The sequence below is a fragment of the Carettochelys insculpta genome, chromosome 12, assembly GCF_033958435.1.
Source record: "Carettochelys insculpta isolate YL-2023 chromosome 12, ASM3395843v1, whole genome shotgun sequence".
NCBI classification, from domain to species: domain Eukaryota; kingdom Metazoa; phylum Chordata; order Testudines; family Carettochelyidae; genus Carettochelys; species Carettochelys insculpta.
The window spans coordinates 28773171-28834118 of NC_134148.1; the positions used below are offsets into that span (position 1 = coordinate 28773171).

Here is a 60948-nt window from a genome sequence, read left to right on the forward strand (position 1 = left end):
GATGATATAGTTATCATTGAGGAAGATGAGGAGAAGCTAGCAAAAACGGTGCGGGTGTTAAATGAAGAAGGAAAGCGGTACAGACTGATTATGAACATTGTTAAAACAAAAACAATGGTATTTGGAGATAAGGAAATAGGAAGGAAGATCAGTGTGGGTGGTACTGAACGAGAAAATATAGAGAAGTTCACATATCTGGGGAGCAACATAACGTATGATCTAGACTGTAAGAAGGAAATAGCAACTAGAATAGCGAAAGCAAGAGCGAGTTTGAAGGCGATGGATAAGATCTGGAAAAGCAAAGCAATTAGCTTAAGAACGAAGCTGGGCGTCTTGACAGTGTGCGTATTCAGCAGCATGTTGTACAGATGTGAGACATGGATGATAACAAAAGATTCGAAAAGAAGAATATTGGCGTTCGAAAGAAGTTGTTATAGAAAGATTCTGAGAATAGGATGGATGCAGAAGGTCGCCAATGAGGAATTATATAGGTAAATACAGCCGAAAGAGAACCTGCTGCAGAAGGTTATAAAATGGAAGCTACAACTATTTGGACATATTTGCAGAATGAACGACGAACGAAAAATCAAGACCCTAGTATTCAGTATAATGAATGGTTCAAATAGGAGAGGCAGACCCCACAGAGAATGGATAGATGATGTAGTAGATTGGTGCAGATCTAGTCTACAGAAACTAAGCCACTCTGCACTGGGTAGGGAAAGATGGAAGGAAATAGTGAGAGAGGCATCAGACATCAATGGGCGCTGAGCCCACGGTTATTGATGATGATGACTGTTGAAGGCTTTTTTAAAGTGTAGTGTATTCTACATCTGTTGAATTATAAATGGACTGAGTACTGCTAAGAACAATAAATACTCACCGTGTTTTGTGCCATGGCTCGTCTGCCTGTTCTCTGATGTGATAGTTACTTCCCTAGCATGTCCAGTTCAGAATTTCTCAATCAAGCCAAAACATTGCATGAGCTTGACGCAATTCCTAAAGTTAATGCATTGTTACAACAAATATAAGCAATTTCCAACACAATATAATGCAGAACTGCCCATCCTGTTGGAAATGAGAGACATGATTGAATCAACACCCCTTCTCTCAGTCTGAACACTTCCAAGACTGCTAATGTTTGAAATCTGGAACTAGAACTTGCAAAAGTCCATTGCATAGATCCGAACACCTCAGAACTTTGAAATGCTTGAATCTAAATTTTGTGGGTTTGGTTCATCTCTATTTAAAATGTCACTAGATGAGAAAGCTGGTGAAATCTTCAATTTTCATTTTTTTTCTTTTAGTGCATCTATTTTTCTTATCAGAGAGGTAGCCGTGTTAGTATGCAGCTTCGACAACAACAAGAAGTCTTGTGGCACCTTACAGACTAACAGATATTTTGGAGCATAGGCTTTCATGGGCAAAGCTTTCTGATGAAGTGGGTCTTTGCCCATGAAAGCCAATGCTCCAAAATATCTGTTAGTCTGTAAGGTGCCACAAGACTTCTTGTTGTTCTCTATTTTTCTTAGTTTCCCTTGTAAAACACCCAGTTTTTGTTTGGTTTTTTTTTAGTACTATCTGCCCAGGAAACAGTGCTTCTCTTCATACACCAGTGCCAAGCATAGGGAATGTTCTTTTCTAAAAACCGTTTTCAAAATATTCACAAGAGACCCTTTACAATTAAGCGGGTGTGCTTCATATTTAATGTTTCTTATCAATGTTTCAAAACACTAGGATTCCTACTAGTCATCTTGCAATTGGATAATTGGAATGCAAATGATACCATTTCATTTCAGAGCTGAAGTGGATTCTGCAGATATTACTGTTGAATACTATAAAGACATACTCCCATAACACAGTATTTCAGATTTATTGCAGAGCAGAGAGCATCCTCTGTTGAATTAACCTAGATGATTATCATCATTCATGGGTCTGCCAGACCTTCTGTTGCAATTTACTACTTTCATTTTGTTGTATTTGATTGTCCTGTCATTATGTCATCTATTACATTGCAGCCTAGACATCTATCTGTATGGAATAATTTTCATCATCTCATTGTGCATGTGGTGTCTTATGGCTTCATACAAATACAATATCAGAAAACATTTTGAAATCCAAATCACCGTAGTGTGGAATGTAATAGCTCTAATGCCAATAAATCAAAATTTATATGTGTGTATGTGTATCCTCTCAGACAAAGCTCTCAAAGTGGTTTACAAGCAGTAATTAATTAAACCCTGAACTTCATAACATCCCTGTATGGTAATAAAGTATTGTGCCCATTTTACAGGTGAGGTTAAATGATTTGCTGGTAGTTCAGCAATAACCTAACAGGGTTGAAAACAAGCCCCAGTTCTTCTCACATGAATAAACCACCTGGGTCTATGCTGAGGCCCACTGAAGTCAGTAGGGTTCCACTCACTTCAAGGGTCCAACCTATGGCATTCGTAAGGAAGCAGATGCTCAGTGAATGTTTCCATTATGGGCAATACCACAGCTCAGTTATGGCACAGCAGCTTTTATGATTAAGCACCATCATGTAGTTGTTTCCAATATCAACAGAAGGTGTTTTTCCACTACTGCGGGTAATTTACCTCCCCGAGCAGCAGTGGTTAGATCAACGGAAACATTTTTCCATTTATGTAGTTGCGTCTACATCTGGAGTTAGGCCGGCCTGGCTACAATGCTCAGCGGCATGATGGTATAAAAACTGACGAAGTGAACAACAACCAAATCTTCTGATGTTCAGGCAAGTCTGGTTAACTTCATTATCCTTCATTTCTGCAGGTCTCTATGCTTCCTGGAACTGGCCAGAAATAGGAAAAGAAAACACTGATTTTATGGGAGTCTGTTCTCACAAGGTTTCTTGGGCAAGTCTACAAACTCATGATATTCAAAGGGTCAGAAAAGCATAGGTATGTTTGGTTGCTCTTCCCAACCACTGAATTTCTAAGGTTTCTTCCCTCACTAATGTGTTGATTATTTTTTTCACTACATTCTATGTCTCCCTTGTAATGATTCATGCTGGGGGGGAAAAAAAGGGTTAATATGCTTTTGATGAAGTCCCTGGTGAAATTAATATGTTTGCAATATTCTTAACCCATGGATGTGGTTTGAAGGACAGTCAGGCTGGAATCTGGATAAGTGGAATCTCACATCGTGTACCGCTTCTGTAAGGGCACCAGTAGTCACTGCCTCAGGCGATAGTGAATCAAGCTGTCTCATAGTTAATAGTTGTTCCTCTTCCCACCACAATAGATGTGCTGTAAGGCAGGGATGAACAAACTTTTTACATCAGGCCCCACTTTTCAGCCCTGCAATTAGCTGGGTCCCCCAACCTGTGGGATGACCACAGGAAAGGATGTGCGGGGGTACTCAGGAAAAGGGTACTGGGGAGCCTCAGGTGGTGTGCTGAAGCAGGAGGGGTGCTTGGGGGCAGGACCCCAGGAGGGTACTTTATCAAGCAAGGAGCTCACTGCCTGCCCCCGCCACCTGACTCAGTGCTTCTGTGCATTCTGAGGGGCAGGGACTGGGGGCGTGTTCCCTTGCCAACACCAACAGCAGAGGCTGTGCGGGAGAAAGCAAAGGACTGGCAAGGCCCAGGGGGAAGGTACAGCCAATCACACTGCACCTCCTGATGTAATGTTGAGCCCCCCACTTTGTGCACCCCTGCTATAAGGCACAGAGCCCAGATTCTAACATGTGGGCCCAAAACTAGGGCATATTCTGAGGAAGGTGCTCACCTCCAGTGAAATCCAGGACCAGCCAAAGTCTGTTTATTTTCAGCACAAGATGCAAGACTCCAATCTTTCTTCCACACCTTCTCCTCACAGCCAGGCATGTTGAAGGGCACAGCTGCATGCCCCCATGGAAATAAATCACTTCCCTTACTTCCTTTTAAGTAAGTGACTTTGTGATTGAGAGGGAGTGCTTGAAAAATGCAACCCTCTTGAAAGGAGGGATGATGTATTTATGGCATAAACTCACCTAGGGCTCGATCATGAACTAACATCAAAGCCCTACCCCAGTAGTCAAGCAGTCTGCGCCCTCATGACAGATCAGCAGTACACCCGCGTGTGTGCGGAGTGGGTGGGGCACCCCCACTTGAGCAAAGGAAGTAACCGCACCACACTGGTTATTTATGGTGTGTATCTGTGCTGATTGCAAAAGGTTGTTTGTGGTCAGCGAACACACCTCACTCTAGGCACTGCATTACATTATGGTAATTTAGTCCAGATGTCCCAGTGAGCACAGTTACTTAGGGATGGCGGCATTGGCTATTACTTGCCTGTAGAGAGGGATTATTTGCAATAGCAGACCTGTCTGGGTTTGCAGTTCCATCAGTGGGACTATACATACCATCTGCAGAATTATTGGTATTGCTGGTCAGTTTCTCCTGTGTGTGCGCATGCGCATATGCTCCTATACAACTTGTGTACACAAAGATTAGTCTTTGACTATCGACTCACGCAAGGGGGAAGATGACTTAGTCTTTGGTGTTTTTCTAAATCTTATACACTTCTACATTCTCATTGGGATGTGTGTGTGCGCCACAGAAATATGTATGTGTAATGGTAAGCATGCAGGTCATAAATATAATCCCCTCACAATGGTGTGCTGTTGATCTTGCAAAAATCATGTATCTAGGAGCCTTTTAAACTGTAGTTAAGATTTTATGTATGATCTGAATGAAATCTGATAAAATGTTGGGCTTATTTTCCCCTGATAGAAGCTCATATCTCTCGTTAATGTGAAAGTACAAGCACGTGGCAACAGGAGAATGATGCCATTATTATTAAAGCTCTATTCAAATAATTTGTATCAAGATTTTGTTCCAATAGATCAGTTAGCCATCACAATGCAAAATTAGTAGATTTAGCATTCTATAAACATGGAAATCTCATTGTGGTTCTCATGTTTCCATACATGAAATGCCACTGACTTTTTTTAGTGTTTGTAGTGAGATGCTGTGGCCTCCCCCTGACTCAGAGGAAGCTGCTCAGAGACCTTGGTGGGCAGGCCTGAGCCAGAACACCTGTGCCCTGCCTCCCAGAGAGCAGTACCTGGGGCCAGAAGGACCAGAGGTGGGGCTTGAGGCCCATTAAAAGACTGGCCTCCAAGGAGGGCAGAGCTGTCTGACCAGGCTCCTGGGGGACACGGGCTAGACCTGTGGGCCGGCAAGAGCTGCCAGCCAGCTGCCCAGCCCAACCCGGAGGGCCGCAGCCCAACCTGCCATTGGCCTGGTACCCAGACTTCCTTGACCTACCAGGACCCTTGGGCTTGCGACAGCCCCCACCTCCCGAGGCCCCGCCAGAGCTGGAGAGGCTGCCCATGGCCGGTTACCCCAGGGTCCCAGACACACATGGTTCTAGAGTTCTGCCTGACACGTGTGGCGCTGAGGCCTCTGACCAGCTGGAGCCCATGGTCCTGCACCGAGTAGACTACCTGAACGATGTCAAGATGCCCGACTGACTGGACCTGACAGATGCTACCTACCCTAAAGATACCCACCTGCCTGGACTTGCTGAACAATCTGAGTGGGACCAAGCACCGATGGAGGTGGAGGTAGGAAGTGGCCCAGGGAATGCTCCCGAGCCCATGGAGGTGTGTTGCGAACTGGATCCTTGTAGCCAGACAGAGCCCCCCCTTTTGCTCTACTCCATCTTGCCTTCCCTAGGTGCTTCAGAGCACAAAAGGGTTAAAAAGGGATAGCCCAGCCCTGGAATGCCCGAGAGCACAGATGGGCTTATCTTAGCCATGGTCTTTGAAGCTCCGGAGCAAAGCAAAGAACAATGGGCTAATTAACAGCCGGGCGTCAGACTGCCCTTGGCTAATTACCATTAGTTGATTCGCCAGGACACTAGTCCCAGACATGGAGGAAAATCTCCGGCCCATTAAAACACAAATGCCCCTAATTGTCTTTACCTCACAGGTGTGAACTACACCCCTGAGCTCCCTGTGAGAACCAGTATCAGACAGTTTAATTCAATTAAACCAAGGAGGAAGCCTACGTGACCCAATGGGTATAAAGAGGGGTCCAGCAGACCCCCTATTTGAGCTCCAATCATCTTTCCTGCCGGACAGGAGGGTGAGGGTCTCCCCAGGTCCCCGAGGACGCTCGACTCCTGGAAAAAAAGGACAAAGGACTTCTTCCCAAGGGACTGAGGGAAACGGGCCAAGCCACGCTGGTAATGCAGGGGTGAGGATAAGACCTGCTAGGTATTTTACTTTATTTCTTTTGCACGCATTTAACAAGTATCGATGAATGAAATAGAGTGCATGCTAGCTATTTGTAATCAAAGTATAAACCTTGTAACAATTGTAACCACAAGAGCTTAACTCGCTAGTAACAAATAAAGCAACATTGTAACACTAAGAGCTTAACTTGTTAGATAAATAAACAAAGTAATTGATTAAGTGGTAACCTGACTCCTCCTGTTACTGTGCTAACCCAAACACAAAACAAAAGAACCTAGCTGCTTTTCAGCAGCTCTTAGCCTGGCCACTGGTGAGCTCTGCTCTGGCAGTTAATATCTCATATTAATACAAGGGCATAGTGGCATCTCACCTGACCATCGGCTAACAATCCTCACCACCAAGCTCCGGGTGTGAGCCATCACTTGGGCCCCAAGCCAGGACACAGTGGAGTGGGAGGGCCTGCGTCTCCCTATCCCATCCCTGGAGACGCAGCCCCTTGCCTCTCCCAAGCCACCCTGTTTTGGTGGCTAACTATTTGCCTGCTGCCCTGCTCTGAACTGAGGGCCAGGTTCCTAACTATGTGCCTGCCATGAGCAGCCCCGTTAAAGGGGTCAAGGCCCCAGGGCTGGCCAGACGCCAAGGGGGCAAGCTGCAGAGGCCCACACTGCCTAGAAGGGGTGCCCCCCACTGACCTGAGTCTTCTGCAGTGTAAATTGCCCTGGGGAGCTTATTGCATATAGGACGCTACAATGTTCACACCTTTCATAAGAATGAGCCCATCAGAATATTCCCAGTTTAATTCACTGTAGTACTGATTGGATGAAATAACTGAATTTAAAGAAAATTTCCCCAAAGTTACATGTAACAGTCAAAATGATCAATTTTATTTCTTTAAATCCTGAAATGTATTTTGCTGTCTTCCTTGGAGATATTAACCTTGCCTAAAATAATGAAAGATGGGGAGCTAAAGTTACTGGATACTCCCTAGAGCAGTCAAAAACTAGTAGGTAAAGTTCATAAGAAGTATTACAAAAACATTTTTCATCATTTTGTTGATATTAAAAATTTCAATACAACATTTTGTAAACACTTCTTATTCTTAGAAACGTTTATGAGGTGGAAACTGGCCCCACCATATCCATCCAGACCCATCTTAGATAAATGTACCATGATATAAAGAAGATGGGCCACTGACAATTTGCATCAGCTGAGAATGTCCTCCCAATTTCAGACCAGAATTCCTGTGTCAAATTTATTACACTTAAGATTACCCTATAATGCTTGTACCTCAAAGCAAAAAATAAGTAGGTGTTTTAAATGATCAAATAGCCTGTTTCCACATCAATATTTTATCATGTTTGAGCAATCTTTTGAAGAATACGGGGGAAGTATAAATTGCAGTCTTTGCAGTCCCACTGGAAAAATATATCAGGAAGTGGAATGTCATTCTAGCTGTACTTAAAAGGTGCAGCAGTGCAGACAATCTTGCATGTATCGTACAGGGATTTAAGTTCATCCTGCATCCTGGTCTTTTGAAATCAGATCTATTCTGAGCAAAAATGTGGGAAAGCAGCCCCTTCAGAACTAATGTTAGTCTGACGTCATATTGCATGCAAGCAGTCCTAGAAGGGATAAGCCACAAATTAAGACCTGTTTCTTTTGTTCTAGATCAACTGTATTGTTTATTAATCTTAGCGTTAACCCATCCTGAAAGTGAAGAGTCCCCAAATTGTATCTGAGTTTTTCAGTGAGTTCTCTAATTCTGGCTGCAGTAAGGACATAAATTTAAAAACAAAAACCTCTTTGGGTATAACCTGGGTGCTTCTGAATAGACAGTGCTTAGCACATCTCAGGATAAGGCTCAATAAAAATGTGTAAGATTCTCATTTTCCAAGCTTTTGAAATATATAAAAAAGTATGGAGGTATCACATGGACACGGCTGGATCAGAATCGAGAAGGCAAGATAAACACAAACCCTGATTTTATGGAGTTCTTAGGGGACATCTGTAGCCTCTGTAAAATTGCAGAATAAAATAACCAGGAACTTGAATCCTTTGAACATCCTAAGCATAGAAACTTCACAGGGAGTTAAGAGCTTAATTTCAGTCCCATGGATCTCCCTAAAACTGAAGTTCCATAATACGTAAATTCAATGAATATAGGCTTTTGTTAACTTGAAGTTTCAGCTAATCAGAGTTCAGAAGATCGGTTGTCCTATATTATATTTTGAAATACGTAAAAGTAGATACATGATAAATGTCTCCGTGTTATGCACAGATAACAATAATGTATGTGTTAAAAGGTTAAAATGATCAAATCAATAATCCCTGAGTAATAATCACACATAAGAAAAAGAATTGAAATGCATTTTTGGCTGAAATACAGTATGTGGAAATTAATAATTGGATTTTTCTGGCTGTTAAACTGCTGGGGAAAAATATTGACAAAGGATTCTACAGCTGTCTCTGAATTAACAGTTCTGTTTTTAAAAATAGACAATAATAGACAAGAATTGTGGACAATGGCTGTGCCACCAATTTGTCCAATGAGTACTCTGCCTGTTTTCCAGTCTCCAAGAAAGGACTTTCCATCCCCAACTATGGCAATTTCAGAATTCATGATTCTTATTGCTTATTTTTGTTTGTGCTTTTAGTATTGAGCAGTAACTTTAAATGAATGTCCATAACCTAACTCCAGGCTTGACAGCATTAGACCTATCCTATGCTAAATTGTCTACTTATTTTAAGATTAGACTTCAGGGATCTTTTTTTTTTTTTTTTTTTTTTGATGAAAGGAAAACTAATATCCTCTCTCTTGACAAGTTAGGAAACACTAGCCAATTAACTCTATTATAAAACTCCCCTAAATCATTAGTGATAGCATTCTCCCAAACTCTGTTTTTCATTAGCTCTGCAGCATACTGTGGCTGGCATATAAAAGGACACAATTTTATTCGTAGAATGAAAAAACCTCATGAACTAATATTAAACATTAATCTCATGTAATTCCCTGAAGTGTAATCTGGGGCTTCTGGGAGCACATTTTAAGGTGAACATTGGGGCTATGTCTACAGTAGAGAGTTTTATTGATAAAACCCCAGTTTTGCCAAGTGCTGGACATTAGTGTGATTGGTACAGGGCTGTCCTGGCCAAAACGGGATGTATGGTCACTTTGCAGCCACCACCTTCTTTGCTCCATCCTCCCAATCTCAGTGTTTGAAAGAGGTGTTAAAGCAGAGTTAGCATTATGAGTCTGAGCCCTACCCTGGACCAGTTTTAGGGACAGTTGACCAGGGTGATTTTCTGGGACACCAAATTTTGAGGGCAGAACACTGCCAGCAAAAGTGCTGAGTTTTGTCAACACACTATTGACAAAACCTGTTTTGCTTATAAATGCACAGCATGTTTTGTCATCAAAACCCTCTAGGGTAACCATCACCTCTGTGTGTGCTTTGAGAGCCATATGAGTTCAAAGATTTTAATTTTCAAACGGTGAGCAGTAAGAACACTCTCAGAATATAGCTGGAATAAATATCACACTACAGGTTTGCAGAGGCACCACTTGTGGGGGAATAGGTATTATTCAGCAGGAATGAAGATGGAAGAATCTGGCTCCTACTAAGAAGTCATTGTCTCAGACAGGCAAGCAAATGACTAAAGGTAACAAAGAAAATAGACTTGAACAGATTTCTTATTGCTTATCTAGCAGCAGTAAACAAGTGGTGGCTCAGGCTCATTTGCAGTAATGTCTAGGCACATAAAGGATCTCACAGGCTTTTCTGACATTCAGAACAGTCCTCTTGTTTGCTCATTCCGGCTGGAAGGAGGTGATAATCTTTTTAGTGGTCCAAAAAGGAAGTGTATGTTTCTGTACTGATATACCTGTGACTCATGGCTGCTTGTGTTCACCTGATTTATGTTCTGGTACATAGTTTTGTGCTTAAGGGATTTTGTTGTGTTAGAATGAGTAGCCATGCTGGCAAAAGCCTGGTGAGTTTATGCACAATACATATAGATCTGAAGAAGTGGGTCTGACTCACGAAAGTTCATCTCCTAATAAATTATTTTGTTAATGTTTAAAGTGCTATATGACTCCTGGTTTATTTTGTGATAGCTTGATATGCTAGCGTTCTAGCAGAAACTGTTTTATAGATTTCGTTATCAAGAATATTAAAATGTAGCATAAAGGAAGCCTAAAGAGAGACTTTTTATTAGGGAGTGTGGTGGGAGGGAAGGTTATTGGGAATCTAGCAAGCAAAATCTTTGTCCTCCAAAGGGCTTTAAAAGAGAAGTGTATCTCAGGCTTGTTCTACACCAAAGTGATCTTCTGGAAAATCTTCTTTTGGAAGAGCATGTCCAGACCCAAAAAAGGGCATCAAAACTGTGATCCACTCTTTTGATAGAGAGCAGCCACGCAGCCCCTGCTCTTTTGCAAAAATAGGCTAGAGATTGGGAAATCCAGCACCATGAGGGCTGCTCTTTCAGAAAAAGGACCCGTGGGGCATCTAAACATGCTCTTTTTCCCAAAGAGTCTTTCAGAAGAAAGTGCTCTTCCTAATCTGGGAGGGGAAGAGTAAGCACCACTGGAAAAAGTGCCACGTTCTTCTGATTTACTTTTGAAAGAAAGCGTTTTGTGTGTAGACACTCTGCGCCTTCTTTTGAAGAAGGGGCAGATTTTTCCAAACGAACTTGCAGCCAGAGATAATCGGGGAACAGATGCTAATAAATTCACCTTATGGAAGAAGTAAACTGCTGTTCTCCTTTATAGCTTACGCAAAGTGGTGTCTCCACCACTGGTCTTCTTTGTACATTGGTTGCACTCAGGTGTTGTGGACACTTAGCATGCATCATAAAAGGTGGATTAGCATGTTCAAAGTGGCCTCAGGCCTGCCGGGGGTTAGACAGCAGGGGAATGCGTAAAGGGAGCGATTGCACTTGGGCCCAATGATTCAAAAGGGCCCTGGATGCCCAGCAATTGCCACTGCTGCAGGAGTGGCAGGGCCAAGGCCTGGGACCCTTTAAATTGCTTCTAGACTACTGCACAGTGTACTCCAGGAGGCTCACAGGGCTAGCACAGTGAAGAGACAGTGTGGTGTGCTCTGGGCAGTGTTGAGGGCTGGTTGCCCTCAGCCCCACCCTTTCCACCAGAGATACCCCCTCCAGGAGTGCAGAGCTAGCTGCCTGCCTGCTTACTCCCACCACCTTGTCCAGCAGCCCACCCAGTCTAGTGGAGTGATTTCACACAACTGACCCCTAAATGTGGACATTTATTTACCCCATGGTGGGGATCCAGTGTGTGCGTGTGTGTGTGAGAGAGAAAGAAACTGATCTCAGAAGATGCAACTATGGAATTGGGCCTCATTGTGGAAGTTTTTAGAGCACAGGCATTTCTTTAGCAAACCTGGTCCTTCCCAGTCAGTTAAAGAGCATATAGTGAATTAAACCCAATTAATTTAAATTAACCTGTAAAACCTGCCGAGAAGCTCATTTAAAGACAATAAATTACAAAGCTTATGGCCAGTTGGCAGTTTGGTTACCAAGCTGTGTGCAGTGGTACACCTATAACAATGGCCCTCAAAAGGGGACATTTCTCAGCAAGCCGCAATGCTACAGATGAGCCGAGGGCATGAATGAAAGCAGAGTCCATGCTGTACTTTGCAGCAAATCTAGTGGAGAGAACTTAATGTTCTGTCTTGTCAGAGGATGCAGCTAAAACTTAAGCACCGTGACATGATGATTGAAGCACCTTGAAGCCTTACAACCCCTCTCATAAAGAGCTTTTATGGAGTGAAACTACCAAGTTAGGAAGCAGCGATATCTTTTCCTGCTTTTGTTATCTTTTTAACTGGACGGGCCAAAGCGTGTTAGTAAAATCTGTTCATTTCAGAGCCCATGGGTTGAAGTTGTGTTCCGTCTTCATGATTTGACCCAGGTCCTCTTCCAAACCTCATCTGAGTGCAGTGCAAAGAAAAGGCTATCTGAGAGGTATCGACAGCAATCAGATATCCTGGCTAGTTTTTCCCCAGTCCTGTCCCAGAAGAGTTTGGCCTGGGAACTGTTCTATGTTCCACCACTAGTAGCTGTTCCTAAAAAAGCTAAAGAAGAAGTGACAAAGGAACCGCCATGAAAGTCGTACTCTCCAACTGGGGGGTCAGTTGTGCCAGTGGAGTCTTCATCGAGCAAAAAGTGAACAGTGTCTGCTCCCACTGTACTGCTGGAACAGTAGGATGGGTTTGGCACAAAATATCAGCATTTGGTCCCTTGTTCTCAACAATAATAGGCTAAATTATATCAAGGTACAAAGAATGTGTCTTTGCATTGTTTTTAAAAAACTATAAATCTATCCAGTGATTTTTCTTGGTGGGTGGTGGTTTTTTGTTTTTGTTTTGGTTTGGTTTTTTGTGTAAATAAAGAGGAACTGGTACTCAGCCAGCTCCCCACTCCGATACCTAGTCAATCCCATGGCTGGGGATGCTGAGGTACCAGTACTCAGTACTGGCAAGTACTGGCATGAACAAAGCACTGAAATTATCAGTATAATTAATAGCACTGCTCTTCCAAGTGTATTGCTATCTGTGACAGTAAGGCTACGTCTACACGTGAAGCCAACATCGAAATAGCTTATTTCGATGTACCAACATCGAAATAGGCTATTTCGATGAGTAACGTCTACACGTCCTCCAGGGCTGGCAACGTCGACATTCAACTTCGACGTTGCGCGGCACCACATCGAAATAGGTGCTGCGAGGGAACGTCTACACGCCAAAGTAGCACACATCAAAATAAGGGTGCCAGGCACAGCTGCAGACAGGGTCACAGGGCGGACTCAACAGCAAGCCGCTCCCTTAAAGGGCCCCTCCCAGACACAGTTGCACTAAACAACACAAGATACACAGAGCCGACAACTGGTTGCAGACCCTGTGCCTGCAGCATGGATTCCCAGCTGCCGCAGCAGCAGCCAGAAGCCCTGGGCTAAGGGCTGCTGCCCACGGTGACCATAGAGCCCCGCAGGGGCTGGAGAGAGAGCATCTCTCAACCCCCCAGCTGATGGCCGCCATGGTGGACCCCGCTATTTCGAAGTTGCGGGACGCGCAACGACTACACGGTCCCTACTTCGACGTTGAACGTCGAAGTAGGGCGCTATTCCTATCCCCTCATGGGGTTAGCGACTTCGACGTCTCGCTGCCTAACGTCGAAGTTAACTTCGAAATAGCGCCCGGCGCGTGTAGCCGTGACGGGCGCTATTTCAAAGTTAGTGCCGCTACTTCGAAGTAGCGTGCACGTGTAGACACGGCTTAAGTGAGCTGAGCATGATTGTAATGAAAACTATGCTAATACAAAAATAATTGCAAATCAGGTAAACCACAATGTGTTTCTAAATGAATAGTGGTCTACGAGAGCTGAGTGCTATGTAGAAGAACTGCTTTTTAAATAAAATTTAAAATGGTAAAAGCTGTGGCTAAGGATGTTTGGTTTTAAGATCTGCCTTTGCTAAAGCTTGAGATTTATAAGGTCTTGTTTCAGTTGCTCTAAGAATATCATCTCCTTCCATCCCCCAGTTACTTATGTTCTGGGAATATGCATGCATGTATTTTTCCAGTCAAATGGTTTGGTTTTCAGAGGCCATTTTAGATTGTTTATTATTCAGGAAAATAATACATAAAACATTGAAACACATACAGAAATCCAAAACACAACTGTACATCTGCTTACCCCTGAATGCTGACCTGGAGTTAAACATTTTGACTCAGGCCTATCTCATGTAACTTGCCACCCGTGGAAAAATGTTAAATATGACACAGTGGGAAGAAAGGGAAATTATTTATTTATTGAAAAAAATGCAATGAAAATGCAATGATTTCTGTTTAAAAGTAAAGTCTATATTATTCGTATATAGCCCCTATGATAGCATTATTCAAGCATTTTTCACATAATTTATTCTTACAGGACCATTGTGAGACAGGGAGGTGCTGTTGTCCCCATTTTACAGATAGGTAAGTGAGACACAGAGAGAAGTGCCCATGCTCATACATTAAGTCTGTGGAAGAGCAGGGAGCTTGAACCCAGGACTCATGAGTCCTTCGTTTAAAGTAGGCATACCTTCCCTATGTGTCATGTAAACAAAATCAATGTCATGCCTGTTAAATTTATTTAAAAACTAGATCACTGATAGATCTCAACTAGTAATTGGAGCTTTATCACATGGCAGTGTTTTCTAGGACATTCTCAGCCTTGTGATAATCAATATATTTAGTAAAGACTTGGAAAATTATTGCTTGTAAAGTCAAGGGATGCTACAAAGGTTGGTAAATAGCCTCGGGGGTAGCTTTGTTAGTCTGTAGCTTCACAAAAGCAATTAGTCCTGTAGCACCTTTAAAGACTAACAATTTTATTTGTTAGGTAGTGAACTTTTGTGGCTAAGAATAGATTAAATGAGTCTTTCCCATGAAAGCTCATTGCCTAATACATAAAAGTGTTGTCTTTAAGATGCTACAAAGGCTGGTGGAGCTTTAAACAATGAGACAGTCCAGTTACACAGAACAAACTGAAGTACTTAGTAAACTGTGATCATTCAAATAACGTGTGTTAATGTTTACAGATACAAAGTCCCACACCTCAGATCAAAGACAGTAGGTCACCTATACAGGATGGGGAACTGTATCCTGTTAATCAGTGACTCTGAAAAAGACTTAGGTGCCATAAGGACAGCTGGGTCAACTGGAGTTTTGGAGCAGTGTTTCTTAAACTTTTTGAAACTGCGGAACACCAAACATTAATACTTTTTTGTACGGCGCACCTATGAAAATTTTCTTAAAAAAAATTGTCATCAAACAAAAAAAAAAAAACTTCAAACAGCAACATATACAGAAAAAACAAAATGAAGTAATTTGATCAGGTATCACAGCAATGAAGAAGTAACATTGTATCTGGTTTTAATAAATGAAAATCTATGCCATCGGGCTGTGTCTAAGCAGGACGGCAATGAGCTATTCGGATTATGCTAATGAGATGTGGCTGCAAATTTTCCATGCCTCATTAGCATATCAGCGCATGGTTTGGAGTCTGGAAGAAGCTCTTTCAGACTCCAAAGTACACATGCAGACACGCAGCCCGTGGGGATCTTCCAGAAGGAAGCCCTTTCTTCCTCAAAATTTTTGGGAAGAAGGGGCTTCCAGAAGGAGGGTTTCCTTCCGGAAGATTCCCACGGCTCGTGCTTCTGCACGTGTACTTTTGGAGTCCGAAAGAGCTTCTTCCAGACTCCGAACCACATGCTGATATGCTAATGAGGCATGGAAAATTTGCATCCGCACCTCATTAGCATCTTTCAGATAGCTCATTACCATGCCGCTTCCGGAAGATGTGGCACATGTAGACACAGCCTCAGTGTATTTTTCCGTATGCTCACAGCACACCTGTGAGTTGTTCATGGAACACCAGTGTTCCGCAGAACGTAGTTTAAGGAACATTGTTCTGGAGGAGTGCCGTGCTGAGCCCCTGCAAAGCAGCTGAATCTGAGGCTGAAAATCTAGCCCCATGTTCACAGTTTATCCATGATAAGAAATAAGCCTGAATGAGCTATGTTTGTTGCAATGCATCACTTCTGATGCCTTCCCACTCTTTAAGTGCTCCTCTTCACGCTCTTGATTACTGCAGGGAAACAAATGATGTCTAAGTCTGCAAAGCAAGGACACTGTGAACAGTCCCGCTATGTTTAAGTTCTTCATGTTGCCTTCACCCAAAGGAATAAAGGTAAGGAGGAACTGTGATTTATCTTCATATCTTCACACAGCAAATTCTCCCCAGAAACATGTAGATGGCTTTCACAATGGTACTGGAGACTATCCCACTATAATCTGTGGTGCTTTTCTAATAAATGTGTCCCTGTGGCTATTCATTCTGTAACCCAGGGATCTCTTGGTGCCAAATAGAGGAAGACACTTGTGACAGAGGGCAACAGTGTGCACCAGGGATTTCCTGGGTCTAGTAGCCACAGAGTATGTCACCAAGGAGTATCATGAAAGGTAGCTAATGTAAGCCTGTATCACACTGATCTTCCTACTAAGGGTAAAAGGGATGTATGGATAATATATAACAAGTTATGTACGTATGCTGAAAACTATGTTCTTAAGGCAGGCATGCTGACAGGGGCAAAGGAAGCAACTGACTTGACGTCTGGTGCTTCAAGAGGGGCCTAGGGTTCCCGGCTGTAGCAGCTGAAGTCCTGGGCTCTTTAAATCATCACCAGAGCCCCATGTGGTGTACTCCAGAGCCCTTGGCAGGGTGCTCTGGGGGGTGCTGAGGGGTGGGGCCAGGGTACAGGGCGTGACATGGCATGCTCCAGGTAGCGCTGAAGGCTGGCTGCCCTGGCCCCACGCCTTCTGCTCAAGGTCCCACCCCTTCTGGGAGCATAGAGCTGAGCCCCCCCTCCACCTTTTGCAAGAGCATGGCAAGTCTGACAGCTGCCCTATCTTATGGTCTATGACTTTGGGCTCATCACCTAAAAGGTGAGAAATGGGTTTCTTCCATGCAAGCAATGTTTATGAATCTATTTGTCTACAAAGAATATGAGTATCATGTGGTTCACAATGGGCACCCATTTACAGGCTGAGAAAAATGCTACTTGAATGATTGCACAGTCTCCAGGTTTGATATGAGACAGAAAAATGCAAGTGAGGGCAGTGATCTGGTTGCAGATGCAACAACTGTTTTTTGACTGTAACAGGTGGGGCAGAGCAGAACTCTGGCTCTTTTCACCACCAAGGCAGGAGGACAGCTTCATACATACAGAATGGGAAGCGACTGTCTAGGAAGGGGCACTGCAGAAAAAATCTAGGGGTCATAGTGGACCACAGAATAAATGAGTCAACAGTGTGGTACTGTTGTACTGTTTACTGGGACTCCAGGCAAGACTTGAAGTCAAAGCTTCAGCACTGCTCTGTGAGCACTAGGGGATAGCCAGTTGTGCCACCCAAGCACCTCAGAGTTACCAGGCCATGGGTTTGTTAGCCTAGGGCAGAGGCTCTCAAAATGAGTGTTAGGATGCCAGAGTGGTTTCAGCCCCATTTTATTGGGAATGCCAGGGCTGGCATTAGTCTTGATGGGGACTGTGGTTTTCAGCCTTGGGTGGCAGGGTGCAGATTACAGGCCCCTCATCTGGGGCTGAAGCCCTTGGGTTTTGGCCCCTATGCAGAGAGCAGCAGGCTCAGGTGGGCTCAGGCTTTGGTTCCCCTCCCTCCAGGTCATGTATTAATTTTTGTTGTCAGAAGGAGTTTGTGGTGTGACGAAATTTGAGAACACCTGCCGTCGGGCTTGCACATCTACACTCATTTGTATCTTCAGTTTAGGAATTGTTGAACCCTGGGTCCCAACCTGCATCTCCAGCATCTCAACTGCATTTTAAGGGCCTAAGTCCAGCTATTTATGTCCCAGACTTTGTATAGCCCATCCTAAGTAGCGCTGCTTTTGCCTTTTATTCATGACGCAGTGTGGGAAAACTTGCCTGTCCAGAGAACATAGAAAATCAGGCTGTGAAGACTGTGGGATACATTTGGCAGACTGCCAGAGCATGAATGTCCTGAGACAGAGTCTACACTAAAAAACAATATGGTCTGAATCCTGGGTCCTGGGCTTGGCTCAAGCTTGGATGCTCCATCCCTAGGGGTTCCTCGGACCCTGGAGTCTGAGCTGAAAGGTAGCAAATTTTGTGTAAACAGATGGTGGGTTTAGACATGGGCCTGAAATGAACCCGGGCTTATATTGCAGTGCAGACGTACTCTAGAGCAGTGTTTCTTGAACTGTGTTCCACAGAACAGTGGTGTTCCGTGAACAACTCGCAGATGTGCCGCGAGCCTCTGACACTTTTTTGATTTCCTGCATTGATGGTCAGTATCTTCTGTATTTGAAACCAGATGCAACGTTCCTTTTTCATTGTTGTGATGCCTGATTAAATTACTTCATTTGGGTTTGGCTGTATAAGTTGCTGTTTGTTGGGGGAGGTTTGAGAGGGAGCAGGGGGTGGGGGTCTGGAAAGTTTTTTGAAGAAAATTTTCATAGATGTTCTGCATAAGTTTGGTGTTCTGCGGGCTCAGAAAATGAGACACTGCTCTAGCAGTTAGTCATGATCATGCTTGGCAATGGCATCTGTGCTCTGGATTTTGGACTTCAGGATGCCCAGACATGCTCTGGGAAGCTGGGTGGAATGCACCAAGGATACCATACTGAACATCTCGTGTACTGCCACTTTAAGACTATGTATGTGCTGCCAGGTTTCAGGTCTTTCCCACTCTTAGGAGCACCAGACGCAGGCAAATAGTGTTCTGCTTCAGTGGGAGTAGGGAGCTGTTCTTTGCTCTCTAGTTCCGGATAATAAAGTTTGCTGTCTAAGGCACTTTACCTATGAGCTTAAGTCTTCCCCCTGGCATTCCAGAATTCCGCCTGCTGTGACTGGGGCTGACACAAGTTTTCAGGTGTTGCCGGAATGACAACTGTCAGTGGGTCTGCTGCTGTGAAAGCTACAAAGTCCTGCAAAAGGCACAGAAGTGTGAGGCAGCGTGCCAGTATGTACCCCTACAAGGAGCCACCCCCCAGGTGAGAGATTACCTTCTGTTCTACTTGTCATGCAAAATAGATGAAACTGTTTTGGATCCGGGCGAAAAGAGGAATCTCCTGTCTAATTATTCTTTTACATTCTATCCGAATGAAGAAAATCAACATGGAGAGAGGAAAACTTTCATTGTATTTTCCCTTAATTCCACTTGTGGTTTGTTTGTTTTTTAAATCTTGTTCCTTATGGGATCAAAATCATCTCCAGTGAGATGACTTCAGGTTAGGATTTATTTCTGAGGGATTCCCAAAGTGAAACATTTTTCAGCAAAGCTGAGGGGCCATTTTAGGGGGTGTCATTCCCAACAAATGTAGGAAGCTGCTATTAAATTGTTGGTTTTGTTGCACATAGCATTGCATTTCTGTATATATTGTTTGGAAAGGAAAATATTAATTGATGGAGCTTTTAAGTGCACTTCCCCATAAGCATGAACATTGCTTGTCCACTTGCACAGTTGTTTGTTGCTTGTTATTCACTTACAGAGCATATGTTACAGAGAGGGACTGAGATCCCAGGGGGCCACTGCTTAATTTCAAATGAAACTGTTGGGGCTCAAGCAATTTTTATTTTTTTTACATTCATAACAGAGGCATGAAGCCCAGCGGTGCCAGGACTATGACCTGTCAAAACTAGAGGCTCTGGGGTCAGCCCTGGCAGAAATTAAGCACTACCAGCTCAACAAACACACTAACAACAACAGAAGAAAATAAAACAAAGCAGCAGAAATGTAGCACTTTAAGGACTAACAAAATATTAGTCTTTAGAGTGCTACATTTCTGCTGTTTTGTTTTGTGGGAGTACAGACTGACACAGCTACTGTTACTAAACAACAGGAAAAGATAATCATCCACAGAAACCTGTGTCTGGATCCACGTATCACTTTCATGGATGTGCTTCTTTGAGTGCCCTAATAACATGGGCTCTCACAGTTAATCCCCATTACTTGCAGTGTGTAGGATTGAAGGCGAGAGTCTTTTACACATTTGTTGTCCCCATTTTAACAAAGAGATACTATATCCTTATCACAATCATAGCCAAAGCAAAAGGGTATGGCAAAATAATTTTGTAGTATGCACATTTGCTGGGAATATTTACATAGCACTTAGTTCCTGAAAAATATACTGAGTATATGGACATGACAACATGGCATTTGAGCTGTACGATTTGAAATGTGGGAAGCTGGAGGGTTCCTGTTGAGGGATGGGGGGGTGCCTCAAAATGCCTGACACTGAGCACAAGCTGATGTGCTCTAAAGGCAAAAAGACAATTGTTCTTCTGAAGTTTTTTTCTGACCTAAAGGGATAAATGTCACCTCTGGTGCTGATAATCTAAGAGTAGCCAAGGAAAGCAGTGACTCCATCTGTGTTAGAGAAATCAGTCCCATCCTCCCTCCAGTTTGGTGGGCTCCTATTATTGCGCTGTAGTTATGCACTGAATCCTATGTCTGTCCATTCTGAATAGGTATCACTTGTTTTGTGTTTGTCTTCCATGGGTGTGGATCCCTTCAGTAACTCGGACAATGATAATTGTGATTTAAAAGCTGACAGCAATGACCCAGAGCAAATCTTCCAGAATATACAATATCAAAAAGAGATTGTGGCAAACATCCGTTGCAGACCATGGCCCATGAGACAGAAGCTGAGGGCACTCAGGTAACAGTTTTCATGAATGCTTTCAGTCCCAGCATTTATCACTGCATTCCAGCTCTTGCAAATTTGTTAACCTAAATTAGGTGTGAGCCTAGAAATGATTTACAACTGTCAGAAAATCATGTGGCAGACACCTTTCTACTACTCCGCCATAAAGTACTACAAGGTTGGGAATCCTAGGATTTTGAAAATTATAAAGCTTCCCAAAGTTGATTACGGCTCATTTTTTGTACGTGTTCATTTAACTTAAGATCTAGCCAAAATAGCCTTGTCTTTCTCTTTGCCCACCACATACATAGAGGATGCTGTTGGAGTCACACAACTCTTCATTCTTTACCACTTCAGCCTGGTTTGGGGCTCCAAATTCAGAATCTATGTAGTCTTGGTTTACGGTGATCAGAGCTTTTCCTGAGCCATTTGAAATGTTTAAACTATAGGTCAAACCTCTCTAGTCTGGAACCCTGGGGACCTGACTGGTGCCAAACCAGAGAATTTGAAAAACCATGGGTGGTCAATATGGTTTAGCAGCACTACTAATACTTCCACTGCTTACTGGGCTCTTAGAAGACATTTAAAGGTAAATTAGTGCTGAATAAGAGTACAGAACACTGGGAGCCAGGGCTAGTGGCTGTAAACAAATTTTATGGGACTTTGGGAAACTAATGGATTTGGACATCCAGCTAACTAAAATCATGCTGGGCCATGGATGTTGCTGGATCAGAGAATGCCGGACTAGATAAATTCAACCTGTATTAAATTATGCAGCATTAGAACACTTAAGAAGGACCCCTGCAGTGTCACCATATAGATTGGACACTCTGTTAAGGATACTCAGCAATATGTGACCAGGTAAATTCTCTCGTGTTCTTCAAAACAGCACAACTTCCCACTCTTCAGGAAGGCTGTGTTTGAAAGTAATGAGGCTTTGCTGGAAGAGAGACCAAAATTTGGCATTTTAACTTTTAAATTATGTTTCAAATAGTAGAGACTAGCACCCATGTTTGCAGATTAATGAGGTACATATAGACTGTTGATAGCATGCAATGTAGTATCATCATGGCAATAGAGTTTAAGGCTAGGTGCATTAACAGTTCCAAATTTGAAAAGCAGTATACGAGTCCATAACGTTCTCTAATACCTTGCTTAATTGCATCAGCCCCTTCATTGTGTATTCTGTTTGATGTTTTGTTTTTCCTTTCTATAAAATCTCTCTGGTCCTCTCACCATGTGCTGGAATTACACTCTATTAACAAGGAAGGTTCAATCTTTGCCTTGTCCTGGGAAGCAAAGAGAGACTTTTCTCATGTCCCTGAAGTGAGAGTCCATAATTTGCAGCTAAACCTAAGCTGCCTTCATGGATGTGCAAATGCCCTGTTCCTGGCCCGTCTCCCTGAGTATGACCTCTATCCAGCACCCCCTAAAGAAAAAAAGTCCCATTGACTTTAGTGGAAGTAGGATTAGGCCTCGCTATATCCATTCCCTATCCAATATCTCTTATTAAAATGTAATCAGTAGTTTAATATTAATCAGTTGGTATATTGGTCAAACCCAGTGCTTTTTTTTTGTTCCAGCAATTGCCAGTACTGAGTACTGGTACCTCAGCAGCACCAGCTGTAGGATAGGCTCAGGTTGGGGATAGGAGATGAGAAGCCAGCTGAGTACTGGCTCCTCTTTTTTTCTTTCCTTTTTTTCTTTTCACAAAAAAGGGCACTGGTCACACCTATGCTTTAGATTATGTGTCGGTCTCCGCAGAAGCCACACTAAATGAGGATTATGGCTTTACTTTGAAACAGTTCAGATTATGTTATTGAAGAAGAAATCTAGAAACCAGTGAGTGGCACACAGGAAAAAAAATGCTTCTGAAGGTCCAAGTCCTGTGTTTGTTTTGCAGGCTGTTGGGATCTGATCCTGTGGTTCTTTCTCAGATAAAACTCCCGATGATTTTAAATTGCTTGCAATGCTCTTATTTCAAGTAAATGGAGTTTTGCCTGAGTAAGAACTTCAGGATTGGATGGGTAGTCTGTTGTTATGACATTTCACATTACCTGGCAGCTTCCATTTATGTGTGCTATGGGCCAAACACAGAGCGTAGTAATACTTTTTGTTATTTGAACTGAAGATTCTGTCTTCCTCTGCAGACAAGCTAAGGAGATTGTGTTGAAATATGAAGGCAGGCTCACGAGGACAAGAGGTTACCAAGCAGCTGGTGCAGAGGTACGTCTGCTTTTCATTAAAACTACAGTTCTTTCCTATAACAATTATCTGATGACTGGTAACATGCTCTGGAGGCCCAGCTCGTGCCCTGCTTATTCCTCCACCTCTAAGCCCGCTTCTCTGTCTCTTTCCCCAAGACCCTATCCCTGTCACTCAGAATCTTCACCACCATGCCTGAGGCAGCCTGGCCTGCCACCTGTGGGCTGCATGGGGCCACATGTCACAGGCAGCCACATGGAGGCAGCAGCAGCAGCAGCAGCACTGCCTCCCTCCTTCTACTTTCTTTTCCACAGATAAAACAAACGAAGGAAATGGAGATGAGGGTTTGTCAAATGGCCTTCAAACACACCAGCTGAAACTTGGGCTGATTGGGTAAAAACTGGATAGGTGGTGTCCTAAGAGATCATGGAAAAAGGCTGTATACACATACACATAAGGGACTGAATGAAGATCGCACAGGAAACCTCACTTCTGCTACTTCCTAGCTTTCAAGGGCATGCCCTTATATACTTAATAACATGCTTGTAGTGAATATATGTACGTGTGTAAGTTTCATATATATTAAAGACTGAATGTCTGCCCATCTGTCTGTTGGTGCTAAGCTTGTTCAAAAACTCCTCTTAAACTGTAAGACCTACAGCAACAAAATGTGGTATGCAGCTTCCTCTTACCCTAACTTAAACCAAGGTCAGGGTTTCATTGTGCCTGGAAAGGGGGAAATGCCTGAAATCCCAGGATTTCCCAGTACATGGAAGGGGGCAGACAGAAGGAGGAGGGAAGTGAAAGGGAGGAGCATACACAGGAGGGAAGTGATACTGAAAGTGGCCACTGGGGGCAGCTGCAGCACCAAAAGAGAGGCCAGCAGGGCTGGCATTCTGCCATCTTGCCTGTCACAAAGACCAGGTAAGTAGCTCTCTTTTCCCAAACCCAGAATGGCCCCCACCCTATAGGCTGCAGAAGGGACTGCTGGAGGGGGTGTATTCTGTAGCATCTGTAAATTCTTGCAATAAAACTTTAATAGCACCATAGAAATTAATTAACTTTGACCATGTAGATTGATGCACTTGTTAATTAAAATGTGATTTTGCTTTTGCTTTGGCTTTAGAAGATTAGACTACTTGTAATAAATGTTGACATTGCCACTCGTTGATATATATATATTTTTTAAAAGAATGACATCTGATGTAAATGTGTTTAAAAATGATTAATGTTCATAACTGTTGTCATCCTGATACTCTCTATCTGTGATGAAACAGAAGTAGATATCATAAGACTATTACTTGGCAAAATACTGTACTTGCATATAGCAAATTTACAATAAATATTAGATTTACAATTCATTTCTGAACTAAATGAGAAAAGATAAAATTGAGTAGAGGTTACTGACATGAAATAATCTGAGATGCATATTTAAGGTTATATTTTTATTTCAAGGGCTTTCAAATCTTGTCCTCGGTTGTGCACACAGTCGCTTCTGTCTTTTCATTTGCACGCCCAAATGCCATGGTGCATGAAGAATCAATCTATGACAATAATTTTGCAAAGGCAAATCAGAAGCTGAGTTGAGGCCCTTTTGAAAAATGTGTCCATTGCACTTTAAGTAAATCCTCATGCAGAGAGTTGAGACCACGGTATGTGATTATGGTGCTGTTCAATATTAATTATCACCATCTCTAAAAAAAAAAGAGTTAGGTCTTGGCTCAGGGTTACTTGTTGTTACACATTTGAAAGCAGGTGTGCCTGTTTGTTCACTCATTCATAAGAAACCCAGATTCTTATTCAGAAGGATTTATTAATACTTTACTGTGGGAAGTGTTGGCTGAATCTGGTAATAATTTCTGTATCTGTTTAAAATTCTTTTTAAAATTGCAGGCACTTGCACACATAAATCCATTTCCTCTTGTGTTCCCTTTCTGATGCATATTTTACATGCATATTTCTGATGCATATTTTACTTAACTAGTCATTTTCCTTGTCACAGGATTGGTTTATTCTTAGCGTCCTTGTTTCTTGTCTAAGGGCCATTGGGTGCCCTCAGTTGGTTCTGGGCAGCTCAGAACTTGAGCTATTGGGCTATCGGGGGGCAGGGGTGGAGAAAGTGGCAAATATCTACCATATATTTCAGAGTGTTTGTGTGTCTGTCTGTCCCCCAGCTGGAGAATTTGCACCCCTCCCTTGGCTGTGCCTGCCCCAGCAGTCATGGACAGGCACTTTTTACTTGGCCCCCAGCTGCTGTAGTGAGAGAGGGTTGGGGTTGTCTTTTCTCCCTGGCACAGCCTGCCCACTGAACCCTTCATGAGCATTGGCCTGCTAAGCCCAGGGTTGTGAGCTCAGTCCTTGAGGAGGCCATTTCGGGGTCTGGGGAAAAGAGATTTAAAAAAAACAAAAAAAAAAGTCTGTCAGGGATGCTGCTTGGCCCTGCCAAGAGAGCAGGGGACTGGACTCAATGACCTCCCAAGGTCCCTTTGAGCTCTATGAGATGTGACGTGTATCCCCTGCTCCACCCCCAGAGCAATCATTTAAATGAAGGAAAAGAAAACTTATTTGAGTTAACAGTCTGAGCAAGGTTGGGTAGATCTTCCAGCTGCTTTATGTGCAAAAGTTACAACACTCTTATTTTTCTCCCATTTTCTTAGCTCTGGAAGAAGTTTGTTCGGCTTGCATATAACTTCCTAGTAATCTTCATTCCTTGGGAAATGAGAATAAAGAAAATAGAAAGTAAGTACAGTATGGAGAATTAGTGGGACAGTGCAATGCAAAACATGCTGAGATTCTGGGTTTAAGGGTTACGTCTGAATTAGTGAGCTATAGGACAATAATATACAAACATGCACTCTTTCATCAAAGTAGTGTGATTGTCATTAAATAGTCAACAAATTTATTGTTCTGAGTGTGTTAGTTGCCCCAGTTGTTTGTCAATGGTAGTTTTTAGCAATACTAGTGTAATGTTATTACAGCATGGTGACAGTAATTTAAAAAGTCCTATAGTGCTATTAACTACTGATGTAGTTTTGCAATACAGACATGGGCCCAGATGTCTGTATTGAGTCTGGCCCAAGATGTGCTCAGACCACATCCTGGGGTGAGAAAGCTGGATTAAAGCCTTCAAACTAGCCATTCAGATGTAATTCAGAGCAGTCCTTAAGGCACTGGCAGTTCAGGCCACATGTCCTTTTGCCTCATGTCCATCCCAGACCTGCCTCTGACATCAGCAGGCTGGGAGCAAATGCCAAAGAGCCAACTATGTATGGGAAATTCTCCTAAATCAGAGAAGCTCCACTTGCCCTGTTGGAAACAGAGGGAATGGATCTCAGAGCCAAAACCTCATATATAGTCTATATTTAAAAACAAAACTTTCCCTCCATTTTAAAGCACTTTGAAATCTAGACATGAAAAGTACCATGTCAGAACTAAGTATTATAATTAATAATAACTATATTAAAGGCGGTCACAAGGGAAAATATATTTTCCGGACAATTTTCGCATTTGATCTTGTTCTAAGTGGAGGGGATTCTTCCATATAGCTGGTATTTCCACGTGGCTAAGAACCAATTGCTAATCATGACAGTTTATTGGCAATTATTATATTTAGATGTAAAATGAATGCTGAGACCAGAGCACTATGACTTTTTTACACTGCTCCCTGTTCATAGCAACTGAGGCTATGTCTACACTAGGCAAAGTAAGTCGACCACTTACGTGCAATTCTAGCTACGGCAATTATGTATCTAGAATCTACCTATCTGTGCTCAACTTACTTGACCATTCCTACTGAACAAGGTTGATGGGAGAGTTTCTCCTCTCAACTTCCCTTACTCCTCACACCTTGCAAGAAGTACAAGGGTCAACTGCAACCCCTGAGAGGTCAATTTCATGCTCCCCTACTGGACACATGAAATCGAACCCCAGAAGATCAACCCTTAGCGTAGCCTAAGAGAGGCAGCAATGCATGTACCACTGGGTTTTCCTTCAAGATGATAGGCAAACATTCTCCTTGTCTGTATGTTGCAGTACTCACTCCTGATATGCAGTCAGGACCTCAGCCACCAAATACAACCAGATCCTTCCATACATACCTTCTAGGAGTTAATACCCTTCTGAGCTTGAAATTACAATCACTCAGATTTCTCGTTGATTCACTTCTGCATTACTTTAATGATGAACCTTGCTGTCCCTGCCAACTGTGTACCAGGATCCCTACTACCATATGACTTGCTTTGGACAAAGCCTGCACTACTTAGAATTAACTGTGGTCATGTGGAAGGTAGTGGAAATCAGAGGGCCTGATTCTATACTGCTTAAGGGTGTAATTAATTAGGCGTAGTTCTGCTGTAGCAGATGAAATTTCACTGGTGTAAAAATCAGAATTGGACTCTATGTTCAGTCCACACAAAAATCAGAAGGTAGTGGAAATATTACTTTTTTAAAAAGTAGTGATCTTCCTAAATTTCCAGCCTGCTTTGCAAACCACAGTGGTTTGGACAAAATTAAGATGAGAATTCTTAGATGCTGAACTAGGTGAAATTAACTACTGTACTACGAATAGGTACATGTGCATTTCTATGTAAGATTATGCACAAACAGCAAGTAAGAACCAATCTGTAGCCTGAATCCAGAAGATTTCTATGCTCATATCTACTTTACTTGAAAACATTGTGATTTTTAAGCCTATGAATAGCAGTTTATATTACAGCTTTGTATTATTGATGATATGGCATTTTCTATGTCTTGGTCCGTGTATTGCAGAGATGGAGAAAGTTGTTTTTAACTATCATACTTTGTTAATAAGTGATACAGCCTCTGACAGACATATAACAATTTCCTGTGGCTTCAGGTCATTTCGGATCCGGAGTTGCCTCTTATTTCATCTTTTTGAGATGGCTATTTGGAATCAATATTGTGCTTACCATAATGACAGGTGCATTTGTGGTCTTACCAGAGGTAAGGAAATATCTACAGAAAAACACTGTAGCATGTTCTGTGCAAAGGCATAAAGAATTTTTCTTTAATGCAGAGTTTATAGTATTTAAAAAACATTCCTCTGAGGCCCTTTATCTCTGCCAGAGAAGGAGCGAAACTTGCCATTAATGTCTCAGATGACATTTTACTAACAGACTAATGTAATGTAGATATGTCTGATTGCTGATGTAAGGGACCCGATCCTGCAAGGTGCAGAGCACATGTTGAGCACCAAAGCCTTCTATTCATGTCAATTGGAGAAACCAGTGATCAGCATCTATTTTTGGTCCTGAGAGTCTGAATTGCAGAGGTTCTGAGCCAGGTCTGTTGATTGGGGCAAGTCAAGAGGGGGCAAATGCACAAAGGCCTGGCATTTCAAAGGGGCCCAGAGCTCCCTGCTGACACCACTGCTACTGCAACAATGGGGGTGGCCGAAGCCCCAGGACCCTTTGAAATGTCACAGAACTGCCATTCTGCACAGCTCTGAGGGCTGTGCAGGAGAGCCTGACGCTATGCTCTGGGTGGCGCTAATGGTTTACTGCCCTCAGCCCCGCCTCTTCAACTTAAGGCTCCACCCATTCTGGGGCACAGAGTGCCCCTTCCCACTTGCCCCTGGACCTGTGGCGGCCGTCTGCCCTGCTGTTCTAAACATCAGTAACTCTCAATGACACCTCAGCTGGAGTTCTGTATGATATTCCATGCAAACCAAGCCTTCAGTGTCTATGTTTTCTTACATACAAAGAGAAAAATGCTAGCAGACCAAGATAGTAGACATCTAATACTGTATACAGTAGTGGGAAGCAGGTTTTACTATATATCAGCATGATTAATGATTTAATCATTCATATTCCTCGGATATTAAATATCAAATTAGACTTCAGGCCCTAAATACTGCCATCAGACCTACATATCTGGTACCCACTGACCTCTGCAAGAGTTGAATGCAGAATTTGTCACCAGCTTTCTAGTTTAGGAAAGTGAATGGCAGGAATAATACTTCTCATGCTGCCCCTCAGGTAGGCAGTTCTTTGCAGCTTGTTTCAGGCTGTGCTCAACAGACAGTGTGGTAGAAAAGTCTGCTTCCTATCGTTTTTAAGACCTTTCCTTTCTTATCAGCTCCTGGCAGGAGCACCGTTTGGAAGCACCGTCAGCAAATCCATCCCGAAGGAGCAATTTGCATCAGCACAGGACCTGGACACCATCTGGTCCCTGGGGGCAAGGCTAAGCCACACTTCATTGCATGAATTCTTCATGTGTTAATGCAGTTAGGCGTGGATGCTGGTGCTGACTCTATGCTGTCTTTGTAGGGTTATCTCCAGTACTCCGTTTTATTTTATGGCTACTATGGCCGAGATCGGAAGATTGGGAAAGCTGGGTATCGTCTGCCCCTGGCTTACTTCCTTGTTGGCATGGCAGTGTTTGCTTACAGCTTCATCATTCTCTTAAAAAAGTAATGTTTCCCTTTTATTGGCATTTGCCCAGAGATAAGTATTCAGGCAATCTGAATGATACAGTCTTTCCCCTCCCTTTAAGGAGTGCCTATCCTGGTTTAATTCTGCAAATTCCCATGTTCTACTCAAGCCTGTGAATATCAGAGAGGTATCCCTGGTATAAAAGACTGGACTGGGATCCAGGAACTTCTGAGAGCTAATTAAAACAACGAGAAGTCCTGTGGCCCCTTATAGACTAACAGATTTATCGGAGCATAAGCTTCATCTTTGCCCAAGAAAGCTTACGTTCCAATAAATCTGTTAGTCTATAAGGTGCCAAAGGACTTCTCAGTTTTGCGGATACAGAGTAACACGGCTGCCCCTCCAGAACCTGAGAGCTAATTGTAGACTGTTCTTTTGCTGTCATTAACAGCTCTCCTTCAGCTTCCCTGTCTGAAAAAGGAGAGTAATGTACAGAAGATGTAGGGCCTGATTTTCACGGAAGCCTTTATGTGGCTTCCATTCTTCCAGAACAAGTACTGTTATGACAAACTTAAATTGCGACCCATACTACTGTTCCTATCCAGTTAAACACAAATAGAAGAATGCTGTCTTAAAACTCTTGACACTGCTTGAATGAGAATGCTGCACAGTGCTCATATGTGGGCCTATTTATTTCCTTTGCCATTTAGATAGAAAGACTGGGACTAACACAGGCAGCAGAGCCTGCCAAGGCTGACCATAAATCTTAAAATGTGCAGTGCTTATTGGGGCAAGGTCACTTTATCCTCTCTCCATTTGGTTTCCCTTTCTCTCCAGATAACTGCTAAGTTTTCTGATAAGTTGTCATCCAGGAGGATTTTTAATATGAGCTGTAATAGCTGTGTCACCCACAAAAATGATCACTCCTTTTTCATTATAGCTGTTACTTCAGGTCAGGGCAGTCAGCATTTTGGCCCCTGTTCACACAGTGCCAACAAAGGGTGCTGCTGTAGATCCTTGACTCTGTTTGCCCACCCGTCGTGCCCTTCTACCATTTTCTATCTAAGGTGAAACAATTCCTCTGGTAAGCGACATCAGGTGCACATTGTGTTGTGTTAGGTAAAACATCTTTGGAATAATGCACAGTTATATGGTAGTGGCATACACTTGTAGACCCACATGACCACTGTGTACAGCTATGGTGCAAATAACCAGAGAAAAGGAATATAGTGGAGGAGGTGACCAGATTTCTGACTGCTACACTCATCCACTGAAGATATTAGAGCCAACCCCTTATACAATAAACTTATATCTATTTAACTATTTTCAATAATAATTAGATAGAAACATAGTCTCTCATAACGTATTGCACAGCATAAACTTGTAGTTTTTATTCTGAAGCAGACAGAACACAAATGCCTTTGATTAAAACAATAAATGTTGTTGGGAGTCTTTTTAACGATCATTTTTGCCTTTAAATGCCTTAAATGGATGTATTACATCCTGATGAAGGTCACTTGAGATGTATGGGCTATTTTTTAAAAAAGTAGCTGAGTAAAATAGCACTAAGTTTTTCAGCTATCAGTTGTGTTTTTAGTAGGTCATCATTATTGTTATCTGTGTCCCTAATAACAGATAACCATTGATCATGTGCCAGCACATCACATTTTTGCCAAGCTATCCGTCAATTGTAGTGCAAATGATCTTACGCTGTGATGGCATCTTTCCTCCAACTGGATCCTACACAAAAATTTTAATCTGGTGAAAAGATATAAGATGCACAGTCCTTGGCTGTGGCCACACTTGGCCAAAACTTCGAAATGGCCATGCTAATGGCCAAATTGGAGGATACTAATGAGGTGCTAGCATGCTGCCAGCTGTGGCACTGTCACTCGTGCACAGCTCAGCTACCGGGGGGCGGTCCTTTTTGAAAGGACTCTGCAGACTTCAAAATCCCCTTATTCCTATCAGCTGACAGAAATAAGGGGCTTTCGACATTTGCAGGTCCTTTCGAAAAGGACCCTGTGTAGATAAGCCACACACGAGCGAAACATGGCCACCAGTGGCATGCTAATGAGGCTCTGAATATTCATTTCAGTGCCTCATTAGTATTCTCCAAACTGGCTATTAGCATGGCCATTTTGATGTTTTGCCCAAGTGTAGACATGGCCTTATAGAATAATGTATTAGCTTTTGTGGGGCAGATCCACTTCTTCAGATCTAGAAAATTCTGATAAATGTGAACTGACATGCAGAGAATTTAACAGAAAAAAAAATGAAATGAAAAGTGATGAATCAGCTACATAGGACAGAAGTGGGGGAGGGGGAAGAAAATTACTTACTGCAAGTGTCTATTAAGTGGGCTGCCTGAGATCACTACATATGTTAAAGGGGAAACTGTCCTTGTAATGTGTAAAGTAACCAATACCTTTGTTTAGCCCAAGACCACTGTACATTCATAGTAATTTTTACTATGGTTCTTTTCCAGAATGGCAAAGAACTCAAGAATGAGTCTAGCAAGTGCCTCTGATGAAAATTATAGCTTCTGCTGGAGAGTGTTTTGTGCTTGGGACTATTTGATAGGAAATCCAGAGGCTGCAGAGAGCAAAGCTGCTGCAATAGTTAATAGTATCAGGGTAAGTAGCTCGTCTCTGAATAAAAGCATAGTTTAGCTGTATTGCTTTGTAAATAGCATAATGGACTTTTTCGCCCATCCATTCTACCCTATACTGGTTCTTTCCTGTTATGCATTGTGTTTATTTCTGACTCAGATTACCTAACAGAGTGTTAGTATCAAATCTCTTAAGTCTGTGTTATGCACATGATCTGTGCACCCTAATGAATCTTTGAATCAGGATCTGTTTCATATCCTGATAACATCCATCTATATTTTGTCTGCACCAAAATAGTCCAGGGGCATTTTATAACAACATCAACCATAAAAGCTGCATTAAACATGAACCTTTTCCATTTAGATTTTTAAAAATAGACACAGCTGTCCTGATATCCGGAAGTAATAATTCCATAACCTTGGCACATTATTACTAAAAGGTCTTTGTCCAAATGACTCCAAATTGTCTAGGACAAACCAATAAATAACTTGATTTTAGCTCAAACCCAGGCATAACCTATGGTGCTGTTATTTTGTAACCTCTGCATGCATGCATCCCATGAGGCAGGTTCCACCACAAGTGATACATGCAGTGGTGGTGTTGCTGTGCTGGTCCAAAGACATTACAGAGATGAAGATGAGTAAGGTAGTATCTTTTAATGGATCAATTTCTCTTGGTGTGAATGACAAGCTTTTGAACTACACAGAGCTGTTTTGAAATGTAACTTTGAAAACTTGTCACTGTCACCAACAGAACTTGATCCAATAGACCTGATACACCTTGTCTCACAGGTGACATGTCCTTTCTCTGAACAACTCATAATCTAAGACTCCCATCCTGCATTAGTATCCACTAGTGGGGACCTTGGGGTACAGTCCTATTGAAGCAAATTGGACAATATAACCCACATGTGCACATTAGTGAATCTTGAAACAGGACTGAGATCTAAACAACGAACATATCAGAAAGGAACAAATAAAGGAAATGCTATATGCATATGCCGGCAAAAAAGAGAGTGATGAAGTTCTTAATTTCTTTGTTTCCCCCAAAATCTCCTTCATTGCTTAAATTCACAGCATGCAGTATTCTTATTAAGTACAGAAGCACCGAGGCGTATGACAGCTCTTCCCTAATACACTGCAGGATCTGGCGGTTTTAACTTCTGTGGTTTGTAACGAGTTGAGAAAATATTTATTGATTTTACTGAGGGCTACTAAAATGGTCATTCTGTGTTTCTTTCCAGGAAGCAATATTGGAAGAGCAGGAAAAGAAGAAAAGCAAAAACCTGTAGGTATACAGAACCGAGGCTATTTTCGCAACCAGTGTTTAAATGCAGATAATACAGTGTTGACCTGTTTATTTTATGGCTTAAAAAGGTGCAGAAAAAAACAGCTACTTATGCAAGCTTGCCCTTCTGGAGCATTTGCTGTGTGACTCTCTTCCAGGGCCATGACAATATGCTTAAGGATTATTGCAAACATCCTTGTGCTTCTCTCACTTGCTGGAAGTATTTACATCATTTACTTTGTTGTGGATCGATCCCAAAAATTAGAGCGTACCAAAAAGGAGCTGACGCTTTGGGAGAAAAATGAGGTACCATATGTCTGCTATGTTTGACCTCTTTGATAGTCTGTAACTGTGCATTCTGGTTAGAGTTCTGTGTTCCACAAAGGCTTCCCAAGCATCTTGGGTGCTTGCAAATTACTATTGGTTTTGCTGCTAGCTCTCGGTAGGGACAAACCCTGCTCAGCAGTCCTTCGATAGCTGTAGCGGAGCCATGGGATTACTCCTAGAAGTAGACGTAAATAACAAGTAGTTCCGTGGCACTTTAGAGACTAACAAATTTATTAGGTCATGAACTTTCATGGGTAAAACCCACTTCAACAGATGGAAATGGAGTGGTAAAACAGAATGCAGGGTTTATATGTGGAGGGAAGTTACCTGTCACAAGTAGGACCAATTAAAGAAGCAAATTAGGTTGGATGTGTCTCATTCTTGCAAATATCAAAGGTGAGGAAATTGCCCTTGTAGGCTGGGTCTACACATGCCCCTTCCTTTCGAAAGGGGCATGTTAATGAGCAGGTTTGAAAGATGCTAATGAGGTGCTCCTATGAATATGCAGTACCTCGTTAGGATAAGAGCAGCTGCGGCGATTTGAAAGTGCAGCTTTTCGAATTGCACACCGCCTGTGGAGATGAGACCTTCCAAAACGACCCCCCCGAGTTTTCGAAAGCCCTTCCTCTGATCACAGACCTTTCAGAAAGTCCCGTCTCCATGGGCGGCACGCAATTCGAAAAGCCGCACCTTCAAATTGCTGTGGCCGCCATTATGCTAATGAGGCACTGCATATTCATTGCAGCACCTCATTAGCATCTTTCGAACCTGCTCATTAACATGCCCCTTTCGAAAGCAAGGGGCATGTGTAGACCCAGCTGTAATGTCTAAGACAGTCAAGCTCTCTATTCTGGCCAAGGTTAAATGAATTTCACTTCAGATGTCTCCCTCTGTAACCATGTGGTAAAATTCTTTAGTAGAAGAACTCAGTAAAGTTAAACATGTGCATAATTGGTTTTGGTGTCGGGGTCTTAGAGGAGACCCATGAAGGAAGTGTGAACGTCTGATGCTTTATGGAGCACAATTCTGCAAGGGTCGATTGCACTGGAGTTTTAGGACTGTGGGAATCACTCAGGGAAGAACTGCAGAGGGAATTTCAGCTGCATGAAGCCCCTGTACAATCACCACACAGTGAGGGGCTCTTGGTGGCCATAGCAGGAGTGGGGTGCCAGTTCTCATGGCTTGGAAATAGTCACAGATCATTGTTTCTATTTCTACTGAAGTCCGTTGCCAGTCCCATACGCAGGCAGGAGAGTAGCAGCAGTTCCTCAGGGCATCAGGCCTTCAATTCTAATTGGCTCTTACATAAGCCATGGAAGGAGGAAGCATTTTATGTACCCATGTAAGTGCAAGCAGACTCTGTCCTGTGAGCAATAACAACAACTTGAAAACCCTCAGCCTGGTGATCTGGTGATCGGAAGAAGGGCTTTCGAAAACTGGGAAAGGGGGTCCTTTCAGAAGGTCCCGTCTCCACAGGCGGCACGTGATTTGAAAAGCCACACTTTCGAATCGTTGCAGCCGCCATTATGCTAATGAGGCAATGCATATTCATTGCAGCACCCCATTAGCATCTTTCAAACGGGCTCATTAACATGCCCCTTTCGAAAGGAAGGGGGCACGTGTAGATTCAGCCAATGTTTGACTAAGGAGGGAGGCTTCTTACCAATATTCCAGATCAAGAATTCTGGTCACAGATGTCATTACTTTTGTCAATGACGCATGTAAAAGTAGAATTGTCTGAGTTACCACAATCACCACTAAGCACATCTAGTGCATCATCAAGGGTTCAACACGCAAGCAAAGGGTTCTTCAAGTACCAAAGGAGGGCTATCAAGAGCAACCTAAAGACTCTCTATCTATTCTGTAGGTCAGCGTTGTTGTTTCACTAATTACTATGATTGCGCCCTCTGCATTTGAACTTGTGGCAGCACTAGAGATGTATCACCCTAGAACCACTCTTCGCTTTCAGCTTGCCAGGTACAGGACCTATTCAGGATAGAAAGCAATTATTGGTTGATTTTCTTGGTGGGAGGGAAGAAACGGACTGATGACACATTTTACTTCAGCCAATGTACGACATGAATTAAAAGTCTTTAGACAAACCGTGCTGGGTGATTGTGTCCCATACACAATGCTTGTTGTTTGCAGGGTTCTCGTTTTATACCTGGGAAACCTCTACAGTTTAATCATTGCTCTGTTGGATAAAGTGGACAGCATGAGTATCACTGTAAGTGTTGGTGGTGGTGTTATCCTGCGTCTTAAAACTAGCTAACAAGACACACAGAACTCATATGAGAGCATATTTAAAGACCAAAATCAATTTGTTTGGTATCAAAATATACCTATTTAAGCATCATGGCACCTGGGGGCGATGCGTGGGAGGCATGCCTCAAGTGCTGTGGGTTGGAGGGGCAAGGTGCTGGTCAGCAGCTGGTGGGGCCAGAGTCCTGGGTGTCCAGGTAAACTAGTGGGGGAGCTGGTGTCTGCAACAGGGGTCTGGGCTCCCTGCACTCACCAGCAGCAGCAGGGGATACAGAGTGATGTGGCCCCAGCCTGCTCTGATATCTCAGTGCATAGCTTGGGGGAGCGGTGGGACTGCTCTGCACTCATCTGCACAAAGCAGAGCAACACAGCCGGCAGAGCAGAGAGAGCTGGGGCTGTGCTGCTCTGTTTCTCTTGCCACTGCCCGTGTGGGGACAACCCCAGCTGCCAGCACTGCCCCCTCCCAGCCACGCTAGTCCACTGAGCCGCATTGGTTGGGGAAAGAGGCAGGGCAGGGGCGGGGAAGGTGGGAAGAGGCAGGGAGAGGGTGGAACAGGGGCAGGGAAAGACAGGGCCTGAGGTGGAATGGGGTTGTCCCTGCCCTTCCCTGTGCTGAGGGTGCATGTCATGTGGCTGGTGCCACCCCATTTCACCCCTCCCCAGTTGCCACTGGTTAAACTCTGATCGGAAGATCTATAATGGTATTCATTTACAAATCTTGGCAGTCTGCTAGAAATGCAGATCCATCGGGGTACTGATAAATAAGAAATGGTTCTGTGCATCATTTAATGACTTTGATAAAATAGGCCAGCATTGTAGGCCACATATTTCAGCCTTGTCTATAATAAGCTTCCAGTTTGGTGCCTGTAACGCTAGCTTGTCATTTGCACATACAAATCAGAAATATCCCTCATTGCCTAACTTGTCCATGAAATTACATGGCATTAAAAGGTGCTTTGGTAATTTTGGATGGATGGACATCTGCACAGTTCTGCTGGCAGAGGGAGACCATTGCTGAAAACATGGTAATTAGATAAACTCCTGTTTCATTCTTTCAGGAAGCCAAAGCTAACAGCAGTGAAAGTAACGGGATCGATTCCACCACCTTCCTAGCCACCAGAACTGTTCCTGAAGAAGACAACTTACCTACAACTGTCCCGAATATAAGAATGAGGAGAAATAGCACAATGGATCTGGACAAGAGTCATCCTCAGAACTATACCATACCTTTCGTGCTGGTTAACAAGAGCACATCTTATCCCCACAACGTACAAAGTCAGAAGGATCAGTGCTGGGAAACCTATGTTGGTCAGGTAAGAAAAGTAATAATAATAAGAAGAAAAATAAACCAAATATGCCCTCTCCCCTCCAGGCTGGAGGAACAGCAACGCAGGCGAGCACTCACCTGGCAGCCTCCACCTCCGTTGCACCCATTGCCCCTGTGCCCCCCAGAAGCTGCACCAGCTAAGCTCACCAATCCCCTGCCCCCTCCATCATCCTACCTACCTCCTAGACCTCAACCTTTGTACTCCATTGCATTCTCGCCCCCACCTTCCACCCAGAGCTGTGCATCCCCATCAGCCCCCTCCTGCACACTGAACCACTCACCTTGGCACCAACCCAGAGCCCAGTGGGATCCCCACAAAATCTACGAGCCCTGTGGCCCCAGATGAGTTAATCTAGCCCTAGGAGGAGGCCTTGAGCCTCAGTGTCCCCTCACCCCATGGGGCTGGAGTGTGAGGGAAAACATGGTACCCCAAGCCACACAAGTGAGGTGAGTGTGTCTCTTTTATCTGCTTCTCAGTCAGGGGCCACCTCAGAGAGGGTTTTTCTATCCTCCTCCTCCTCACTTTGGGGACAGGTCAGTGAGGGTTTTTTTTCTTTTTTCTTTTTTTTGCTTCTCACTTGTGTGTGACCCCCAAGTAATTTTCTGTGGGTCAGTGGGCCCTAACCCAGGAAAGTTTCCGCAGCCCTATCTTACAGCAGAGGTGTGCAAAGTGGGGGGACATGCCCCCTCGGGGGAGGCATGATATTTCAAAAGGGGGTGCAGCATGATTAGCTGTTGGCTGGCAGGCTCATCCATCTCATTAAAAAGGTTGATATGTTTCTGTCTTTATGTATATGCATTCACATTTAAATACAGTACTGAGTAATACACTTTTACATTCTACATACTTATTTTCTTACACTTCCCAACAGGGGTTTGGTTTGGTTTCTTTTTTTTTTTTTTTCATATGAACATAGCTGAAATTTTCATCAGTTTCGATTATGTTAGACAGGTTGGGGGGGCAGCTAATTGCAGGGACAAAAAGTGGGGCCCAACATAAGAAGTGTGTTCACCCCATCTTAGAGGAATAAGAGAGTTATTTAGAACTGGGTGACATTTTTAAAAAATGTATTTATGGAGCAGAATTGTTTGGGGCTGGAGTTTTCTTTTTTAATTATGTGTTTGAATTGTGTTTTTTTAAAGACTGTGAAAGTCCAATGAACCTAGTATAGCCATTCATAAATGTAATGCATAATAATAAATAGATCCAGTGTGTTTCTTTCAGAGCACTGTGATCTTAACTTTAACAGGCTATGCTCTTGGAATTAAGAGGCAGTATTACTCAGCACTAATCAAACACATTAAAAATAATCACGTATAATAAATCTAGAAGCAGAGAAGAAGTGAAAAATCCTGTTACTTCATAAAGATAACTTTTCAAAACAGACCAACTGAGTCATTAAAGAGAACATTCTAATCCACTGTGACTGGTACTTTATCTGATGCAAGCAATGAGCGAGCCTAATGAACAGTGGCACCAGATGTTTGCCTTTCCTGGAATCAAAATGTGTAAAGCAACATTAAAGCAAGAAAAACTAATTGAAGGGAACATTATACATTCTGTGTATGTTACATCAGGATTGCAAGCCTGAGTCAAGTCAAACATATCCAGAGGTTTATCTGCATCCTTTGCTTTGAACATAATTCAATAGTTTGGCACAAACCTCTGTTGCAGGAAATGCTGAAGCTGTCAATTATCGACATGCTTTTCACAGTGGCAAGCATTCTGCTGATAGACTTCTTCCGCGGACTCTTTGTCCGATACTTAAGTGATTGCTGGTGCTGGGATCTGGAAAGCAAGTTTGTAAGTATAGGCTTTTACTTTAATACAATCATTCTGAAATAAGGGGAGGTAAATTGGACAGACTGAGCTACTTCTGTGAGCTGGGAATCACATCCTGAGTTCAAAGTGCAGGGGGGCAACAGCTTCTGTGGGACCCCAGGCAAGTGTGTGGGGACCCCAGTTTTTCACTTCTGGTCAGGGTGGGGTCTCCGGCAGAAGGGGCAGGGCCAGGGCAACCAGCCTTCATTGGCAACCGGATCACAGCTATGGGCCCCCATGTCAGCCCTGAGAGCTGCATGGTTCAGTGCTCCAGTGGCAATTTAAAGGGGACTGGGGCTCCAGCTGCCACTGCTGCCATAGTGCCACTTTGAATGGCCTGGCCATGGGGCAGCGGTCCCTTCTCCCTGCCCTCCATTGGCAGGCCTAAGAATGTAAGAAGGCCAAATTTAAATTGGAAGGCACAGAGCAAACTGTGAGATTACTTCCAGTTTCCTACCAGCTGTGGCCAACACAGACTCCCACGTCTCGCTCATAATAAGATCAGTCTCTTAGTCCAAGATGACCAATAGATGGGGTTTTTGAACATGGAGAGAGTGGGTGGCTTCTAACCTCCTCTCCAGCTATGAAAATGCCCCATGAGATATCGAATGAGGCAAGACGTAATAATTGTAAGTACACAATTCCTAAAAACAAAGATTGCAGCAGGCAGTGTTTAGGTAGGGAGCAGCTGTTGCAAGGAAATCTTGACATGCAATCTTGTCTTTAGCAGCTAATTTAAAGAGTGGCATGTCTCCACGCTCAGACGTAGGTATGACTATATCCTTCCTGCATTATCAAAGTGCAATACTGTACACTGGAGATTTCAGGGTGTAATCTACTCCATGAATTTACACAGGCTAGTGTTTTAAATAGTAGATATAAAAATACTGAAATAAGTTGTTCACCGTTCATTCTATTTCTTGTAGCCAGAATATGGAGAATTCAAAATTGCAGAAAATGTGCTACATTTGGTCTACAACCAAGGAATGATTTGGTATGTAATAGGCCTTATGGCTAAGGGGTGAAAATATTGTCTAATATAAGCATTTGTTTTCCTTGGTTAGTTACACAGATAATTTATTACCTTCCCCTCAAACTCACCACTTATCCAAACAGGAGTTTAGGAGAGGAACACTGCATGATTAACAGTATCTCAAGGATACAAGATGACAAGCTATTTAGAACTACTTTTACAATTTATTGTATCAAAATTGATGTCAACATTGATATCAAAGCTGATGACTTTGAGTTACATATTTCATTCCAGGATGGGAGCCTTCTTTTCACCCTGCCTCCCAGCCTTCAATGTTCTGAAGCTGATTGGCCTTATGTACCTGAGGAGCTGGGCTGTGTTAACGTGTAATGTACCACATCAGCAGGTCTTCAGAGCTTCAAGGTTAGTTCAAATGCAAACAGTCTTCAGTGCAGGGAGAAGAAACATATTATCTGACTGTAAATGAAATGAGTAGCCTTGAATGCTGGAAACAGATAGGAAAATTAAATTTAATATATTAACTTTGAGGCTTTTAGCAAAAATCTGTAAAGGGAAAATGTAGTTAGTGATGAGAGGGAGGTAGAAAGCAGCATTGTATTGGACAGAATTAACACATGAAAAGGCATCACAAGGCTATAAAGGGAGCTGTGTAGCTTGGGATTTGTGACTGTTTATATTGGGAAACTTTCACTTCCAGGTCATGGGGTCAAAATCAATAGTGACTGACAGTTATTATTGACTGCCTATTAGGGTGTGAATGAGGCCCTGTAGGAATAAATCATATGAAGCAGTGTTTCTCAATCTTTTTTTTAATAAAGAACTCCTTTAACAAACATTTTAAGTACCCCCTTTTTAAAAACATAAAATTAGAAGTACCCGTAGTACCTACAGTTTTCACACACACCCCTCCAGTATGCAGGGCTCAGCTCACTCCCACCAGCAGACCACCTCCGCACCAGCCTTCCTTCTGCTGGGTGCATGTAGCTGCCCCGGCATACGCTCTCCAGCCACCGCCACGGCTGGGTTAGTCCTGGGGGCAGGTTTGGAGCTGAGGCAGGTTAATCCTGAGATAGGGGGTTGGGGTTGAGAGAGGTTAAGCCTGGGGATGGGGAAGCGGGTTTGCAGGATGGAGAGGTAAACCTTGGGGATGGGGGGCAGATTTGGGGATTAAGGGCTGAGGCAGGTAAAGCCTGGAGATGGGGGGCAGGTTTGGGGGGCTAAGAGGAGTGGAACCTGAGAATGGGGTTCTACAAAATTCCTTCAGCAGTCTGACCCTTGTTACATTTTTTTCTCAAGAATACCTCAATTTCTTCCCAAAGGGTAAATAAGGATTTTTTTTTCAATGTTCAAAACATGTCAAAAATAACATGTTCTTAAGGTCTAAAGATAAATGAAGATCCAAACCTTAATATTTATTTTTTGGACAGCACTCTGAAGCCACCTCAGTTTTTTGCACTGTTCATACAATAAATAGTTATCTGGCTGAGTCAGTGATACTTGGAGAGCAGAGAAAAAAGAACTGTGTTCATTAAGAATCTGCACAAAACCAGTTTGTACAGACCGCCCAGGTTTACTTCCTGAACAGGAACCAATATTGGTGTTTCAGAAGTGTTACTCTTGCATAGGCAGGTTGATGTGGGTTTGTACCCTGTATGTTGCCTCTGGTTCTCTGTATCATTAATACAACATGAAAAACATTATCTTTTCTTGCAGATCTAATAACTTCTACTTGGCTATGTTGCTGTTTATGTTGTTCTTATGCATGTTACCCACAATTTTTGCTATTGCCCGATATAAGCCATCTTTAAGCTGTGGTCCATTCAGGTAAGTTGCTCTGATGTCATAACTGTAGCGATCTGTTAGCTCCCTTGGGTTTACTGACAAAACCAGTTATGTATTATGTCCACAGGACCTCAGTTTAAAATTTGCTTTAAATATTTCATTACTTTCTGGCTGAAGGTTCTAAAAATCACATCTCTAAAAATCCCTTCATAGATCTTTAGGCGCACAATGTGAGCATTCAGTTTTAGCCTTAAGTGCTTGGCTCTTCAGAGAGTTTTTTAAAATACTTTTTTCAGAAGACCAAGCCTGATCTAAAATCAGCAGCCAGGTAAGATAACCCAGCCCCAGGGTCATCTACCCTCCCCCGACATACACTGTACCCTAACCCCCACTCCCAGCCCCCCTCCCTGCCTCCTGTACCCAACACCCTAGCCTGAGCCTCTCATGAACTCTGATGCCTTGCTCTGGGCTGCTGACATCCCCAGCACGCTACCCTGACTTCTGCACCCACACACATTGCAACCCCCTGCCCTGAGGCCCTGATTCCTGCACCTCCATGTCTCTAGCACCCTGTCCTAACTTATGTACCTTCTACACACTCCAGTCTCATACCCTGAACCCCTTATATACCCCAGCCCTGACTCCTGCAACCCCACATCCCCAGCCCACTGTCCTGAGCCTCCCACACGCCATCCCATCATTTTTTCTGGAGTATTTCTAATTGACTCAGATTTGTTTAGCATCTTAAAGCTCAGCTATGTGTAGATAATATATGCACTAGGATGTGCTCACTAGCTTGAGTTGTTAGCAAGGACAATACTTCAAGAGTAGTATTAATTTTCTTTTTATTTGATTTCATATTAAATAAACATTGAAAGCATTGCTCCTTCTTAATTATCCCTTATTTTAATATATTTTCTTCCACACTTATGGACTGTTTATATTTATGACTAGGTTTTTCTTCATACTGGTGGTGCACGTCTATGCACTACCTCAGTATTGGTGTTGCACATAAGCAATTTTAACCAGCCCAAAAGAAAATACAGCAAATCCAAGTATGGAAAATCTTATCAGGAACGCTGCTCCCCTGCCCTGCATGCCATCAGGAGAGCCCAAGAGCGTATGCTGGGCTGGGGGCAATTAGGAAAGCCCTGGTTGCACAGCAGGGCAGGTAGGAAGAAAGAGAAGGAAGCAGCAGGGTCTCCCATGTGCATGGCTGTGGCCACTGGCAGCAAGGATGCTGCGAGAGAGAGGCAGGGCCAAGCTGGCTGAAGGAGGAGCAGGGGGGCAGGGCCAGCTGGAGAGCCAGGAGTTGGGGGGAGAAGAGCAGGGCGCACTGCATGGAGGGTAAGTCCACATTTACAGAAAAAGCACACCCCTCCCAGAAATTCCTATGTACGGGCTTGAGTTCAGATCGGAAATGGTGTTTAACTATTGGAATATACAATAGCATCTGACCCAAGTCTTTTGGTGTGCTTTATCAGCTGCAAACATGTTGTCATTATCTGTATACTAGAAAATTCACGTCATAATCTAAAAATGGATCAATCCCAATCAATTTGCCCCTTGAGTTCAGTGGAGCTCAAGTAGTCGTAATGATCTTGCCTACAAATATGCTTCATTCAGTGCAATATTACTTTCAAATGATAAATGTGGAAAACTTTCTTAGATTCTATTTAACTTTTTCCCCCTTAGTGGACAAGAGAAAATATATGATATTGTGTCTGAAACAATTAAGACTGATTTCCCTGTGTGGTTCAACACAGTGATTAATTACATCAGCAGCCCTGTAGTTGTCCTGCCTGCATTGTTACTACTGTTGTAAGTATTTTCCTTTTCATAGTGATATTACTCTGCACCAGTATATCTGTAAACAGTTGAACCTTAATAGTGGGAGAAAAATATTATTGTGTGACAGTAATTTTATAAAACTGATTGGAGAAGTCTTGTTGGATGTATGAATTAGGGGCAGTTGGGAGAGGGAGTCCTTTTAAACATTCAATGATATGATATGGCCATTTGATTTTCAGATTCACATGAGCCAATCTATATTAGTCTTTAATTTAAGCAGCCAGACCTGGCACAGTAGTGTGTTATGGATCAGCAAAGGCAAGTAGGGAGAGTGAAGTGTTTAGAGACAGCTGACAGTCCTCGCCAGCCCCCCTGAAATACTGGATTTGCACTCCCCGTGTTCAGTGAAGATATTACATGCCAGTGGCATAATCATGGGTGGGACAGAGTGGGCTGTGGCTCATCCACTTATCCACCCTGTCTCTGATTAACTCCAGCCTTAGCGCCTGTCCAGCCCAGCTGCGCCCACCCAGCCTGCTTCAGATGTATGGGGTGGGGCTGGGGACTTGTTCAGCTCCTCCCACCCAGTGCAGTTGGTGGAAAGTGGCATTGGTGCTTGGGGCTTGTAAGCCCCCAACCCTGCTCCCTAACAGGGCCCAAGGCCTCTGCAGCCCTGACCCTGGCTTTTTGGCAGGAGTGCCAAGTGGGTGGAGTGAGCCAAATGCCCCATCCCTGCCCCAGGGGCCCCCTTCCAGGCAAGAGTGTTGGCTGGGTATAGCGGGACAAGCGTCTTGACCCCACACTCCCGAGCAGCAGCACTGGGTGGGAACAACAGGGCAGATTTCTGGGCCCTGCTCCAGAGATCCAGCTCTCTGACAGGAGTGCTGGGTAGAGCAGGGTAAGCCCCAGGCTGCTCTTCAAGGGACACTGGGCCCCAGGGAAGCCCCTGAGCAGTGTGTCCATCCCATCCCACCCTCTCCAGGGCTGCTTGGTGGGAGGCGGCCCAGTCTCTTCTGGTCCCCTCCCCCCATCATTGCCCACACAAGTGTCCCCTTATGGCTATGTCACTGTTACATGCTGTTAAAACTTGGTCTAATAATAATTTCCAGACCCCTGTTTCTCTCTCGGGAGCGCATCAGAAACCAGTCTTCTGGTTATCTTTGGTCAGTAGTCCAGTATATGATGGCATACAAGGCTCAGTCTGTCATCTACGGAAGCTTCTCTATCATCTTGATTACTGACAGGATAAATCAATTATCAAGGCCTGCTCTCATGTGTTAATTTAATATAACTTCCTGCAGTCTCTCCAGTCCTTTCCACCCAACTCCTTGAATAACCACATCTGGGAGTTGATATTTATTTTGAGCTGTTTGAAAGATACATCATTTTCACAAACTATCATTCAGACCATATTTTCTCCTTTATATTCATTGGCTATGTTCTTTCCTATGATCAGGCCTGGCAAAAAATTAACTTGTTCTCTTCATTTGAGCCAGGCAGATGGTCATTGCTCGAATTAATAAACTCTCCATTGTTCCCTTAAAGATCCTTTGTACCTTAGTTCCATCATTTGTTTTGTTTCCTGTTTCCACCTAACATCCTCTTTTGATTTAGTTCTGTGTAATCAGGCAGGATAACAGCAAGCTGGTAAACAGAAGTGTATATGATAATCATACCTTCCTCCCCACAGCAAGCCACATTCTCCACAAAGGGCAAGACAGGTGTTGAAAAGAGAAATAGCTATGCAACAGGAAACTCTTCACAATGTGCAGAAGTGTTATATCATACTCAGTTGTATTGTGTATCAAATATACAGCGCTATTCAGTTTCGTATAAAAACAAGCAGTCCTGTAGCACCTTAAAGACTAACAAATTTATTTATTAGATAATGAGCTTCTGTGGGTAAGACCCATTTCATCAGATCAGGAGCAGATAAAGTGGGTCTTACCCACGGAAGCTCATTACCTAATAAAGAAATTTGTTAGTCTTTAAGGTGCTACAGAACTGCTTGTTTTTGTGAAGCTAGGCTATGTTTACACTGTGCATGACTTACTTGACTTAAACTCTTGTTCTACAAGTGGAGCATAGGTCATCTACAAGTCTCCTCCACCTCACTCTGTCTCGAGAAGAAACGTGTAGCTGACCCCAGGAATACCCCAGCTGTTGTCCTTCAGACTCAGTAGATCTTCTCCTCTTTGTCCAAGGTCTTCCTCTTTTGCATTTTCCTTGTAGGTTCCATGTGAGAGCTTGACAGACTATGCTGGATGATGGTTTTCTGAGAGTGTGGCCTAGCCATCTCCACTTTCCTCTCTTGATTTCAATGTCAAATGGTTCTTCTCCTGCTCTGTTCCAAAGCTCCTCATTTGTAACCAAGTCTTGCCATTTAAAGTGAAGGAAGTACCTCAGGCATCTGTTTATGAATGTCTGTAGCTTGTGATTTGAAGACTTTTTACTATGCCAGGTCTCGCATCCATGCAAGGGCGCACTCTTCACATTTGTGCTGAAGATCCACAATTTCGTCTTTGCAGATATTATCTGTGAACTCCGTATATGACAAAGACTCTTATATGTAGTTGTTGCTTTCTCTATCCTGGCACAGATATCTTTGTCTGTTCCTCCATCTCTGCTGATAATGCTCCCGAATTAGGTCAATTGCTCCACATCTTCCAGGTTATCCCCTCCCCCACCACCTTTACACCATGCCCCTACCTCAAAATAAGATACCTAATTTGCACTATGCAAATTGTGTATCTTATTTTGAGTCAATTTCAAATTAGACTATTTCATGCTTTGGCGCCGTCTACCCAGTGCCAAAATTTCAAAATACTGCGCTATTTCGGGGCACCCCTTACTCCTCCCACAATGAGAGGATGAGAGATGCTGAAATAATGCACCTGGTATTTCGAAAAATATTTTTAAATACCAGGCGTGTTTCCTAGACATGGAGTAGCTATTCTGGGATACCATGGTATCCCAAAATAGCTCTCCAGTATAAACATAGCCCTCCAGACTAACACAGCTACTCCTCTCAGTCAGTTTTATATGTTGTCCTCAAAGCTGCAGCTGCATTCTACTGATCTCCAGAAAAAAACTTAGTTTTGAAAGCTAAACACACACCACCCATGTAGCTGGGGGCCTTTCAAAAGGACCCCCTGATTTCAAAAGCCCCTTCTTCCCAAAACCAAATGGGAAGGGGCTTTTGAAATCAGGGTCCCTTCGAAACCCCCGGCTACAAGGGCGGCATGTGTTTTGAAAGCATCACTTTCAAGTCACACATAGCTGCCATTATGCTAATGAGGTGTTGCATGTTTCATGTATGTAGTACAATAGAGTATCACAGTTATAAACACATCCAAAAAGGAGGATGTTTGCAACTCTAAAATGTTCATAACTCTGAACAAAACATTACTGTTGTTCTTTCAAAAGTTTGCAGTTGAACATTGACTAAATACAGCTTTGAAACTTTACTGTGAAGAAAAATGCTGCTTTCTCTGTATAATTTTTAGAACTGCAGTACTGTATGGTATGTGCTACTGTTGTGTATTTGTTTTTGCTGCTGCCTGATTGTGTATTTCCAGTTCCAAATTAGGTGTTTGATTGACTGGTCAGTTCATAACTCTTTGTAACTCTGGGTTCTGTTGTATACAGAATGAAGATCCAGCTTCAGAGCTGGTGTGACTCAGTCAGTGTAGATCCATCTGCCCCAAATATGATAAATGAGTGGGAACGGTTTTTGCATGTCCAAATACACGTGCACAATAGAAATGTTTGTTGACAATTTAATTTTTAATGTCCCCTATCTGTTAAGCTGTAAAACGCCAAAAAACTGATTAATTGACCTTCAAAAAGCGTGTTTGACCTTTGCATCTCTGTCCCAGTGCACAGGACAATACTGGAGATGAATTAAAATTATATTCCATTTCTGTGACACATGAGGCTTTCTGAAAGAAAACTGCGAGGAATGTTTCAGATGCGATTCATAGATCTCTTTGTTCCTCTCTTTTAGCATGTTAATTTATTACCTGCAGAGTATTGCAAGGTCATTAAAATTCACCAACAGTCAACTGAGAATGCAGATCCAAACTGTAAGTACAGATTGAAAGCATATATTTCAGACTTCTTGGTGGCCTTTCACAAAGCACTAACTTCAACTAAAATTCTAAAGTTACTTTCTGTGTTTTGTAATAAAACTAAGCTTATATTCATACCCCTTATTTGCTAACTCATTTGCATTCTAATATACAAATTACAAGTTATTCATAACAAACTACCAGTTATTCATTCATATACATATAAAAACGTTTTCAGGAAAGAATTGAAGACAAGAAAAAGGTGGTTCAGATGGCAGTAGGTAAGTTATGAACTTTTGTAAATACATCTATAAATAAAGCATTTGGCCAGTTCCTGTCATACTGATCTCTCATATGCACAGTAGATACAAATAAAAAATATATTTGTGCTCTGTGTAAACCCACCACTTCTAGTGTCAGCTTTAGAATTAGCCTAGCATTGACTGTATTTTTATGAGTTGATTATGCTATGAGGAAATTAATATACATTTTACTGCTGATAATGAGCAAATTGTATATCTCGCTAACACTTAAAGACTGCAGGTTATCTAATCAAATTAAAATCATAGGGCTGGATTCTGATATCATTTACACTAGTGTCAATCTGTAGTAACTCACCGATTTCAATGGAATTTCTGTTGATTAACACTGATGTAATGAGAGAAGAATGCAGCATATGTAGTGTAATCATGTAAGGATAAATGCATCTCAGACAGTTTGAACCTCTCTTGTCCAATACCCTCTGGACCTGTCCAATACCCTCTGGACCTGACCAATGCCAGACAAGAGAATTTGCCAAACCACGGAAGATCCATGTTGTCTAGCCCATTATCCACACTTCCACTGCTCAGTGGGCTCTTAGAAGACATTTAGGGGTAAATTACAGCTAAATAACGACACAGAACACTGGGAGCCAGGACTGAGGGCTGTAAACAAACTATATGAAGCCACAGGAAACTTGCCACACCCCACAATAAGTGGTCATCCAGCTAACTAAAATCATGCTGGATTATGGATGTTGCCAGATGAGAGAGTTCTGGATTAGAGAGGTTCAACTAAGCCCAGACAAGCATAACAATTTAAATCTAGATGGATTGTTCAGTTTCACCTTCATTTACTAATTACTATCAAAACAAAAAGCAGTCAAGTAGCACTTTAAAGACTAGCAAAATAGTTTATTAGGTGAGCTTTCGTGGGACAGACCCACTCTTCAGACCGAAGAAGTGGGTCTGTCCCACGAGAGCTCACCTAATAAACTATTTTGCTAGTCTTTAAAGTGCTACTTGACTGCTTTTTGTTTTGATAGTGTATAGACTAGCACGGCTTCCTCTCTGTTACTATTTACTAATTACTGTGTGAGAATGCTGATCTGTTCAAGCCTCTGCCTTCATGAAATCCCTCATTAAAAATAATTTCTGATGGGGCTAACGGAGGCATAAGTGGTGATTATATGCACAGGTGGAAAAAGCACCCAAAAAGTTACTTGGGTAAAAGTACAGCTACTTTCACTTCTGGATATTTGAGGATGATCAAGATGAAACGTGTGCTTACTTTTACTCAAGTAGTTTTTCAGAGGGTCACCGATAACTTGTACTTAAGTGCAACCCCCCACCAGCAACTGTACTTTTACTCAAGTAACTTTTGGGGTACTGTTTTCCACCTCTTACATTCTATTTGTTAGAGCAAGAAGTAGGAATGTGTATTGTCACAATAGTATTCTATATGTAATATAAAATATTGTATACAGTAATATTTTACAAATTATAGTACAGTAAATTACACCAGTATAGTTTTGGCAGTTGGGGTGGGGGAAGAAACAAATTCATCTTCTGGCATTGGTGTATGCAACTGTCATAGAAGTTGACAGAAGCTTTGCCTCCTAATATAAGATCTAAATGTTGTGTACTTGCTGTTGATAGTAGTACAATATAAGCTCAGACTGGCTGCAAATGCCCAGTTGGATTCTTTTATCATAATACCTCATTTCATGGATTTGATGTGTAAGTTACACTTATTTTGCCCACCTACTGACTCCCAAATCCGTGCAAGTTACAATACTTTTGCCACTTTCAACAATTTTCTGATCAGCAAACACCTGATGTAGGAGAAAGAAAGAGTCTGAACCCTAAACCAAAGTAAGCAAGAATTACACTGAGTAACCGGCAGGCCCTGTCAAAATCAGATGTTTGTCTACAAGTCAGTATCTGAGACATGAACTTGGCCCTAGTACTTCTAGGAGTGCTAAAATGCATGGAACACATAGATACATTCCACCAGGACAGTACAAAGATAACCCAGCCTAGCACATGATAAAATAACAAAAATGATGAACAGTGATATTTTGTCTGAAACATCAGGAGTGGAAGCCTGATAACAGGCGATTCCCATCACCACACCATCTCAGTGCTCCATCCCCACTGTTGGTTTCCACTGAATTTGCTCAGAGGATTCCATGGGAGTGAAGCTGTAGTTGAGCCAATGAGTTTTCCTTCTTAAAGGCTGGACAGCTGCACTAACAATCCTGTGCTTTTTCCAGCCAGAATCCAAAATCTTGAGGGAAATGACAAAAGACCGGAGCAGGAGAGTGACCTTATCAGTCGGGAGTCTTCAGCTCGTTCATCAACACCCCGAAAGAATGGCAGTGTCTTGAATTTTGAATCTCCAGTAAGCAAAGGCAGCAGAATACAAACAATCTCACAATCTGTACCCCAAGCAGATGTTACTAGGCCAGCAAATAAAAGTCCGGCAACTCCAACCCACTTAACATCAACTCCTAGCATGCAGAAACGTAGAACTGAGCGAGCTGCAAACAGGTGAGGCTGAAATGGAATGTATTTCAAGATTTCCATGAAGTACCTGTTTTCAGTTTCAAATGTGTGCATCCAAATTAACTCTGTCATGAATAATATTTTTTAAGCAGCTTTGCTCACAGGAACTTTTAGGCTATTATGAAATGGTAGTAATCACCTCTGGGTATCAGAATGGTTTATAGTACTTTTGAAACATAGATATAGTTTAGAACAGTATTTCTTAAACTTTTTGAGACCGCAGAACACCAAACAATAATATTTTTTATCCAGAACACCAATGAAAATTTTCTTCAAAAAAATTGTTGTCACACCCTCTCCCCCCCACAGAAAAACCCATCATATACTGCAAAACCAAAATGAATTAATTTAATCAATATCAGAAAGGTAGCTGAGTTAGTCTGCATCTTCAAAAACAACAAGGATTCCTGTGGCACCTTATAGCCTAACAGATATTTTGGAGCATAAACTTTCGTGGGCAAAGACCCACGTCAGCAGATGCCCACGAAAGCTTATGCTCCAAAATATCTGTTAGTCTATAAAGGTGCCACAGGACTTCTTGTAAGTCAATCAGGTATCATAACAATGAAGAAGTAACATTGTATTTGTTTTTAATAACAGAAATTATAAACCATCAATCTATGATATCAAAAAAGTGACAGACACTCTTGGCACATCTGCAAATTGTTCATGGAACACCAGAGTTCCATAGAACACAGTTTAAGAAACACTGTTGTAGCAAGTTTGTACATCTGTTTACAGTAAAGATAAAACCCTCCACATTACACTGCATTAAAAAGCCACTCAGATAGCATAGTCTTTCTTACATTTGTCAAATTCATGAAGAGGCGAAGCAATGTGTCAGAGGATTTTCTAAGCCTCAAGGAATATTGACTGAGTTACATATTTTAGATGGCTTTGTGGTCAAGCCACTGGATTGTTGCTTAGGAGGAGTGAGCTGGATTTCTCGCTTTGCAACAACTTCTGTGACCTTGGGCAAGTGACTTAGGACCAGGTTATGAGCCACAGTCACACTGGAGAGAATTTTGTCACATATGTAGGACTTTTTTATACAAGTAAGGTATTCACAAACTATACTTAAACCTCTGTGCCTCAGTTTACCCATTTGTTTAAAAATGTGTTGACTAGTTAGCATCATTGCAAGACTACTGTGGAAATAAATATGCTAATTCTTTCTTTAAGGTATTCAAGTGTTGTGCATGGAAGTGCAAGTGAGCTCTGTAAAACAAAGCCTTATCCTCCTTTCAAGAAGCATGTTGAAGATGTTCATTCTGAGCCTCTCTTTAGGAAAGGTATCCGACAAGTAAGCCCAGATGCTCGGGGGACCAGGGCTCCCGCTTTTGTGGGACGCAAAGTGCCCACCACAAGGTATTTTATTGTTAACGAACATGACTCCCGCAAAAAGCTTCTCCGTTCCACTTCCCGGCTCCCACGGCATTTCAGAATGGAGGAGTCAGGAGACATAGTTGAATTATACCCCAGGAACATCAGAAGATATGTGGTTCGAACACCACACAGGACATACTCCCCTCACTTTAGTGAAGAGGAGGAGGAATTAAGGAGAGAGTTAATAAACAGATCCTACCGTCCACGCTCACTCTCGGATCTTCGCCCAGCTCCACGATTTTACATCGGTGAACGTGTTGACAGTCAAGTCCTTACTGGCAAGGATCTAACCAAAGTGCACTACAAGTCCTGGGACAACGGCTTTGAGCTAGAACAAGATAGGCCCCCACATTCTGAGAAAAGGTCACACATGAAGCATGTGGCTGTTGATCAGCACTATCCAGAGCATCACGGGAAACCTAAATCCAGGCATAAGCTTGACCAATCTCTAACTGAGTCGGATTCTATTTCCATTTCCAGCAGTGATCAGCAAACCAGCAGTAATGATCAGTACATCCAGGTCATTCATAGTAAGGAGAAATATCTGAAATCTGGGGCAAAACTTACCAGAAAGAAATCAAAGACCAATATTGACCTAAGCATGTCCACATCTAATGAACTGGTATGTTCCAATGTCTAAGCAAGTGACTTTTGGGCTGCCCTCAGGGCCACAGATGACAGAATATAGTCTTCTGAACTACAGTGTATGCAATAGCTTGAAGTGCATAAAGTATTATTTAGCTCTGTTAAATGTTACTATACGGAGTTTAGCATCACATCACAGATGTGTTACAAAATATTTCAACCGTATTGCTTATTACAGTAAAAATATGTTGTAAAATATGTACTTTGGGCACTAGGAATAATTAAACGCATGCCAAAAAAAAAGTGAAGTGAGGTTTATTTGCCTTCTTCCAGCTCTCAAAGATGCCTGTGCATGCTATACCCAGACACAACTGAAGAGGCCAGAGCCGAGCAGGTCTATGTTAACCTAGGACGGATACACAGAAAAACAAGCAGTCTGTAGCACTTTAAAGACTCACTATTTTATTTATGGTGTAAGAGCCACTTAAATCCGATGAAGTTGGTCTTACCCACAAAAGCTCATCACCCAATAAAGAAAATTGTTAGTCTTTAAGGTGCAACAGGACTGCTTGTTTTTTGTGAAGCTACAGTCTTGGGCGGCCAACCCACAGCTTTTCAGCCACATGCAGCTCTCTGACTAATTAAATGTGGCCCCTCCTTGGAGCTGCACACTGGGAGTTCCATCCGCTGCTCTGCACACGTGCCCCAGTGGTTGGTGGGAGAAGCACGTGGCAACAGTGGCAGCGCTGGTGGCTCCAATGAGTCGCTGACATCAAGTTTAAACCACTGGGTTACAGCAGGAGGCTGGGGGTGGCTGGGCCTGGAAGAGGGGAGGGGCATTGTGTTATAGTGGTGAGGCTGGAGGTGCCTGGCTTTGTGGTGGGGCGGGATATTGGGTTACAGCAGGAGGATGGGGGTGCCTGGCTTTGGAGAGGTGTGGGTTATTGGGTTATAGTGAGGGTGCTTGGCTGTGGACTAGGGAGAGGGCACTGAACCACAGATTATCTATCTATTAGATCTATGTATACAGATAAAAATAAATGTATAACACGTCTCTTTGCAGTCTATTCACGTGGCTCTCTGCACTCCATCCGTGACTCTTAGTTCCAAGACACAGGCTTGAGTCAGAGAACCACAGAATACTCCACAATATAGTATTGGATGTGATTCATAACCAAAGATTATAGCATGTTGGATACTTAGTTCTCCTGCAGTTTTCTGGTGGAAATGACCACACAAAAGGAAATTAATTAATTTTTCATTTCCTAGAAGGTGCTTGGCTAGTGATATTCTCTCACTGGAAAATTCTCTCTCAAAGTGCTGTTCAAAAATGTGGGATATTTTGGTGGAAAAATTAATGCACTGGTTATTTATCCAGCATAATAAATGAGAATTCAGAGAAACCAAATATCTAGGTATCCATTTCTACAATTCTCAACATGCATTCATTTGCTCAAAAGAAAACCAGCATACTTGATGAATTATTTTAATTGACATGCCCCATTTGTCACATACATGACAAAAGCTAAATATGAGTCAAAAGTGTGATGCTGTTGCAAAAAAAGCAAACATGATTCTGGGATGCATTAACAGGAGTGTTGACAGCAAGATACGAGAAGTCATTCTTTTGCACTACTCAGTGTTCATTAGGCCTCAGTTGGAGTATACTGTCCCTTTCTGGGCACCCCATTTTAAGAAAGATGTGGAGAAATTGGAGAAGGTCCGCAGATGAGCAACAAGAAAGATTAAAGGTCTAGAGAACGTGAGCTGTGAGGGAAGACCAAAGAACTGAGCTTGTTTAGTTTAGAAAAGAGAAGATTTAGAGAGGACATGCTAGTGGTTTTCAAGAACCTCAAAGAGGGTTACCAGGAGAAGGTAGAAAAATTGTTCTTGGCCTCTGAGGATAGGACAAGGAGCAATGGGCTTAAACTGCAGCAATGGAGGTTTAGATTAGACATTAGGGGTGTGTCTACACTAGGAACTAACTTCAAAGTTAGGCACTACTTTGAGGTAGCCAGCAGAGTGTCTAAGCACATTTTCCCTTACTTTGAAATTAACTTCAAAGCAGGGGGCCCAACTTCAAAGTCCTGACTCCATTTCCTGAGAATGGAGTAATGCCCTACTTCCAAGTTTAACTTCCAAGTAGGGTGTATGTAGTTGCTCAGCTTCGAAGTTGCACTTCAAAGTAAGCAGCTTCGAAGTTATTTTTTGTAGCACAGGCACAGCCTAGGAAAAACTTCCTGTCAGGGTGGGTAAACACCGGAATAACTTTCCTAGGGAGGTTGTGGAATCTCCATCGCCAGAGATATTTAAGAGTAGGTTAGACAGACACCTCTCAGGGATGGTCTCGATGGTGTTTGGTCCTGCCAGGAGGGCAGGGAGCTGGACTCAATAGCCTCTTGAGGTCCCTTCCAGTTCTAGTGCTCCATGACCCTATCCCTGGGCGCAGCGGCCGTGTTTCTGCTGATGCGCGCGCGCATTTTGCACCAGGGGGCGTTGCAAGGCAGGGCGTTGCGCTGGGGCTGCCAGAGGAGGCGGGGCGGAGAGGCAGCCTCCCGGGCTCAGCTGCGCGGCGCAGGGACGATGCCGGCTTGGCGCGGGCCGCCTGGGGAGCGCAGCCCGCGCGCCGGGGAGGCCGGCCCAGGCTAGTCCCCGCCCTTCCCAGCCACCGGGCGAGTGGGAGGTGCTGGCTGGGCTCCTCCTGCCGCCGGCCATGACTTACCGGGAACTGTCCGCCTCGCTGGCGGACACCGTGCAGCGCTACCGCGCGGACCCGAGCGGCTGGCGGAACTGCAAGCACACGGTGAGCGGGCGGGGCCGGACTCCGTAGCCAGGCTCCCGGCTTCCCTTCCTGCCCCGTGTCCTGAGCCTCCCGGGGTGGGGGGAGAGCCGGTCCCTGCTGGCCTGCGAGTAGGCGGGGTTAGATCCCCTGCCAGCCCCCGGGAGAGGTCAAACCGGCCGGTGCTGCGGTGTCCCACTGCTGCTCTCTGTGCGCCCTTCCCGGGGAGCCCGTCCGCTGGTGTGGAGGCGGCCGTGGGGCGCTCGGCCCCTGCAGAGCAGGGCTCGACCTTATTGCTTCTGACTCCTGGCAAAGGACTAGCAGCTAACAATGATCGTGACTTTTGTCGTGGCAGCTTCTTTATACAGCCTGTTCTGCTGCTAACTGATAGCTTAGGGCCGCCGAGGTCGGAAATGTAGTTACAGTCTTGGGCTGTTATTACATTTTATTTGACAGTTATTTACATGAGCCAGTCACCACTGACGACAGAGATTTATTAACCTTGCTAATTGTCGCCTGAAGTCTGAGGGTTGTCTTCACTTATTTTGCTTTTGCTAGAATGAAGTTTCAATTTACTGGAGACCATCAACCGAGTTTTCTGGCAACATGTAAGTAAGTATGTGAGTTCCAGAATTATGGACCACTTATCTGTAACTAAAGTTCAAGGAGCAGCAGGAAAAAGCAAATGTCATTCTAGTTTCGTGTTTGTTTTTCTTCCAGATACAAAGGCAATGGAATTCTCTCTGCAAGTCCTGAGACTGTCTGGGAGTGCTTAAAACCAGTAGCTGGTGGACTCAGAACGAAGTGGGACCAAAATGTGAAAGACTTTGAGATAATTGAAACAATTAGTGATGTAAGTTTCAAGAAGATGGTGGGGGTATTGTTGAATTCCTGTCACAGCACTCTTAAAAAAATCTGAAAAATATTTCAGCACTATTTCTTACTATATAGAAAATTACATGGTAAAAATAAAATATGCACTTGGGGTGCCAGAAATAATTAAACCCGGGCAAAAGTATGTTAGGTGAGGTTTCAGTGAGAGCAAAAATGGACTTTTATATTTTCAATCACATTTTAGTGCCTATGTCTTACAGAGTATACATAACCAGACATTTACAAGATCCTAAAGAAAGAATTGCAGCTTAATGTGTGTTCCTCATCCACAGTCTTAAATCATTTTATTAAAATTTGGTCATCAGAAATTGTTTTGCTTTGAACAAGCTGTGCACAATTGTTTTACGTTGATTATGTAAATCAAATATGTTTTAATGTGTTTGCAAGTATTTAACTTTGTACTCTCTTTCAGGGAAGAGTTATAGCCTATTGGCTAAACAGTACACATTTTATAACCCTTTTAATTTCATAACTGAGTCTAGAATCATATTGTTTTATCATGTTAGCTCTCCGAAGTATTCATAATATTTTTAACAATAGTTATTGGTAATAAAAGTTAATCTTAAACAACTAAAATACTAAAATTTGTGTTTACATAATGAAGGGGTTTATCTCCTCCCAGCACATGCAAAGTCATTTATATATTTAACTCATGGCCTTTAGTGCAGTTGCCTGCTAGTCTTTTGTCATCACAGCATTGAACTCATCGTGCCTTTCTTCAGTACCTAAGTATTCCAGCCGAGCACAGAGGATATTTAGTTGAATTTCAGAGCTCTTTACTTTTGTCAGCTTGTGAGAATCTTCAGGTTACAGATTGCTGGACTGAGGTTCACGCTCACTGAGCAACATCTGTAATCCAGCCTAATTTTAGTTAGCCAGATGATTGCTTATCATGGGTGTGGCCAAGTTTCCCATAGTCCCATGAAGCTTGTTTATAGCCACCAGTCCTGATTTACAGGCTACGGTTACACTGCTGTACTCTGTCAGCAGAAGTCACTGTCTGAAGAGATTTCCCGACAAATCTTCGGTCAGCAGAGTGCAGCAATACACAAGAGGCAATCGGGAGAGCACTCCGCTCTGTCAGCAGAGTGGCCAGACTGCCTGACTGCTCTCTCGACAAAACAGGCACCAGAAAGTGCAGCAGACAGGGCTGCTCATTGTTCTGGATGCCCTGTCTGTCAAGAGAAGGCCCGCCCACAGAGTGTCCACGCAGCTTTTTTTGTCAACCAAATCTGTCGACGGAAGCATTATGCCCAGTGTCTGAGAGGCAGAACGCTGCTGACAAAAGTGCTGAGTTTTGTCAACAAACTGCTGACAAAACGCATTTTGTGTGTGCACAGTCCATGAGTTTTTTGACAAAACTGAGGTTTTGTTGGCAAAACTCTCTAGTGTAAGTGTAGCCACAGTGTTCTGTGCTGTTACTTAGTGGCAATTTACCCCTAAATGTCTTCTGAGAGCCCAGTAAACAGAGGAGGAGTTGGTAATGGTGCTAGACAATATTGACCTTCTGTTGTTTGGAAAATTCTCTTGTTTGGCGCCAGTCAGGTCCCAAGGGTGCTGGATTAGGGAGGTTCAACTTGTACTTAAATGAAAATATGTTTGTATACTGCTTATGATAGTCTTCCATTCTGTATTTATAGACTTGTCCAGCTTCTATTACATTCACCATCGTGGTGGAGCACATTTTGCATACTGTCTTGACAACAAGGGAACTGTTTTAAATTTCCTTGTGGGATAACAAGTTGTTCACCACGTTTGATGCAACAATGCTATTAAGTCTCTGAAATTGGAGTTTATAAATAAGTACATTTATGGGTATAGCTATGGGTGACTGTCTTCTTAGAGAGCCTTGTGTCGCTTGTTCTTTTCGTGTTGTACCCACTTCCCTTCATTGCATTTTTCCCATCAAAATGCTCCTGGATCAAGGATCTGAGGGTACATCTTTACTTACCAGAAGATCATGGGGGTGGTCGATCTGCCAGGGTTTGATTTAGTGTACCTAGTGAAGCCACCGTCCACCAACACCTCCACCGTCGACCCTGGTATTCCTTACTGTTGCAAGGAATAAAGGATGTTGACGGGAGACCATTGACTTCCCTCTGTGGATGTACCGTAAATTGAGTTTTCCTGCCACATCGACTCCAGCTACACAATTCACATTGCTGGATTTGCGCATCTTAAATTGATATTTCACTGTAGTGTACACCTGGCCTTAGTTGGAAAATTTCTTCATGCTGAGTAGCATGCTACTGTATAGATCAGTGTAATTGAAATAAATGTCAAGTAGGCATGATAAAAGATATCACAATCTGGCACCAATTGCATTGGAGCACATCGCTGCATTTGTATGTACATCTGTAGTGATTTAACCCTGTTTTTATTTTTTTAGACAATCTCAATATGCAGAACTGTTACCCCACCAGCCTTCATGAAGATTATTTCTCCAAGAGATTTTGTAGATTTGGTTCTAATCAAGCACTATGAAGATGGGACAATAGCATCTACTGGTAAAACAGTTAAACTCACAATCCATTTATATTATGTTTATTTTCTGTTAGCAGAGAGTTAGTGAATATAACTGAATTTTTGTCAGGATATACTCTTCTGTTTTTCAAAATATATGTACATGTTTATTGGAGGTACAGTAAAAATCTTTGTCAGAAGATGGTTACTCAATAGTTATTAGCAAGTATTAGTGTTCAACTACATCATTATTTCCATATAGAATAACAGCAATATTTATACTTGCCTCCAGTCAGTGATTATGGTGCCCTGTTTGGATCAACAGGCAGGAATCTCTCTCTATAGATATGTGCAGTGAGCCTGTAACTGTGCAAAAGGCTGAGAGAGGAATATCTTTATGAAATGCATGTATCTTACTTTTAGGCTAGTTCTACACTAGGGGCAGGAGAGTCAATGTCAGACTAAGGCTGGAGTTATGTACTAGGTGAATAGTGTAACTGCAGTTAACATACCTTAGACCATGGGCATCCAACCTTTTGGCTTGCCTGGGCCGCATTGAGTGAAGATAGTCTTGGGCCATGTACAAAATATATAATATAGTTCATGTATATAAATCACATAATAATGTTAAAAGTTTACGATCTTGTGGGGCCGCATTACTAGCTGTCCAGGGCTGCATGAGGTTGGACACGCCTGCTTTAGACTGAGTTACTGCAGCATCTCCACTGCTGGGGGTTGATGGGAGAAACTCTCCTGTCCCCCAGTGAATCTCGTTCCAATAAAGGACTGGAGTCAACAAGAGTGTGATCAGCAGTCAATTTAGCAGGTCTTTAATAGACCTGCTAAATTGAACCCTAGGGGATCCATCCTCGCAGCCCCAATCTTCCAGTAAGTGTAGGCAAGGCCTTAAATTAGTGTGTGGGGAATTCAAGTTACTGTCCAAACACCCTGGTGCCATAATACTGTATAAGCCCAATAAAAGTGTTTGAAGTGCCTTGATAAACAATCCATGCCTGTAGTAATCATTCCTATAGTGCATGCAGAACTCCAATATGTAGATTTGGTGCCAAGAGGGAATACTACAATCACCATGCATAAGCCCAGGCCAAAGACCCTCAGCCTCCAGAATCTCTGACTAGCTATCACTGTAAATGCTTCTCAGCTGGTGGTCTTTATCGTGGTAGAAAACTTTTATTATATTATTTTTTTCTTATAGCAACCCATGTGGAACATGAACTCTGTCCTCCCCATCCCAGTTATGTGAGGGGGTTTAATTATCCCTGTGGATCTTTCTGTATACCTGTTCCAGGGTAAGAACACATCTCTTTGAATATTACAGCTGTTTTGTGTATTAATGCACAAGATTCAACAGCAACAGCCAGAGGGTTCTCTGGTTTATATCCGGTTGCGGCTGATAGACGTTGTCATTAAAACTAAGTGATGTTCAGTGCCCTAGGTTAAATGAGTGTCTTTCTGTAATGTTAGCAGACATCTGTTCGGAAATTGACAAAAGGAGATTATCATTAGGGGGATATCATGGTTTGCATTCTTAGCTGAGAATCTGATTGAGTAAAGCACATAAACCTGTGCTTAACTTTAAGAACAGTGCGTGAGTAATCCCACTGACTTCAGTGAGGCAATGCACATGCTTGAAATTCAGCATATACTCGTAAGTGCTCTGCTGAATCAGAGCCTAAATTAATTCAGAAATTGACTATCCTTTCCTTGCAGGGATAGGTAAGGGCAGTAATCAGGAAGTTTGCTTTGTGCCTGCTGTATGAAAAATGCATAGAAATATTTATCCACAGCTAGCACATAACCAAATGTAAGGAATCTTATAAAGTCCTTAATGTATTACACTTCTGGTTGTATGATAACTTGCACTGATGTATTGTTTTCTCAGGGAACCAGGCAAGACCCAAGTCCTCACTTTCTTTCAGACTGATCTGGGTGGCTATCTTCCCCAGACTGTTGTGGATTCATTCTTTCCAAGCAGCATGGCTGGATTTTACAGTAATCTGATCAAAGCTGTGAAGACAGTGAAAACTTGACTGGCATTTCCTCACAGGAAATCTGAGTCTCATTGCTGAGACCTGGAAGGGAGGATAAGAAATGCTTTTATTGGTGGCATAACAGATCAGATTGAGCTGAAAATGGAATAAATGATGGGATCAGAAGCTGATTTACAGTGCCTTTCTAACACTATGGATACATAGGAAACCTGAAGTGGAAGGATTTCTTGTCTCAGTCAATTTTTAATATGGGATTTATTATTTTTACCTGTCTTTATATAACAATGCACTAATTACGATACAATATTCTGTGACTGTGAAAATAAGTGACATTAGACTAGCACAGGGATTCCCAACCTATGGGTTGTGACCCAAACATGGGTCACCATTAGATATTCTGAGGGTCACCAGCGGGGTGGTTCCAGGCCACGTGTGGCTTCCACTGCTGCTGCCTCCTCCATCTCTCAGTCCCTGCCCTGCCATGCTGAAATGAAACTCAATTGAGTTAATAGCCGGCAGCAGGTATCCGACTGTTTAAACCAATTAAATTGAGTCCAATTTCAGCACAGCAGGGCAGGGAACTGCTCACCCTGCAGGGCGGGGGAAGGAGTAGGAGGGTTGTGGGGAGCTGTGCAGAGGAGGCGATGGCAGCCCAGCAAAGAAGCGGGAGGCAGCAGCGGCAGTGCATGGA

The 60948-nt window shown here is 42.9% G+C and overlaps 2 protein-coding genes across 2 annotated transcripts; both read left to right on the plus strand.

Moving 5' to 3' along the window:
- The first annotated feature begins 20290 nt into the window (after positions 1-20290).
- On the plus strand, positions 20291-52386 carry TMC3 (transmembrane channel like 3). Its single transcript, XM_075007202.1, has 21 exons — positions 20291-20454; positions 22590-22665; positions 25302-25383; positions 27500-27606; positions 28741-28839; positions 28932-29074; positions 31525-31672; positions 32892-32935; positions 33094-33241; positions 35130-35239; positions 35411-35489; positions 36583-36837; positions 38527-38655; positions 39600-39667; positions 39941-40069; positions 41381-41491; positions 43145-43270; positions 47247-47325; positions 47549-47591; positions 49847-50123; positions 51321-52386. Exons 1-21 carry the CDS (start codon positions 20291-20293, stop codon positions 52162-52164), a joined length of 3261 nt encoding a protein of 1086 aa, XP_074863303.1. The 3' UTR covers positions 52165-52386.
- A 2276-nt stretch (positions 52387-54662) lies between these two features.
- STARD5 (StAR related lipid transfer domain containing 5) lies at positions 54663-60422 on the plus strand. The gene is made up of 6 exons (XM_075006804.1): positions 54663-54912; positions 55447-55496; positions 55609-55741; positions 58172-58289; positions 59462-59555; positions 60149-60422. The coding sequence occupies exons 1-6, from the start codon at positions 54823-54825 to the stop codon at positions 60294-60296; spliced, it is 633 nt and encodes a 210-aa protein (XP_074862905.1). The 5' UTR covers positions 54663-54822; the 3' UTR covers positions 60297-60422.
- The last annotated feature ends 526 nt before the right edge of the window (positions 60423-60948 follow it).

Excerpts from the sequence above, each read along its gene's own strand:
- STARD5 (XM_075006804.1), top strand. The coding sequence starts at position 54,823 with ATGACTTACCGGGAACTGTCCGCCTCGCTGGCGGACACCGTGCAGCGC. Across the intron at positions 54,913-55,446 it reads GGCGGAACTGCAAGCACACG|AATGAAGTTTCAATTTACTG; the intron begins GTGAGCGGGCGG and ends TGCTTTTGCTAG. Across the intron at positions 55,742-58,171 it reads TAATTGAAACAATTAGTGAT|ACAATCTCAATATGCAGAAC; the intron begins GTAAGTTTCAAG and ends TTATTTTTTTAG.
- TMC3 (XM_075007202.1), top strand. The coding sequence starts at position 20,291 with ATGGGTGTGGATCCCTTCAGTAACTCGGACAATGATAATTGTGATTTA. Across the intron at positions 29,075-31,524 it reads TTCATCATTCTCTTAAAAAA|AATGGCAAAGAACTCAAGAA; the intron begins GTAATGTTTCCC and ends GTTCTTTTCCAG. Across the intron at positions 35,240-35,410 it reads CTTCGCTTTCAGCTTGCCAG|GGTTCTCGTTTTATACCTGG; the intron begins GTACAGGACCTA and ends TGTTGTTTGCAG.